At 44.5% G+C, this 61,303-nt stretch overlaps 2 protein-coding genes across 3 annotated transcripts in view; one reads left to right on the top strand and one right to left on the bottom strand.

Moving 5' to 3' along the window:
* The window catches only part of LOC120022971 (zinc finger FYVE domain-containing protein 26-like), a 25,369-nt gene extending 8,348 nt beyond the window's left edge, over positions 1 to 17,021 (top strand). The window contains exons 4-10 of the mRNA XM_038966931.1: positions 1,616 to 1,731; positions 2,665 to 2,882; positions 4,411 to 4,567; positions 6,145 to 6,204; positions 8,201 to 8,383; positions 10,641 to 10,691; positions 14,478 to 17,021. Coding sequence (XP_038822859.1) covers positions 1,616 to 1,731; positions 2,665 to 2,882; positions 4,411 to 4,567; positions 6,145 to 6,204; positions 8,201 to 8,383; positions 10,641 to 10,691; positions 14,478 to 14,708 — 1,016 coding nt within the window. The 3' untranslated portion in view covers positions 14,709 to 17,021. The remainder of the gene's footprint in view (positions 1 to 1,615; positions 1,732 to 2,664; positions 2,883 to 4,410; positions 4,568 to 6,144; positions 6,205 to 8,200; positions 8,384 to 10,640; positions 10,692 to 14,477) is intronic.
* Positions 17,022 to 22,049: 5,028 nt separating this feature from the next.
* Positions 22,050 to 44,170, bottom strand: LOC120023819 (retinol dehydrogenase 12-like). Of its 2 annotated transcripts, XR_005472762.1 has the most exons (8): positions 43,936 to 44,170; positions 41,712 to 41,830; positions 39,890 to 40,045; positions 38,269 to 38,373; positions 36,505 to 36,714; positions 36,060 to 36,249; positions 23,858 to 24,344; positions 22,050 to 23,781 (listed from the first exon to the last, which is right to left on the bottom strand). XR_005472762.1 is itself a non-coding variant. In XM_038967935.1 (7 exons), exons 1-7 carry the CDS (start codon positions 44,010 to 44,012, stop codon positions 24,239 to 24,241), a joined length of 963 nt encoding a protein of 320 aa, XP_038823863.1. In that variant the 5' UTR covers positions 44,013 to 44,170; the 3' UTR covers positions 22,050 to 24,238. The 2 variants fall into 2 exon arrangements, 1 of the variants encoding a protein (XP_038823863.1); XM_038967935.1 differs by having other exon boundaries at positions 22,050 to 24,344.
* Positions 44,171 to 61,303: the final 17,133 nt, after the last annotated feature.

The raw sequence follows: 61,303 nt of genomic DNA, 5'->3' as shown, positions 1-61,303 counted from the left end.
CTCTGTATCTTCAGTATCAATCTGTGGCCGTTTTACAGTCAGTCTCTGTCCTTCTGTTACTGTATCCAGGCCATGACGCTAGCAGTCAGAGGTCAGAGGTCAGAGCAGTATATTTATTGAGGACTTGGACGGTATACCAGTTATGAACAGAATTGACTTTGTGAACAAACTGGGTTAGGGAAGGGGCATACATCTCTCCTGTACCCTCCAGTTGGGCTGGGTTAGGGAAGGGGCATACATCTCTACTGTACCCTCCAGTTGGGCTGGGTTAGGGAAGGGGCATACATCTCTCCTGTACCCTCCAGTTGGGCTGGGTTAGGGAAGGGGCATACATCTCTACTGTACCCTCCAGTTGGGCTGGGTTAGGGAAGGGGCATACATCTCTCCTGTACCCTCCAGTTGGGCTGGGTTAGGGAATGGGCATACATCTCTACTGTACCCTCCAGTTGGGCTGGGTTAGGGAAGGGGCATACATCTCTCCTGTACCCTCCAGTTGGGCTGGGTTAGGGAAGGGGCATACATCTCTCCTGTACCCTCCAGTTGGGCTGGGTTAGGGAAGGGGCATACCTCTCACTGTACCCTCCAGTTGGGCTGGGTTAGGGAAGGGGCATCATCTCTCCTGTACCTCCAGTTGGGCTGGGTTAGGGAAGGGCATACATCTCTACTGTACCCTTCAGTTGGGCTGGGTTAGGGAATGGGCATACATCTCTACTGTACCCTCCAGTTGGGCTGGGTTAGGGAATGGGCATACATCTCTCCTGTACCCTCCAGTTGGGCTGGGTTAGGGAAGGGGCATACATCTCTACTGTACCCTCCAGTTGGGCTGGGTTAGGGAATGGGCATACATCTCTACTATAGAGGCCTGGGGCATCTGGGCTGCTGTATGGCCCTTACCCCCCCATACAGGCCTTCTGTGTACAGGCCTCTAGATATGAACGGGCCATACAGCTGCTGCTGTATACAGGCCCCCTAAGGTACTGATTAGTGACCCCACATATACCTCATCCCCCCTAAGGTACTGATTAGTGACCCTACCTACATATACCTCATCCCCCCTAAGGTACTGATTAGTGACCATACCTACATATACCTCTATTCTATAGGCTGGGATCCTCACTATGCAGCTGTTATTCTATAGGCTGGGATCCACACTATGCAGCTGTTATTCTATAGGCTGGGATCCACACTATGCAGCTGTTATTCTATAGGCTGGGATCCACACTATACAGCTTTTATTCTATAGGCTGGGATCCACACTATGCAGCTGTTATTCTATAGCTGGGATCCCACACTATGCAGCTGTTATTCTATAGGCTGGGATCCACACTATGCAGCTGTTATTCTATAGGCTGGGATCCTCACTATGCAGCTGTTATCTATAGGCGGGGATCCTCACTATGCAGCTATTATTCTATAGGCTGGGATCCTCACTATGCAGCTGTTTAGGGGAGGGGGGGGGGGTGCTTCTCACTTACTTTTTGACGGAAAAAAAAAGGAGGTGGGCAGGTCTGAACGTCTAAAAAAGAGAGGATGGAGGACAATGGTGCCGGGATCGCGCGGAAGGGGGAGAAGTGAACGAGTCGTGAGGGGGGGCGGAGGGCCGCGGGTTACTTCTTGGAGACTCTAGATACAGACCTGGAGGTCTGCAGCCGATACCTCCTGTCCTCCTGTCAACTGCTGCAGCGGCGGGGACACTTCCACACACTATACCAGCTACAACAGTTCATGATGGTTAGTCTGTCCTCCTTCCACCACCCCCCTCTCCTCTCCTCTCCTCCACTCCCTCCCACCACCCCCTTCTCTTCTCCTCTCCTCCACTCCCCCACCACCCCCCTCTCCTCTCCTCCACTCCCCCACCACCCCCCTCTCCTCTCCTCTCCTCCACTCCCTCCCACCACCCCCTTCTCCTCTCCTCCACTCCCCCACCAACCCCCTCTCCTCTCCTCCACTCCCTCCCACCACCCCCTTCTCCTCTCCTCTCCTCCACTCCCCCACCACCCTCCTCTCCTCTCCCTCCTACCACCCACCCTCTCCTCTCCACCACTCCCTCCTACCACCCACCCTCTCCTCCACTCCCCCACCACCCTCCTCTCCTCTCCTCCCTCCTACCACCCCCCATCTCCTCTCCTCCTCTCCCCCACCCCCCCCTCTCCTCTCCTCCACTCCCTCCTACCACCCACCCTCTCCTCTCCTCCTCTCCCCCACCACCCCCCTCTCCTCTCCTCCTCTCCCTCCTACCACCCACCCTCTCCTCTCCTCCTCTCCCCCACCCCCCCTCTCCTCCCCTCCCCCACCACCCCCCTCTCCTCTCCTCCTCTCCCCCACCCCTCCTCTCCTCCTCTCCCCCATCATCCTCCTCTCCTCCTCTCCCCCATCATCCTCCTCTCCTCCTCTCCCCATCCTGCTCCTATCCTCCTCTCCTCTCCTCCTCTCCTCCTCTCCCCCATCATCCTCCTCTCCTCCTCTCCCCCATCATCCTCCTCTCCTCCTCTCCCCCATCATCCTCCTCTCCTCCTCTCCCCCACCACCCCCCTCTCCTCTCCTCCTCTCCCCCACCACCCTCCTCTCTAGAATAAAGAACTGAATAGCAGTGCAGCCCCTCTATAAGATAATAAGATCTGAATCTGATTAGAAATAGAATGACCCTCTCCTCCCTCCTGTCAGGACCACGTACGAGCGGCCATGACGTGTATCCGGTTCTTCACCCACGGCGTCGTGTCCTACGTACAGCTGGGAGACCAGCGGAGATGGCTGGTTCGGGCCAAGGAGCACCTCAGAACCTACCTTCAGGAGCAACAGGGAACACGTACCAACAGCACTAACAGGAAGAGGAGCACCTCTAACTCCTTCAGAAAGAAGATGTCTTCTAGTGATGTGTCCAGGTAAGACTAGAGGGGCCGGGGTCTAGAGGGGCCGGGGTCTAGAGGGGCCGGGGTCTAGAGGGGCCGGAGTCTAGAGGGGCCGGAGTCTAGAGGGGCCCTGAGTCTAGAGGGGCCCTGAGTCTAGAGGGAGGCAGAGTCTAGAGGGAGGCAGAGACTAGCAATTCAAACGTTTAGACGGCTGAAGCAAGCATACACATTTTCTTCAGGAAATGTACCTTTTTACCTCATGTATATATCCAGGTGGTGGTGACAGCCATCTTCACGTGACCATAACTGAACCATTTCATAGTGCAGCCATCTCCTTTCTAACCTGTACCCCCTCACATTGACTCGGTACCTGTACCCCCTCACATTGACTCGGTACCGGTACCCCCTCACATTGACTCGGTACCGGTACCCCCTCACATTGACTCGGTACCGGTACCCCCTCACATTGACTCGATACCGGTACCCCCTCACATTGACTCGATACCGGTACCCCCTCACATTGACTCGATACCGGTACCCCCTCACATTGACTCGGTACCGGTACCCCCTCACATTGACTCGGTACCGGTACCCCCTCACATTGACTCGGTACCGGTACCCCCTCACATTGACTCGATACCGGTACCCCCTCACATTGACTCGGTACCGGTACCCCCTCACATTGACTCGATACCGGTACCCCCTCACATTGACTCGATACCGGTACCCCCTCACATTGACTCGGTACCGGTACCCCCTCACATTGACTCGATACCGGTACCCCTGTATATAGCCTTGTTATTGTTATTTTATTGTTAGTTTTTATAATATTTTTTACTTTAGTTTAATTAGTAAATATTTTCTTAACTCTATTTCTTGAACTGCATTGTTGGTTAAGGGCTTGTAAAGTAAAAGGATGTGACCATAACTGATTTAATTGTGTAGTGTGGCCATCTCTCCTGAGCAGTGAGGCTGTAGTGAGGCTGTAGTGAGGCTGTAGTGAGGCTGTAGTGAGGCTGTAGTGAGGCTGTAGTGAGGCTGTAGTGAGGCTGTAGTGTGCCTGTAGTGTGCCTGTAGTGAGGCTGTAGTGTGCCTGTAGTGAGGCTGTAGTGAGGCTGTAGTGAGGCTGTAGTGAGGTTGTAGTGAGGCTGTAGTGAGGCTGTAGTGAGGCTGTAGTGTGGCTGTAGTGTGGCTGTAGTGTGGCTGTAGTGTGGCTGTAGTGAGGCTGTAGTGAGGTTGTAGTGAGGCTGTAGTGTGCCTGTAGTGTGCCTGTAGTGAGGCTGTAGTGAGGCTGTAGTGAGGCTGTAGTGAGGCTGTAGTGAGGCTGTAGTGAGGCTGTAGTGTGCCTGTAGTGTGCCTGTAGTGTGCCTGTAGTGAGGCTGTAGTGAGGCTGTAGTGAGGCTGTAGTGAGGCTGTAGTGAGGCTGTAGTGTGCCTGTAGTGTGCCTGTAGTGTGCCTGTAGTGAGGCTGTAGTGAGGCTGTAGTGAGGCTGTAGTGAGGCTGCCGTGAGGCTGCAGTGTGGCTGCTATCATGTAACATTCCCCTTTGTTTTCTGAACCAGACACATGAACACTATAGAGCTCCAGCTGGAGGTGACTCGGTTCCTGCATCACTGTGAAACATCCAGCTCCACGCTTGCCCTCACCCCCTCTGTCTCCTCCAGCACTCCTCCCACTCTGTTCGGCCCCAGCGCTATGAAGATCGATGTAGCCTGCAAGGTGAGCCTGCCCCCTGCAAAGCTTCTCAAAGATAGGGAGTAGTGCACTATATAGGGAATAGTGCACTAGACGGGGGTGTTAGGGCACTAGACGGGGGTGTTAGGGCACTAGACGGGGGAGTTAGGGCACTAGACGGGGGAGTTAGGGCACTAGACGGGGGAGTTAGGGCACTAGACGGGGCACTAGACGGGGAGTTAGGGCACTAGACGGAGAGTTAGGGCACTAGACGGAGAGTTAGGGCACTAGACGGAGAGTTAGGGCACTAGACGGAGAGTTAGGGCACTAGACGGAGGGTGTAGGGCACTAGACGGAGGGTGTAGGGCACTAGACGGAGGGTGTAGGGCACTAGACGGGGGGTGTAGGGCACTAGACGGGGGGTGTAGGGCACTAGACGGGGGGTGTAGGGCACTAGACGGGGGGTGTAGGGCACTAGACGGGGGGTGTAGGGCACTAGACGGAGGGTTAGGGCACTAGACGGGGCGTTAGGGCACTAGACGGGGCGTTAGGGCACTAGACGGGGCGTTAGGGCACTAGACGGGGCGTTAGGGCACTAGACGGAGGGTTAGGGCACTAGACGGGGGGTGTAGGGCACTAGACGGGGGGTGTAGGGCACTAGACGGGGGGTGTAGGGCACTAGACGGGGGGTGTAGGGCACTAGACGGGGGTGTAGGGCACTAGACGGGGGGGTGTAGTGCACTAGACGGAGATTTAGGGAACTAGACGGGGAGTTAGGGCACTAGACGGGGGTGTAGGGCACTAGACGGAGGGTTAGGGCACTAGACGGAGGGTTAGGGCACTAGACGGAGGGTTAGGGCACTAGACGGGGGGTTAGGGCACTAGACGGGGAGTTAGGGCACTAGACGGGGGTGTAGGGCACTAGACGGAGAGTTAGGGCACTAGACGGAGAGTTAGGGCACTAGACGGGGTGTGTAGGGCACTAGACGGGGGGTGTAGGGCACTAGACGGGGGGTGTAGGGCACTAGACGGGGGGTGTAGGGCACTAGACGGGGGGGTGTAGGGCACTAGACGGGGGAGTGTAGGGCACTAGACGGGGGGGTGTAGGGCACTAGACGGGGGGGTGTAGGGCACTAGACGGGGGGGTGTAGGGCACTAGACGGAGGGGTGTAGGGCACTAGACGGAGGGGTGTAGGGCACTAGACGGGGGGTGTAGGGCACTAGACGGGGCGTTGGGGCACTAGACGGGGCGTTGGGGCACTAGCCGGGGCGTTGGGGCACTAGGCGGGGCGTTGGGGCACTCGGCGGGGCGTTGGGGCACTAGACGGAGAGTTAGGGCACTAGACGGGGGCGTTAGGGCACTAGAGCACTAGACGGGGGCGTTAGGGCACTAGACGGGGGCGTTAGGGCACTAGACAGAGAGTTAGGGCACTAGACAGGGGCGTTGACGGGGGCGTTAGGGCACTAGACGGGGAGTATAGCATGCCACTTGGGCCATAAAACAGAATGGTAGTGTCTTAAGTACTTGTGCTATTAACAGATCGGTTTGATGTTGTTAACAGATAACTCAGTGAATAATATGGGGCTCCATCTGACATCGTGTCATTGCATTTACATTGCAGGTGATGTTGGGAGGAAAGAACATTGAGGAGGGGTTTGGTATTGCATACCGAGTCATACAGGTAAGAGACATTATTCTCAGTGATTTCCGGTATGGCGATCAGGAGGAGGTGGATACGTCTGGCATTTCCTTTCTTTACTAAAACATTCATCTTAAATAGAAAATACCTCGACTTTAAAGTCAAGAAATAACTGAAACGTTATGTTATGGCAAATACTAGATATAGAGACCGAAACACAGAGAGGAGTAGCTGTCGACTCGACTAGAATGAGTTTAGACAAACAAGAGGACCAAGTAACTAACGACTCGACTAGAATGAGTTTAGAGAAACAAGAGGACCAAGTAACTGACGACTCGACTAGAATGAGTTTAGACAAACAAGAGGACCAAGTAACTAACAACTCGACTAGAATGAGTTCAGACAAACAATAGGGCCGTGGACCAAGTAACTGACGACTCGACTAGAATGAGTTTAGAGAAACAAGAGGACCATGGACCAAGTAACTGACGACTTGACTAGAATGAGTTTAGACAAGCAAGAGGACCAAGTAACTGTCGACTCGACTAGAATGAGTTTAGACAAACAAGAGGACCATGGACCAAGTAACTGACGACTCGACTAGAATGAGTTTAGACAAGCAAGAGGACCAAGTAACTAACAACTCGACTAGAATGAGTTTAGAGAAACAAGAGGACCATGGACCAAGTAACTGTCGACTCGACTAGAATGAGTTTAGACAAACAAGAGGACCAAGTAACTAACAACTCGACTAGAATGAGTTTAGAGAAACAAGAGGACCAAGTAACTGACGACTCGACTAGAATGAGTTTAGACAAACAAGAGGACCAAGTAACTAACAACTCGACTAGAATGAGTTCAGACAAACAATAGGGCCGTGGACCAAGTAAATGATGACTCGACTAGAATGAGTTTAGACAAGCAAGAGGACCAAGTAACTAACGACTCGACTAGAATGAGTTTAGAGAAACAAGAGGACCATAGACCAAGTAACTGATGACTCGACTAGAATGAGTTTAGACAAGCAAGAGGACCAAGTAACTAACAACTCGACTAGAATGAGTTTAGAGAAACAAGAGGACCGTGGACCAAGTAACTGACGACTTGACTAGAATGAGTTTAGACAAGCAAGAGGACCAAGTAACTAACGACTCGACTAGAATGAGTTTAGAGAAACAAGAGGACCATAGACCAAGTAACTGATGACTCGACTAGAATGAGTTTAGACAAGCAAGAGGACCAAGTAACTAACAACTCGACTAGAATGAGTTTAGAGAAACAAGAGGACCGTGGACCAAGTAACTGACGACTTGACTAGAATGAGTTTAGAGAAACAAGAGGACCGTGGACCAAGTAACTGACGACTCGACTAGAATGGGTTTAGAGAAACAAGAGGACCAAGTAACTGACGACTCGACTAGAATGAGTTTAGAGAAACAAGAGGACCATGGACCAAGTAAATGATGACTCGACTAGAATGAGTTTAGACAAGCAAGAGGACCAAGTAACTAACGACTCGACTAGAATGAGTTTAGAGAAACAAGAGGACCATAGACCAAGTAACTGATGACTCGACTAGAATGAGTTTAGACAAGCAAGAGGACCAAGTAACTAACAACTTTTAGATTTGATATATATTATAAAGTTAAACAACAAAACAGATATTTGACAGAATTTGGAAGACCTAATGATGATCACCTTGGGGGAATGTTTTGAAGAGTGGGCGTTTTTGTGTTTGTTAAAAAAGATTAAACTAATTGTAAAAAAAAAAAAAGTAAGAAGGGGACACCCCCCCCCCCACCCCCCCCACCCCCCCCACCCCTGCATATATTATTAACATTGTCAACATGTTCACTACCGTTCCAAAGTTTGGGGTAACTTAGAAATGCCCTCGTTATTTGAAAGAAAAACCTCTTTTTTTTTGTCCAATAAAATAAAAACAAGGACATTTCTAAGTGAACCCAAACTTTTTGAACGGTTGTGTACATTATTTATTTGTTAAAACATGAAACATCGGTTTTTCCTCTCCTCTACTCAGGACTTCCAGCTGGAAGCCTTGACGGTGTACGTGCGTGCGGGCCAGAGGCTTGTGCGCCAGCGTCAGTACCGGGCCGTGCGCCAGCTGCTGAAGTGTGTGGGCGAGTCGGGCACCGCCACCAAGAACGACTGTGATGTCATCATACTCAGCTGTGTCTCCATCGCAGATAAGGGGCCCACAGACGTGAGTTAAAGATAAGGGGCCCCACAGATGTGAGTTACGGATAAGGGGCCCCACAGACGTGAGTTACGGATAAGGGGCCCCACAGACGTGAGTTACGGATAAGGGGCCCCACAGACGTGAGTTACGGATAAGGGGCCCCACAGACGTGAGTTACGGATAAGGGGCCCCACAGACGTGAGTTACGGATAAGGGGCCCCACAGACGTGAGTTACGGATAAGGGGCCCCACAGACGTGAGTTACGGATAAGGGGCCCCACAGACGTGAGTTACGGATAAGGGGCCCCACAGACGTGAGTTACGGATAAGGGGCCCCACAGACGTGAGTTACGGATAAGGGGCCCCACAGACGTGAGTTACGGATAAGGGGCCCCACAGACGTGAGTTACGGATAAGGGGCCCCACAGACGTGAGTTACGGATAAGGGGCCCCACAGACGTGAGTTACAGATAAGGGGCCCCACAGACGTGAGTTACAGATAAGGGGCCCCACAGACGTGAGTTACAGATAAGGGGCCCCACAGACGTGAGTTACAGATAAGGGGCCCCACAGACGTGAGTTACAGATAAGGGGCCCCACAGACGTGAGTTACAGATAAGGGGCCCCACAGACGTGAGTTACAGATAAGGGGCCCCACAGACGTGAGTTACAGATAAGGGGCCCCACAGACGTGAGTTACAGATAAGGGGCCCCACAGACGTGAGTTACAGATAAGGGGCCCCACAGACGTGAGTTACAGATAAGGGGCCCCACAGACGTGAGTTACAGATAAGGGGCCCCACAGACGTGAGTTACAGATAAGGGGCCCCACAGACGTGAGTTACAGATAAGGGGCCCCACAGACGTGAGTTACAGATAAGGGGCCCCACAGACGTGAGTTACAGATAAGGGGCCCCACAGACGTGAGTTACAGATAAGGGGCCCCACAGACGTGAGTTACAGATAAGGGGCCCCACAGACGTGAGTACAGTAGGGCCCCACAGACGTGAGTTGCAGATAAGGGGCCCCACAGACGTGAGTTGCAGATAAGGGGCCCCACAGACGTGAGTTACACAGATAAGGGGCCCCACAGACGTGAGTTACACAGATAAGGGGCCCCACAGACGTGAGTTACACAGATAAGGGGCCCCACAGACGTGAGTTACACAGATAAGGGGCCCCACAGACGTGAGTTACACAGATAAGGGGCCCCACAGACGTGAGTTACACAGATAAGGGGCCCCACAGACGTGAGTTACACAGATAAGGGGCCCCACAGACGTGAGTTACACAGATAAGGGGGCCCACAGACGTGAGTTACACAGATAAGGGGCCCCACAGACGCGCATTACAGATAAGGGGCCCACAATCTCTTTCAAATAAATCAGTTTACCATTTACCAGTGATGGAAAAAGAACCCAAATATCATACTTGAGTAAAAGTAAAGATACTTTAATATAAAATGACTCAAGTAAAAGTGAGTCACCCAGCAAAATACTACTTGAGTAAAAGTCTAAAAGTATTTGGTTTTAAATATACTTAAGTATCAAAAGTAAAAGTATAAATAATGTCAAATTCCTTTATATGAAGCAAACCAGACGGAACCATTTTCTTGTTTTTTAAATTTACGGATAGCCAGGGGCACGCCCCAACACTCAGACATAATTGAAGCAAGTGTGTTTAGTGAGTCCGCCAGATCAGAGGCAGTAGGGAGGACCAGGGATGTTCTCTGTTTAGTGAGTCCACCAGATCAGAGGCAGTAGGGAGGACCAGGGATGTTCTCTTGATAAGTGTACGAATTAGGCAATTTTCCTGTCCTGCTAAGCATTCAAAATGTAACCAGTACTTTTGGGTGTCAGGGGAAAATGTACGGAGTAAAAAGTGCCTACTTTTCTTTAGGAATGTAGTGAAGTAAAAGTTGTCAAACATATGAATAGTAAAGTAAAGTTCAGAAACCAAAAAAAAACGACTTAAGGAAAAATACTTTAAAGTATTTTTCCTTAAGTACTTTACACCACTGCCATGTACAGCCTTCAGTAGGGCATTAGTCCTTTAGTAGTCTACAACACTTTACTTTGTGAAATGTTGATAGACATCACATATTATAACCCTTATATTGTAAGACATCATAAAGGCTAATACATGCTTATAATAAGTTTATAAAGCGTTATAGTTGCCAGTTGTCAGTAAGATGTTACCCAATAGTGTACCAATTACAGCCTTCCTCGCACTGTCACTGTCTGAGATGGTGTTAATAAAGTTTTGTTTTGTCTTGATGAAGGCCAAGGAGTTGGAGTGTCTCATTCTGGAGACAAAGAGCACAGAGAACAAGGTAGGTAACCTCCTCTCCTCTCCTGTCCTCTTCCTCATCTCCCATCTGTACAAGGTAACCACCTCTCCTCTCCTCTCCTCTCTCTCTCCTGTCCTCTTCCTCATCTCCCATCTGTACAAGGTAACCTCACCTCTCCTCTCCTCTCTCTCTCCTGTCCTCTTCCTCATCTCCCATCTGTACAAGGTAACCTCACCTCCTCTCCTCTCCTCTCCTCTCCTCTCCTCTCCTCTCCTCTCCTCTCCTCTCCTCTCCTCTCCTCTCCTCTCCTCTCCTCTCCTCTCCTCTCCTCTCTCCTGTCCTCTTCCTCATCTCCCATCTGTACAAGGTAACCTCCTCTCCTCTCCTCTCTCCTGTCCTCTTCCTCATCTCCCATCTGTACAAGGTAACCTCCTCTCCTCTCCTCTCCTCTCCTCTCCTCTCCTCTCCTCTCCTCTCCTCTCCTCTCCTCTCCTCTCCTCTCCTCTCCTCTCCTCTCCTCTCCTCTCCTCTCCTCTCCTCTCCTCTCCTCTCCTCTCTTCTCTCTCTCCTGTCCTCTTCCCCATCTCCCATCTGTACAAGGTAACCTCTTCTCCTGTCCTCTTCCTCATCTCCCATCTGTACAAGGTAGCCTCCTCCTCTCTTCCTCCTCTCTCTCCTCCCCCTCATGATATCCTTTATCCTGTCCTCCTCTTCCTCACCATCTCCCACCCCATATCTCTTTTTTCATCGTCTCCTGTCTAGTCCTCCTTCTCCATGTCTCCTCACTCTCTCTCTCTACAACCCTCCAACATTCTGGTGATGTCTGTCTGTCTCTGTAGATTAACACCTGGCTGGAATATGTCTCTGTAGATTAACACCTGGCTGGAATATGTCTCTGTAGATTAACACCTGGCTGGAATATGTCTCTGTCTCTGTAGATTGACACCTGGCTGTAATATGTCTCTGTCTCTGTAGATTAACACCTGGCTGGAATATGTCTCTGTAGATTAACACCTGGCTGGAATATGTCTCTGTCTCTGTAGATTAACACCTGGCTGGAATATGTCTCTGTCTCTGTAGATTAACACCTGGCTGGAATATGTCTCTGTAGATTAACACCTGGCTGGAATATGTCTCTGTCTCTGTAGATTGACACCTGGCTGTAATATGTCTCTGTCTCTATAGATTAACACCTGGCTGGAATATGTCTCTGTAGATTAACACCTGGCTGGAATATGTCTCTGTAGATTAACACCTGGCTGGAATATGTCTCTGTCTCTATAGATTAACACCTGGCTGGAATATGTCTCTGTCTCTATAGATTAACACCTGGCTGTAATATGTCTCTGTAGATTAACACCTGGCTGTAATATGTCTCTGTAGATTAACACCTGGCTGGAATATGTCTCTGTAGATTAACACCTGACTGTAATATGTCTCTGTCTCTGTAGATTAACACCTGGCTGTAATATGTCTCTGTAGATTAACACCTGGCTGTAATATGTCTCTGTAGATTAACACCTGGCTGTAATATGTCTCTGTAGATTAACACCTGGCTGGAATATGTCTCTGTAGATTAACACCTGGCTGGAATATGTCTCTGTAGATTAAGGCCTACCTGTAATATGTCTCTGTCTCTGTAGATTAACACCTGACTGTAATATGTCTCTGTCTCTATAGATTAAGGCCTGACTGGAATATGTCTCTGTCTCTGTAGATTAACACCTGGCTGGAATATGTCTCTGTCTCTATAGATTAACACCTGGCTGGAATATGTCTCTGTAGATTGACACCTGGCTGTAATATGTCTCTGTAGATTGACACCTGGCTGTAATATGTCTCTGTAGATTAACACCTGGCTGGAATATGTCTCTGTCTTTGTAGATTAACACCTGGCTGGAATATGTCTCTGTAGATTAAGGCCTACCTGTAATATGTCTCTGTAGATTAAGGCCTGACTGTAATATGTCTCTGTAGATTAACACCTGGCTGTAATATGTCTCTGTAGATTAACACCTGACTGTAATATGTCTCTGTAGATTAAGGACTGACTGTAATATGTCTCTGTCTCTGTAGATTAAGGCCTGACTGTAATATGTCTCTGTCTCTGTAGATTAACACCTGGCTGGAATATGTCTCTGTAGATTAACACCTGACTGTAATATGTCTCTGTCTCTGTAGATTAACACCTGGCTGTAATATGTCTCTGTAGATTAACACCTGGCTGTAATATGTCTCTGTAGATTAACACCTGGCTGTAATATGTCTCTGTAGATTAACACCTGGCTGGAATATGTCTCTGTAGATTAACACCTGGCTGGAATATGTCTCTGTAGATTAAGGCCTACCTGTAATATGTCTCTGTCTCTGTAGATTAACACCTGACTGTAATATGTCTCTGTCTCTATAGATTAAGGCCTGACTGTAATATGTCTCTGTCTCTATAGATTAAGGCCTGACTGTAATATGTCTCTGTCTCTGTAGATTAACACCTGGCTGGAATATGTCTCTGTAGATTAACACCTGGCTGGAATATGTCTCTGTAGATTAACACCTGGCTGGAATATGTCTCTGTCTCTATAGATTAACACCTGGCTGGAATATGTCTCTGTAGATTAACACCTGGCTGGAATATGTCTCTGTAGATTAACACCTGGCTGGAATATGTCTCTGTAGATTAACACCTGGCTGGAATATGTCTCTGTAGATTAACACCTGGCTGGAATATGTCTCTGTAGATTAACACCTGGCTGGAATATGTCTCTGTAGATTAACACCTGGCTGTAATATGTCTCTGTAGATTAACACCTGGCTGGAATATGTCTCTGTAGATTAACACCTGGCTGGAATATGTCTCTGTAGATTAACACCTGGCTGGAATATGTCTCTGTAGATTAACACCTGGCTGGAATATGTCTCTGTAGATTAACACTTGGCTGGAATATGTCTCTGTAGATTAACACCTGGCTGGAATATGTCTCTGTAGATTAACACCTGACTGTAATATGTCTCTGTCTCTGTAGATTAACACCTGGCTGTAATATGTCTCTGTAGATTAACACCTGGCTGGAATATGTCTCTGTAGATTAACACCTGGCTGGAATATGTCTCTGTAGATTAACACCTGGCTGGAATATGTCTCTGTCTCTATAGATTAACACCTGGCTGGAATATGTCTCTGTAGATTAACACCTGGCTGGAATATGTCTCTGTAGATTAACACCTGGCTGGAATATGTCTCTGTAGATTAACACCTGGCTGGAATATGTCTCTGTAGATTAACACCTGGCTGGAATATGTCTCTGTAGATTAACACCTGGCTGGAATATGTCTCTGTCTCTGTAGATTAACACCTGGCTGGAATATGTCTCTGTAGATTAACACCTGGCTGGAATATGTCTCTGTAGATTAACACCTGGCTGGAATATGTCTCTGTAGATTAACACCTGGCTGGAATATGTCTCTGTAGATTAACACCTGGCTGTAATATGTCTCTGTAGATTAACACCTGGCTGTAATATGTCTCTGTCTCTGTAGATTAACACCTACCTGTAATATGTCTCTGTAGATTAAGGACTGACTGTAATATGTCTCTGTAGATTAAGGACTGACTGTAATATGTCTCTGTAGATTAAGGACTGACTGTAATATGTCTCTGTAGATTAAGGACTGACTGTAATATGTCTCTGTCTCTGTAGATTAACACCTACCTGTAATATGTCTCTGTAGATTAAGGACTGACTGTAATATGTCTCTGTAGATTAAGGACTGACTGTAATATGTCTCTGTAGATTAAGGACTGACTGTAATATGTCTCTGTCTCTGTAGATTAAGGCCTACCTGCAGGTGAGTAAACTGCGAGCGGGCTATCTCCTAGCTGTAAAGCTGGATACAGCCAGAGCCGGGCCGCTGGTTCAAGAAGTCCTCCAGGCAGCAGAGGGCGTCGGAGACTCTGTCATGCAGGACATCTGTTGCCAGTGGCTGTCTGAGCACAAGGACAGGGTCAGAACGACGCCTCCGCCGGGATCTACAAGACAAGGCCGACCCAACGCCAAGTAACCCCATGGGGAGAACATGGGCCGTGTTCATTACGCACCAAACAAAAGAAGAAGAAGAAAACGGACTGAACCAGGATTGGACTACCAGGACTCGTCTAATAAGAAATGCTCGTTTTAGTTTTTCTGTTGCAAAAAAAAAATTTACATTTACATTTAAGTCATTTAGCAGACGCTCTTATCCAGAGCGACTTACAAATTGGTGCATTCACCTTATGATATCCGATGATTACAATATTGTCTATTTGTTGCGTGCCACTAATGAACACGACCCGTAATCGTTGTTCTGGAGAAACCTAGTTCAGGCTACAACATGACATCATCAGGAAATAACAGAAAGCACTTCAACTAGAAACGCCACGAGTGGAACACCAAGACGCCTGGACTCTGTGTCTGTGTGGGGTTGTGAGTGACTTCCTCCTCCTCTTCTCCTCTCTTCCTCCTCCTCACTGAAAGTCGTGAAACACCCATGTGCCGACTCTCATCTGGAGAGGTGACTGACTACAGTCAGACGAGACTGTCTCTCTCTCTCTCATCTGGAGAGGTGACTGACTACAGCCAGACGAGACTGTCTCTCTCTCATCTGGAGAGGTGACTGACTACAGCCAGACGAGACTGTCTCTCTCTCATCTGGAGAGGTGACTGACTACAGTCAGACGAGACTGTCTCTCTCTCTCTCATCTGGAGAGGTGACTGACTACAGCCAGACGAGACTGTCTCTCTCTCATCTGGAGAGGTGACTGACTACAGTCAGACGAGACTGTCTCTCTCTCTCTCATCTGGAGAGGTGACTGACTACAGCCAGACGAGACTAGGATGAATCTAACCACTGAATTGTGAGTTGTTGACCACTTTATCTAGTAAAACTGACGTCTGGGATAAGCACAGAAGACGCATATATCAGAGTAATAGCACAGGCAGTAGTGTAGGATAGTTCTTCAGTTGTATCTCCTACCTCAGTTAAAAAGGGATTTATATTTTGTTTTCACTAACCTTCAAGCCTAGTAATATATTTCATTGTCACAAAATAAACAACTTGATTTAATGTAAATAATTCCTAACTTTTCCAACCCTTTTTTTTTTTTTTTTTTAGATTTTCTTCTTCTCTTGATGTTGTTAGTTAGAAAATAATGATCATGTAAACCTGTCAAGCAGGGGAAAGTAAAGAAGAAAACAAGTGTTGGTATTTACAAGCCTGTCAAGAGCTTTTAAAGAAGATACAAGTGTCGATTTATATTGATGATTTAAGAGTTTCTGAACTTTTTGAATGTCAAAGGAGAGTGGGTTTCATTAGAAGGGATGTCTGTTACTGTCTTATCAGCTCGACCTGCCACTAGTTAACCCCCTTAAAATGTCTGCCCAAGGAGATATTTCCTAGCCTGAAATCCAGACCTGTTTTTTGTTTTGTTTGCTAACATTCCACTTCTAGTACTCGGTGTCATATGTTTGGCACGGCAAGGACACAGAGTGGCAAGAAGTGGAACGTTTACACAAACAGACTGGTACCCAGGCTAGCAATATCATGAGTCTCTCTTGCTTTCTCCCTCAGAGGGCATTTGGGGTCCTGAAAGGGCTTTTAAGATAACTAGAATAACGATGAGCTTTATATAGAATACAACGAAAACTTGGAACGAGTTGGATTTAGTAAAGGGACTCTCTGGATATGTTTTAGGACTTTAAACACCGTTTCAATTCTAGATCATGATAAAGAGGTGTGGTACCTTGTAATGTTACAGGTCAGGATATTATTGTCTCCCTAAAGCCTATCGTAGCTGTCTGTGTCATATTTGTTTTTATGGTATCTGTCTTTGACCAGGAACCACGTTGCTGTGACCATGTTTTGTATATTTGTACTTATTCCCGTTGTTCTGGTGTGTGACACTATGAGTCTCAAATGGCACCTTATACCCTACAGTGCACTATGAGGCCCTAGTTTAACAGTAGTGCACTAAATAGGGAATAGGATGCTGCTTTGGACACAGACAGTCACTTTGACCTCTGTGTACAGACGGTCACTTTGACCTCTGTGTCCTATGCGAGGGTCAGATGTGTTATAGGCCTTCTGTTAGTGTATAAAAACACGTACTTTAATCAATCAAGAGATGTCGCATTAGAAAAGGGATTTTTGTTGCATTCATGATCAATTTAACAACATATTGTCTAATTGTAACTCTTTTGTTTACATAATTGCCCGTTTTTTTATTTCTCACTATAACAAGCGATCCCAGAGTTTACACTATAATGTTTATATTTATCACTTTAATCCCTCAGATTACACTGTAATAAACATTTTTATTTCTCACTTTAATCTCTCAGATTACACTGTAATAAACATTTTTATTTCTCACTTTAATCCCTCAGATTACACCGTAATAAACATTTTTATTTCTCACTTTAATCCCTCAGATTACACCGTAATAAACATTTTTATTTCTCACTTTAATCCCTCAGATTACACTGTAATAAACATTTTTATTTCTCACTTTAATCCCTCAGATTACACCGTAATTTAAACATTTTTATTTCTCACTTTAATCCCTCAGATTACACCGTAATAAACATTTTTATTTCTCACTTTAATCCCTCAGATTACACTGTAATAAACATTTTTATTTCTCACTAATAGCGATCCCTCAGATTACACAATAATGTTTTTCATTTCTCAGATTACACCATAATAATATGTTAATGACATGACAATCACATTTCAATACTTTAATCATAATATTAACAATATACACTATATATACAAAAGTATGTGGACACGCCTTCAAATTTGTGGATTCGGCTATTTCAGCCACACCTGTTGCTGACAGGTGTGTAAAATCGAGCAGACAGCCATGCAATCTCCATAGACAAACACTGGCAGTAGAATGGCCCGTACTGAAGAGCTCAGTGACTTTCAACGTGGCACCGTCATACGATGCCACCTTTCCAACAAGTCAGTTTGTCAAAATGCTGCCCTGCTGGAGCTGCCCCGGTCAACTGTAAGTGCTGTTATTGTGAAGTAGAAACTTCTAGGAGCAACAACGGCTCAGCCGCAAAGTGGTAGGCCACAAAAGCTCACAGAACGGGACCGTCGTGTGCTGAAGCGCGTAGAGCGTAAAAATCATCTGTCCTCAGTTGCAACACTCACTGAGTTCCAAACTGCCCCTGGAAGCGATGTCAGCATGAACTGTTCGTCGGTAGGTTCATGAAATGGGTTTCCATGGCAGAGCAGCCACACACAAGCCTAAGATCACCATGCGCAATGCCAAGTATCGGCTGGAGTGGTGTAAAGCTCGCCACCATTGGAATCTGGAGCAGTGGAAATGCGTTCTTTGGAGTGATGACAGTCCGACGGACGAATCTGGGTTTGGCAGATGCCAGGAGAACGCTACCTGCCCCAATGCATAGTACCAACTGTAAAGTTTGGTGGAGGAGGAATAATGGTATGGGGCTGTTTTTCATGGTTCGGGCCCCTTAGTTCCAGTGAAGGGAAATCTTAACATTACACCATACAATGACATTCTAGACGATTCTGTGCTTCCAACTTTGTGGCAACAGTTTGGAGAAGGCCCTTTCCTGTTTCTGCATGTCAATTTCCCTGTGCACAAAGCGAGATCCGTGTGGAAGAACTTAACCCCATCGAATACCTTTAGGATGAATTAGAACGCCGACTGTGAGCCAGGCCTAATCGCCCAACAACATCAGTACCTGACCTCACTAGTGCTCTTGTGGCTGAATGGAAGCAAGTCCCTGCAGCAATGTTCCAACATCTAGTAGAAAGCCTTCCTAGAAGAGTGGAGGCTGTTATAGCAGCAAAGGGGGGGACCAATTCAATATTAGTGCCCATCATTTTAGAATGAGATGTTTGACTAGCAGGTGTCCACATACTTTTGGTCATGTAGTGTATCTACGTTGCTGACCGTCCATGTTAAAATCCACAATAGATATTAATTCACTTTTGATTGAAGTTCTGTTTGTTAGCAGCAGAGACTTAAATCAGCTTGTCTGGTCATGTGATGAGGTCCTGTGCTGCATCATCATATACAGTACTAGTCAAAAGTTTGGACACACCTACTCATTACAGGGTTTTTCTTTATTTTTACTATTTTCTACATTTGTAGAATAATAGTGAAGACATCAAAACTATGAAATAACTCATATGGAATCATGTAGCATCCAAAATATATTGTAGATTATTCAAAAATAGCCACCCTTTGCCTTGATGACAGCTTTACACTCTTGGCATTCTCTCAACCAGCTTCACCTGGAATGCTGTTCCAACAGTCTTGAAGGAGTTCCTACATATGCTGAGCACTTATTGGCTGCTTTTCCTTCACTTTGCAGTCCAACTCATCTGATGCAGCACTCCATCACTCTCCTTCTTGGTCAAATAACCCTTACACAGCCTGGAGGTGTGTTTTGGGTCATTGTCCTGTTGAAAAACAAATGATAGTCCTTTGAAGAATCTAAAATATATTTTAATTTGTTTAACACTTTTTTTGGTTACTACATGATTCCATATGTGTTATTTCATAGTTTTGATGTCTTCACTATTATTCTACAAAATAGTTCAAATAAAAAACCCTTGAATGAGTACGTGTGTCCAAACTTTTGACTGGTAGTGTATGTATTCCCTATACAGTGCACTACTTTTGACCAGAGCCTTAGTGCACTATATAGGGAATAGGGTGCCATTTGGGACACCTGAGTCTCTTCACTCTCTGGTTTATTGTTGCGCTCTGTCCCCCTATCCCAAATTGCCCCCTAGCACCGTTCACCCTACTCTCCTAACCCCTTAGGCACTCACTTATTGTTGCGCTCTGTCCCCCTATCCCAAATTGCCCCCTAGCACCGTTCACCCTACTCTCCTAACCCCTTAGGCACTCACTTATTGTTGCGCTCTGTCCCCCTATCCCAAATTGCGCCCTAGCACCGTTCCCCCTACTCTCCTAACCCCTTAGGCACTCACTTATTGTTGCGCTCTGTCCCCCTATCCCAAATTGCACCCTAGCACCGTTCCCCCTACTCTCCTAACCCCTTAGGCACTCACTTATTGTTGCGCTCTGTCCCCCTATCCCAAATTGCCCCCTAGCACCGTTCACCCTACTCTCCTAACCCCTTAGGCACTCACTTATTGTTGCGCTCTGTCCCCCTATCCCAAATTGCCCCCTAGCACCGTTCACCCTACTCTCCTAACCCCTTAGGCACTCACCTATTGTTGCGCTCTGTCCCCCTATCCCAAATTGCACCCTAGCACCGTTCCCCCTACTCTCCTAACCCCTTAGGCACTCACTTATTGTTGCGCTCTGTTCCCCTATCCCAAATTGCACCCTAGCACCGTTCCCCCTACTCTCCTAACCCCTTAGGCACTCACTTATTGTTGCGCTCTGTCCCCCTATCCCAAATTGCACCCTAGCACCGTTCCCCCTACTCTCCTAACCCCTTAGGCACTCACTTATTGTTGCGCTCTGTCCCCCTATCCCAAATTGCACCCTAGCACCGTTCACCCTACTCTCCTAACCCCTTAGGCACTCACTTATTGTTGCGCTCTGTCCCCCTATCCCAAATTGCACCCTAGCACCGTTCACCCTACTCTCCTAACCCCTTAGGCACTCACTTATTGTTGCGCTCTGTCCCCCTATCCCAAATTGCCCCCTAGCACCGTTCACCCTACTCTCCTAACCCCTTAGGCACTCACTTATTGTTGCGCTCTGTCCCCCTATCCCAAATTGCACCCTAGCACCGTTCCCCCTACTCTCCTAACCCCTTAGGCACTCACTTATTGTTGCGCTCTGTCCCCCTATCCCAAATTGCACCCTAGCACCGTTCCCCCTACTCTCCTAACCCCTTAGGCACTCACTTATTGTTGCGCTCTGTCCCCCTATCCCAAATTGCACCCTAGCACCGTTCCCCCTACTCTCCTAACCCCTTAGGCACTCACTTATTGTTGCGCTCTGTCCCCCTATCCCAAATTGCACCGTTCACCCTACTCTCCTAACCCCTTAGGCACTCACTTATTGTTGCGCTCTGTCCCCCTATCCCAAATTGCACCCTAGCACCGTTCACCCTACTCTCCTAACCCCTTAGGCACTCACTTATTGTTTGGCCCTATCCCAAATTGCACCCTAGCACCGTTCCCCCTACTCTCCTAACCCCTTAGGCACTCACTTATTGTTGCGCTCTGTCCCCCTATCCCAAATTGCACCCTAGCACCGTTCCCCCTACTCTCCTAACCCCTTAGGCACTCACTTATTGTTGCGCTCTGTCCCCCTATCCCAAATTGCCCCCTAGCACCGTTCACCCTACTCTCCTAACCCCTTAGGCACTCACTTATTGTTGCGCTCTGTCCCCCTATCCCAAATTGCACCCTAGCACCGTTCCCCCTACTCTCCTAACCCCTTAGGCACTCACTTATTGTTGCGCTCTGTCCCCCTATCCCAAATTGCACCCTAGCACCGTTCCCCCTACTCTCCTAACCCCTTAGGCACTCACTTATTGTTGCGCTCTGTCCCCCTATCCCAAATTGCACCCTAGCACCGTTCCCCCTACTCTCCTAACCCCTTAGGCACTCACTTATTGTTGCGCTCTGTCCCCCTATCCCAAATTGCCCCCTAGCACCGTTCACCCTACTCTCCTAACCCCTTAGGCACTCACTTATTGTTGCGCTCTGTCCCCCTATCCCAAATTGCACCCTAGCACCGTTCACCCTACTCTCCTAACCCCTTAGGCACTCACTTATTGTTGCGCTCTGTCCCCCTATCCCAAATTGCACCCTAGCACCGTTCACCCTACTCTCCTAACCCCTTAGGCACTCACTTATTGTTGCGCTCTGTCCCCCTATCCCAAATTGCACCCTAGCACCGTTCACCCTACTCTCCTAACCCCTTAGGCACTCACTTATTGTTGCGCTCTGTCCCCCTATCCCAAATTGCACCCTAGCACCGTTCCCCCTACTCTCCTAACCCCTTAGGCACTCACTTATTGTTGCGCTCTGTCCCCCTATCCCAAATTGCCCCCTAGCACCGTTCACCCTACTCTCCTAACCCCTTAGGCACTCACTTATTGTTGCGCTCTGTCCCCCTATCCCAAATTGCACCCTAGCACCGTTCCCCCTACTCTCCTAACCCCTTAGGCACTCACTTATCTTCCCTGTTGTTCTTCCTTCACTGATGCACTTTACCCTCCTTCTTTATCAGAATATCTGAAACAAGAGTTTATCGCCTATGTAGTCCACTGCTCTGGTCAAAAGTAGTACACAGTGAATAGTTCCATTTGAAATGTACCCAATGACTCTCCCCCCCCCCCCCCCCCCCCTTTCTTTGGTTAAAGAAACAATGTCATCAATTTGGTTGTTATGATTATTGATCACAGGAAATGTGAGGAGTATGATAATTATTTCCTGTCTTAAAGCAGCCATGCTGGAGGGGTAATAACGAATGGTTTCTTATTGGAGGAGGCTGGTGGGAGGAGCTATAGGAGGACAAGCTCGTTGTAATGGCTGAAACTGTATCAAATGTATGACTCCGTTCCAATCACATGCGCCGAATACAACAGGTGTAGACATTACAGTGAAATGCTTACTTACGAGCCCCTAACCAACAATGCAGTTTATTTTTTTAAGTTATTACAATGTGCCTATCCTCCTATAGCGCCTCCAACCAGCCGCCTCTGTTGCGTGCGACACAATTACTAAACATAAACAACTACTACCAGTAGTAGCTAGTAATATTATCTTTATTTACAGATGTAAACATTCAACTCCTGACATGACTGCTATGCAGTTTGGGCACATTTCTGCTCACTTTCCCAAAATTCCCTGTTTTTTTTTTCATAAATACTGGTTGGAGAGGATTCAGGATTTCCTGATTTATTCCCTTTGTAATTCCAGGATTGTTATTAAAAAAATATTGCAACCCTAAAATGTACTAAAAAGGCATGTTTCACATTTGTATAAAAGACATCTTGGTAGCTTAACAATGCTGAGGGGAAAAAGAGCGGGATATAAGAAAGCCTAGAGTGGAAAAGGTCCAAAACAAGGAAACAATAAATCTGATTCCACATGGAGGATAATTTGTCAAATTCCTGTAATTCCCAGAAATCCTGGGTGTTTTGCTTATTCCCCTGTAATTACAGCCATCTTCCAACTAGGATTTTGGAAAACTGGCATTTCGTGAAAGTTACAGGAATTTTGGAACCCCATTTATAATATGATACAAACTCAATCAGCTGGTTTATAATTTACCCTGGTTATGACCCTGGCTAGACCTGGTTACACCCTGGCTAGACCTGGTTACACCCTGGCTAGACCTGGTTATGACCCTGGTTACACCCTGGCTAGACCTGGTTATGACCCTGGCTAGACCTGGTTATGACCCTGGCTAGACCTGGTTATGACCCTGGTTAGACCCTGGCTAGACCTGGTTACACCCTGGCTAGACCTGGTTATGACCCTGGTTACACCCTGGCTAGACCTGGTTACACCCTGGCTAGACCTGGTTACACCCTGGCTAGACCTGGTTACACCCTGGTTAGACCTGGTTACACCCTGGCTCGACCTGGTTATGACCCTGGCTCGACCTGGTTATGACCCTGGCTAGACCTGGTTATGACCCTGGCTAGACCTGGTTATGACCCTGGCTAGACCTGGTTATGACCCTGGCTAGACCTGGTTATGACCCTGGCTAGACCTGGTTATGACCCTGGCTAGACCTGGTTACACCCTGGCTAGACCTGGTTATGACCCTGGCTAGACCTGGTTACACCCTGGCTAGACCTGGTTATGACCCTGGTTACACCCTGGCTAGACCTGGTTACACCCTGGCTCGACCTGGTTATGACCCTGGCTAGACCTGGTTATGACCCTGGCTAGACCTGGTTACACCCTGGCTAGACCTGGTTATGACCCTGGCTAGACCTGGTTATGACCCTGGCTAGACCTGGTTACACCCTGGTTATGACCCTGGTTACACCCTGGCTAGACCTGGTTACACCCTGGCTAGACCTGGTTATGACCCTGGCTAGACCTGGTTATGACCCTGGCTAGACCTGGTTATGACCCTGGCTAGACCTGGTTATGACCCTGGCTAGACCTGGCTAGACCCTGGCTAGACCTGGTTATGACCCTGGCTAGACCCTGGCTAGACCTGGTTATGACCCTGGCTAGACCTGTGACAGAACAATAACGCATTTGATCTTGCAGTTACTATGGTTACTACCATAATGGTGTCTGTATACCTCTATGGTTACTACCCAATTATTCAAGTGCTGTTGGGTTAACTGTAGTTTGAGATTACGTAGTGTCATGAAATGATAAGGCTAAATATGTTCTCCGATTGAAAACAAAGACTCATTAGAGAACATGGCGGCATCCACAATGGCACCCTATTGCCTTTATAGTGCACTACTTTCTAGCATGGCCCTGTGGGCCCTACTGCCGGCTCTTGCTGTAACAATTGAGATTTGGAACAAGGCCATGGTCAAAAGTAGTGCCCTATACAGGGCGTTTGGGGTTGCAGCCCGTGTTTTGATGATAGAGGGTGGTTGAGGTCAGTGGTCCCAGACGACGCCCAGGAGCTCACTGCTGGCGTCCCACAGCTTCCTGGCTGTCTCCTCGTTCCTCCCCTGGGGGGCCACGGAGGCCGGGGCGCAGTCACTGGGAGAGAGAGAGGGGGCATTTTTTATTTAACCAGGTAGGCTAGTTGAGAACAAGTTCTCATTTACAACTGCGACCTGGCCAAGACAAAGCACAGCAGTTCGACACAAACACAGAGTTAAACATGGAGTAAAACAAACATACAGTAGAAAATAGAAAAGGCTATATACAGTGAGTGTAAATGAGGTAAGATAAGGGAGGTAAGGCAATAAATAGGCCATGGTGGCGAAGTAATTACAATATAGTAATTAAACACTGGAATGATAGATGTGCAAGTAGAGATACTGGGGTGCAAAGGAGCAAGATAAATAAATACAGTATGGGGATGAGGTAGTTGGATGGGCTGTTTACAGATAGGCTATGTACAGGTGCAGTGATCTGTGAGCTGCTCTGACAGCTGGTGCTTAAAGCTAGTGAGGGAGATATGAGTCTCCAGCTTCAGAGATTTTTGCAGTTCGTTCCAGTCATTGTTAGGGGGGGCGTGGTTATTATACAGTCACTGTTAGGGGGGCGTGGTTATTATAGTGTCACTTAGGGGGGCGTGGTTATTATACAGTCACTTAGGGGGGCGTGGTTATTATACAGTCACTGTTAGTGGGGCGTGGTTATTATACAGTCACTGTTAGGGGGGCGTGGTTATTATACAGTCACTGTTAGGGGGGCGTGGTTATTATACAGTCACTGTTAGAGGGGGCATGGTTGTTAGGGGGGGCATGGTTATTATACAGTCACTGTTAGGGGGGGCGTGGTTATTATACAGTCACTGTTAGGGGGGGGCGTGGTTATTATACAGTCACTGTTAGGGGGGGGCGTGGTTATTATACAGTCACTGTTAGGGGGGGGCGTGGTTATTATACAGTCACTGTTAGGGGGGGGCGTGGTTATTATACAGTCACTGTTAGGGGGGGCGTGGTTATTATACAGTCACTGTTAGGGGGGGCGTGGTTATTATACAGTCACTGTTAGGGGGGGGGCGTGGTTATTATACAGTCACTGTTAGGGGGTGGGGCGTGGTTATTATACAGTCACTGTTAGGGGGGCGTGGTTATTATACAGTCACTGTTAGAGGGGGCATGGTTGTTAGGGGGGGCATGGTTATTATACAGTCACTGTTAGGGGGGCGTGGTTATTATACAGTCACTGTTAGGGGGGGGGCGTGGTTATTATACAGTCACTGTTTGGGGGGGGCGTGGTTATTATACAGTCACTGTTAGGGGGGGCGTGGTTATTATACAGTCACTGTTAGGGGGGGGCGTGGTTATTATACAGTCACTGTTAGGGGGGCGTGGTTATTATAGTCACTGTTAGGGGGTGGGGCGTGGTTATTATACAGTCACTGTTAGGGGGGCGTGGTTATTATACAGTCACTGTTAGAGGGGGCATGGTTGTTAGCGGGGGCATGGTTATTATACAGTCACTGTTAGGGGGGCGTGGTTATTATACAGTCACTGTTAGGGGGGGGCGTGGTTATTATACAGTCACTGTTTGGGGGGGGCGTGGTTATTATACAGTCACTGTTTGGGGGGGGCGTGGTTATTATACAGTCACTGTTAGGGGGGGCGTGGTTATTATACAGTCACTGTTAGGGGGGGGCGTGGTTATTATACAGTCACTGTTAGGGGGGCGTGGTTATTATAGTCACTGTTAGGGGGTGGGGCGTGGTTATTATACAGTCACTGTTAGGGGGTGGGGCGTGGTTATTATACAGTCACTGTTAGGGGGTGGGGCGTGGTTATTATACAGTCACTGTTAGGGGGTGGGGCGTGGTTATTATACAGTCACTGTTAGGGGGGGGCGTGGTTATTATACAGTCACTGTTAGGGGGGGGCGTGGTTATTATACAGTCACTGTTAGGGGGGGGCGTGGTTATTATACAGTCACTGTTAGGGGGGGGCGTGGTTATTATACAGTCACTGTTAGGGGGTGGCGTGGTTATTATACAGTCACTGTTAGGGGGGGCGTGGTGTGGTTATTATACAGTCACAGTTAGGGGGGGCGTGGTGTGGTTATTATACAGTCACTGTTAGGGGGGCGTGGTTATTATACAGTCACTGTTAGGGGGGCGTGATTATTATACAGTCACTGTTAGGGGGGGGCGTGGTTATTATACAGTCACTGTTAGGGGGGGGCGTGGTTATTATACAGTCACTGTTAGGGGGGGGCGTGGTTATTATACAGTCACTGTTAGGGGGGGCGTGGTTATTATACAGTCACTGTTAGGGGGGGCGTGGTTATTATACAGTCACTGTTAGGGGGGGCGTGGTTATTATACAGTCACTGTTAGGGGGGGCGTGGTTATTATACAGTCACTGTTAGGGGGGGCGTGGTTATTATACAGTCACTGTTAGGGGGGGCGTGGTTATTATACAGTCACTGTTAGGGGGGCGTGGTTATTATACAGTCACTGTTAGGGGGGCGTGGTTATTATACAGTCACTGTTAGGGGGGCGTGGTTATTATACAGTCACTGTTAGGGGGGCGTGGTTATTATACAGTCACTGTTAGGGGGGGCGTGGTTATTATACAGTCACTGTTAGGGGGGGCGTGGTTATTATACAGTCACTGTTAGGGGGGGGGGCGTGGTTATTATACAGTCACTGTTAGGGGGTGGGGCGTGGTTATTATACAGTCACTGTTAGGGGGTGGGGCGTGGTTATTATACAGTCACTGTTAGGGGGTGGGGCGTGGTTATTATACAGTCACTGTTAGGGGGTGGGGCGTGGTTATTATACAGTCACTGTTAGGGTGGGGCGTGGTTATTATACAGTCACTGTTAGGGGGGGGCGTGGTTATTATACAGTCACTTAGGGGGGGGCGTGGTTATTATACAGTCACTGTTAGGGGGGGGTGTGGTTATTATACAGTCACTGTTAGGGGGGCGTGGTTATTATACAGTCACTGTTAGGGGGGCGTGGTTATTATACAGTCACTGTTAGGGGGGGCGTGGTTATTATACAGTCACTGTTAGGGGGGGGGCGTGGTTATTATACAGTCACTGTTAGGGGGGGGGGCGTGGTTATTATACAGTCACTGTTAGGGGGGGGGGGCGTGGTTATTATACAGTCACTGTTAGGGGGGGGGGCGTGGTTATTATACAGTCACTGTTAGGGGGGGGGCGTGGTTATTATACAGTCACTGTTAGGGGGGGGCGTGGTTATTATACAGTCACTGTTAGGGGGGGGCGTGGTTATTATACAGTCACTGTTAGGGGGGGGCGTGGTTATTATACAGTCACTGTTAGGGGGGGCGTGGTTATTATACAGTCACTGTTAGGGGGGGGCGTGGTTATTATACAGTCACTGTTAGGGGGGGGCGTGGTTATTATACAGTCACTGTTAGGGGGGGGCGTGGTTATTATACAGTCACTGTTAGGGGGGGCGTGGTTATTATACAGTCACTGTTAGGGGGGGCGTGGTTATTATACAGTCACTGTTAGGGGGGGGCGTGGTTATTATACAGTCACTGTTAGAGGGGCGTGGTTATTATACAGTCACTGTTAGGGAGAGAGATTTTACAGTAGCCCTGAAGCGCAAAAATATATAAAAAATGTGACTTAGTTGTTCAAATTGTTATTTTGTCTAATTAGGTATTAGTTATGCAGCTGGTCAGACTATGTAATGGTGGCTGCAACCATTCATTCACCGATTCCATCCATTGATGTGATTGACAGTTCTTTGACAGCCTAAAGCACTGCTGCTTCTGAATACCTGAGCAGGTGAGGGAGGGGCAGAGCCTTTTAAAATGTTGTCTGCCTTCTCTCTGGCTCTAATTTGGCTGTGGTACTGCTCAGACAAAAGCTTTGGTCATGCTCTGCCTAGAATATGTTGTTTCCATCATCACTATTTTTTTTAAATTAGGCCTATTCCTTTAATATTTAGCCTACCACACCCACAGTAGCCTATATTCCACTTTCTACCATTAGGATATGTAGTTTCTATTTTGAAGGACTTCAAATTGTATTAACGGATGTTTTTAGGTAGACAATATATAGGCTATACTGTAAAATATATTTTAGTTTTTCTGTGAATAGAAACACCATAATATAAATCTTTAATAAAGTTAAAATATCAGAAATAAATCGTTAATAATAAAGGCCAGTATCATCATCATCTTTTCATAAATTAAAGGGACTAAATCATGTCGAACTGCAGCTGTGAAAAGATTTGCGCATTGAGTGTGGGAAATGCGCTATACAAACTTATTATTACAAAGACAGAAAAATACACATGTAAAAGTTTAATTCCATAAAGTAATATTAGTGGGAATATAGCCATAATATAAACAAGATAAAGGAGAACGGAATATATTTGAAAAGCCTCAAATTGAAAAATATATTGATATGAAGCTGCTCCCATGTGTGGATTCTATTTCTAAAAATGTTAGTGTCCGTTGTGCTGTTATTCTGTGTTTGATTAGAGAAAGAAAGGCTGCCAGTACGGTGCAATAAACCTTAGTGAACTATACTGGACAAAAATATAAAACGCAACATGTTAAAGTGTTGGTTTCATGAGCGGAAATAAAATATCCCATACATACCAAAGAGCTTATTTCTCTAAAATGTTTTGTGCACAAATTTGTTTATATCCCTGTTAGTGAGGATTTCTCCTTTGCCAAGATAATCCACCTGACAGGTGTTGCATATCAAGAAGTTGATTAAACAGCATGATCATTACACAGGTGCACCTTGTTCTGGGGACAATGAAAGGTCACTAAAATGTTCTGTTTTGTCACACAACACAATGCCACAGATGTCTCAAGTGTTTAGGGAGCGTGCAATTGGCATGCTGACTGGAGGAATGTCCACCTGAGCTGTTGCCAGAGAATTTAATGTTAATTTTTCTACCATAAGCCGCCTCCAACGTTGTTTTAGAGAATTTGGCAGTACGTCTAACCGGCCTCACAACAGAAGACCACAAATAACCACGCCAGCCCAGGACCTCCACATCTGGCGTCTTCACCCGTGGGATCGTCTGAGACCAGCCACCCGGACAGCTGATGAAATTGAGGATTATTTCTGTCTGCAAAAAAAAAAAACGTTGTGGGGGGAAACTAATTCTGATTGGCTGCGCCTGGCTCCCCAGTGGGTGGGCCTATGCCCTCCCAGGCCCACCCATGGCTGTACCCCTGCCCAGTTATGTCAAATCCATAGATTAGGGCCCAATGAATTGATTTCAATTGACTGATTTCCTTATATGAACTGTAACTCAGTAAAAAAATTGAAATTGCTGCATGTTGCGTTTATATTTTTGCATATTTACATTAGATGTATAAAAAATACATATAGGAGCAAATCAGCCTGAATATCAAGATGAACAACTGCAACGCGTTTCGACTAGTAATTAATATTCAAATGGCATCTGAAACTTTTCTTAAAAGATCTCTGTCCTCACGAAAAGTTTGTTTTTGGGCTCCATCTACGTTCATTGCCCCAGCTGTGGATACCTACCGACTGGTGTGTAAAGACAAGCTAGAGGCAATAGTCAAATGTCAGGAAGAACTTTACCCGCTCTGAGAAACAAGCCCTTAATCTCCAGAATTACATATCTATAGTTATCATCCCAGCAGTCAAAGGAGGCGCAGTTACTGTACACGACTACACTATCAGACTGAAGTACTCAGGAAACTGATTGATCAGACATTCAATAAGAGACTCGCTACAATCCCCACAAAACAGCTTTTGGCTGTAATCCAATTGACGGTCACCAAGGGAATGCACAATGGTGATATCACCAAAAGAGAACACACATTACTGATATATCAAAAAACAGCTCCACGCCGGTAACCCGCTATCCTTAAAATACGGTTTAATGATCTAAATCCCCGAATGGACAGGGCGAATTTTCTTTGCGATATCAGACCAGGTTTGGCAGAAGGCATGAAGATCTCTGCTCGGTTTCAAATGCCCTGATTGATAAATATGTAACGTTATCGTAACACCAAGAACAGAATCAGACATTAGTTAAACGACTCCACACAACAATTATTGTCCAAATAATCTGCGCGCATCTCACAAATGTTTTTGCCCAGTAGGTGGCTTTTCACTATAGTTTGTGGTGTTTAAAATAGCCTAATCAGTCCTCGTTAGCCTGCGCATAATGATCACGTAGTAATAGTTTATTATTATTGTTGTTGTTATGGTAACTGCTACACGAGGCTATAAAACTACCACAACAAGCTGATCCCCGCAATGGGAGGATTTATTTTCCAACCCGTCCGCCAAATCCAACCGTTACCCACGGTTCTCCCTTATTAAATTAATAGTTTGTCATCGGTGCTATTGAAAATCAGATATCTTCCTTATGTTTCACTAAACCATTAGCAAACACTTCAATGATTAAACGAAGTGTCATCATGAAAGTTTACTCTTCTCTCTACATTTGTTCCCCCTGTTATCGTAGGACTGTAGGCTGTAACAATTTAAACCATTAGGCCTATCACCGACCTCTTTTTGTAGGTGATTCTGGTAGGCTAATAAAAAGGTCTGTTGTTCACTTTCAACAAAAAACAAGCCTATTATCTCTGAAGTTCATTAATTTATTGGTGAGTGATATTTTAACTGTAAGCTTAGGCTACTTCTGCGCATGAGATAACTAGTCCTTCCGATAAATGCCATCTAAGCAATTCCCTTATGATATCACATTACCTCCCTACACGTAGGCTGCGCGTCCATACCGCTAGAGGACGCTTTCCCTAAAGTAAATTGACATAAAATTGCCAAAATTATATAGCCTAATGATCATACTCCTGTCTATACAGAAATACAAATATTTCAAATTAAGCTACTAAAGAATGATTTGGCCACAGGATCAAATCAAACTGTATTGGTCACATACACATGTTATTGCGGGTGTGGCGAAAGGATCTTTTAAAAAAGAATAAGTTGTGGATTGTTTTATTAAATCGCATTGCCTTCAGCCGGAAGGAAAGGAAAGGCAACGCGTGCTGCAAATACCAAATAGATGATTGTTGAGTTGCAGCTGTCAGAGAAAAGTCGAGGCCTCAGCCAGGCATATCACATTAGTGCAAAATACAAATCGCGGGAAAAACATAGTTTGGAAACCAAATGGCTATTGCTGTAAATATAAGACAATTTTTAAAAAACTCTAAATTCGTCTTTTAGTTGTCAAAATGCTCAACTTAATTAAGCAAACAACAATATAGCCTATTTTATTGGCTCCAGCGGAACAATGTCGCCATATCCCTGGTGAGTGCGCACTGCGGATATTCACACTTTATCAATGTTTGGTCATTGCCACAAAAGCTTTTTTAAATGTATTTATATATATATTTTACAATTTCCTCATCCAGTTTAGATGGACGTAATAATTCAATTGGTGTCTGTCTCCCCTTCTTGTACGCCGAGTATATGGACAATGTCGTAATTTGTCGTATTAAAAAAAAGATTCTGCCAAATGTCTCCAGTCATATAAAGTGTAGTAGAATTGAATGAAATGTTTATAAAAAAAGGCCACATTTATCCCGTGCATAGAAAGCAGATATCTGATAAAGGCTAGTCTATTGCCTAGGCCTCCTCTCCTCTTTACGCGCTCAGCCACGCATTGAACGGTCTTTTTTTAGCGAACAGTGATTGAGTTATATTATTAGCCTAAATTATGACTATCCAATCTACTCATCACGAATAGTAGTCTATCTTACATAAGTCTGCAAATGTGATAATGCTTTATCATATAGGTGCATTTTATGGTGGAAATTAACGACTCCAAACTTGATAATTATATTCAATGAATTATATTGAATATAAACCGTTGGTTTTACTTCGTCGCGCACATTTAATTTCTCCATTTAATTCACAATCAGGAACAGCTGTGTTTCGCCCTCCGGCAGTGGTGACGTGTAGGCATATTACTATGAAGCCTTGTGACACTGTCCTACTGAACTCTGTCCTTTATTTAACCAGCTAGGTCAGTTGAGAACAAGTTCTCATTTACAACTGCGACCTGGCCAAGATAAAGCAAAGCAGTGCGACAAAAACAACAACACAGAGTTACACATGGGATAAACAAACAAAAATAACACAACAGAAAAATCTGTAAACAGTGTGTGCAAATGAAGTAGTTTTTTTGAAAAAGCATCCACGCATGGGAGCAGATTCATATCGAAATATTTTTAAATTTGAAGCTTTTAAAATATATTCCATTCTCCTTTATCTTGTTTATATTATGGCTATATTCCCACTAATATTACAGTTTACATATATCTTTATAATAATAATAAGTTTGTATAGCGCATATCCCACTCTCAATGCGCAAATCATTTCACAGCTGCAGTTCGACATGATTTAGTCCCTTTAATTTATGAAAATAAGATGATGATACTGGCCTTTATTATTAACGATTTATTTCTGATATTTTAACTTTATTAAAGATTTATATTATGGTGTTTCTATTCACGAAAAAACTAAAATACATTTTACAGTATAGCCTATATATTGTCTACCTAAAAACATCCGTTAATACAATTTGAAGTTCTTCAAAATAGAAACTACATATCCTAATGGTAGAAAGTGGAATATAGGCTACTGTGGGTGTGGTAGGCTAAATATTACAACGGAATAGGCCTAATTAAAAGACTAGTGATGATGGAAACAACATATTCTAGGCAGAGCATGACCAAAGCTTTTGTCTGAGCAGTACTACAGCCAAATTAGAGCCAGAGAGAAGGCAGACAACATTTAGAAAGGCTCTGCCCCTCCCTCACCTGCTCTGGTATTCAGAAGCAGCAGTGCTTTAGGCTGTCAAAGAACTGTCAATCACATCAATGGATGGAATCGGTGAACGAATGGTTGCAGCCACCATTACATAGTCTGACCAGCTGCATAACTAATGACTAATTAGACAAAATAACAATTAAGTATCTTCTTCAAATGACTTAGTATCGAATTTGAGAGATACTAAGTCATTGAAACGAGAATGTATTTATTATTTTAGTCTTGGGCTTAAGGGCTTCCGTATGTTCTATACAGTCACTTGGGGGGGGGGGGGTAGATTTATACAGTCACTGGGAGGGAGAGAGAGGGGGCAAACCGGGTAGATTCCCAGATAATTAACTGAGATTAAAATGTTTGTCACGTGCACAAGTACAGTGAGATGCCTTTCTTGCTAACTGTAAACCCAGCAACGCAGTAGTCAATGTAGTACTAAAAGAAACATGAGAACAAAAACACACGAGAAAGTAAGAGGGTCAGTTCCAATACCATATTTACAGGGATACTGGTGTGATGGAGGTAGATATGTATAGGGGTAAGGAGACTATATACAGGGTCAGTACCATATTAACAATGTACAGGGATACTGGTGTGATGGAGGTAGATATGTATAGGGGTAAGGAGACTATATACAGGGTCAGTACTATATTAACAATGTACAGGGATACTGGAGTGATGGAGGTATATATGTATAGGGGTAATCATACTATATACAGGGTCAGTACTATATTATCAATGTACAGGGATACTGGAGTGATGGAGGTAGATATGTATAGGGGTAAGGAGACTATATACAGGGTCAGTTCCAATACCATATTTACAGGGATACTGGTGTGATGGAGGTAGATATGTATAGGGGTAAGGAGACTATATACAGGGTCAGTTCCAATACCATATTTACAGGGATACTGGTGTGATGGAGGTAGATATGTATAGGGGTAAGGAGACTATATACAGGGTCAGTACCATATTAACAATGTACAGGGATACTGGTGTGATGGAGGTAGATATGTATAGGGGTAAGGAGACTATATACAGGGTCAGTACTATATTAACAATGTACAGGGATACTGGAGTGATGGAGGTATATATGTATAGGGGTAATCATACTATATACAGGGTCAGTACTATATTATCAATGTACAGGGATACTGGAGTGATGGAGGTAGATATGTATAGGGGTAAGGAGACTATATACAGGGTCAGTTCCAATACCATATTTACAGGGATACTGGTGTGATGGAGGTAGATATGTATAGGGGTAAGGAGACTATATACAGGGTCAGTTCCAATACCATATTTACAGGGATACTGGTGTGATGGAGGTAGATATGTATAGGGGTAAGGAGACTATATACAGGGTCAGTTCCAATACCATATTTACAGGGATACTGGTGTGATGGAGGTAGATATGTATTTATAGGGATAAGGTACCTAGGCGTCAAGATATATGATAAACAAAGTAGCAGCAGCGTAAATGATGATTGTATGTATGTATGCGAGTGTGTGTGTGTGTGTGCATGTAAAGTCCTCCTCTCACGTTTTCCCCTTTGCTTGTGGACTTCAGTGCACAACACAACAGCTGTCTGTGACCAGGCGGAAAAAAAAAAACTCTCCAAGCCAACCCTTCATACCATAACCGCTAACCTCTATACACAGCCTACATTGTTGTTGCCATATTAGCTAACGTCATAGTCAACAAACTAGAACGTGTTAGTAAACCCTCAATCCAATCCATGAGTACAATCACACGGTAGTGTACAGCAAGCAGTTTAGCAGTTACACCGGCAGGCCCCGGTGGCAATGAATTAATAAAACCGGAATCTTCCAAAATCTTGGAAGAGTTGAAATGTTGGATAGCCTTAGACAGCTAGCTAACATACATGGCATTCCTCTCTGTTTGAGTCAGGTTGTTGACTAGGCAAAATTAGCTAGCTAAGTAAGTGAAAAATGCACCAAATATAAATCTCTGCTGCTTCTCCTTAAAAAAAATTGTATAATTTGTTCAAAAATTGTCTTTCTTTGAGTCAACTATTCTCCACATTTTATGCACTGCACTGCAGTGCTAGCTAGCTGTAGCTTATGCTTTCAGTACTAGATTCAACCTCTGATCCTTTGATTGGGTGGACAACATGTCAGTTCATGCTGCAAGAGCTCTGCTAGGTTGGAGGACATCCTCTAGAAGTTGTCATAATTACTGTGTAAGTCTATGGAAGGGGGTAAAAACCATGAGCCTCCTAGGTTTTGAATTGAAGTCAATGTACCCAGAGGAGGACGGAAACTAGCTGTCCTCCGGCTACACCGTGGTGCTACCCTAGAGGGTGCTGTTGGGGTTACTGTAGACCTTATTGAAAAACAGTATGTTTTAATCAGTTATTTGGTGACAGGAATATATTTAGTATAGTTTTATATAAAAAGGATAACTTCAAAAAAAAAACACACCATTTTTTGGAAATTCTGTGAGTAGGATGGACCTCTGAGGAGCCTCCACTGATATAATCTAGAGCCAAGCTTGTTGACTTTAAATCCAAGGGTATCCTGCTATTGGACACACTTATTGAATTATGCAACAGAACGTGACAACAACAGTAATTAGTGAGTCACGTTCTTGGATTGTTGCGGCCCTGATCCACCCATTTATGTTAATCTATTAAAATATGCAAATATACCCATTGTATTTATGCAAATTAAGCACACTTTTCTTGATTTTAACACAATATTTTTTTAAATGCCTGATATCATTAGAAAATGTCTATATGAGTGCATTCTAAGAAAACAAAATTATAAATTTTACAATAAATTGAAAACCTGAATCCCAACGCTTTAATTCCATAATTGCTATAATTCAGTCGATATCTGACGGATTATAAACATTTAAAAAGTTTGGAGTATCTTCATCCATTGTTCAACTGCATTTATTAGAATTGTTTTGAATCTAACCTGGGTCAGGGACTGAAGGTGCTACATACTGTAGCATAATCTCTACCTCACCTGAAGTGTTTCCCGGTGAGGGAGTGCAGTTCCTCTGCCACGGCGCAGTAGATGGATGTCTGGGCCCCTTCCCGAGGGCTCTTCAGGAACAAGGAGAACAGGGAGAACAGCAGAGACATGACGGTGGAATGGCGGACCAGCTCAGAGCGCACCAACCCCGGGTGGACGGAGTTTACAGTCACACTGGAACCTGGGAGGGAGGAGGAAGTGTTACCATGGGGACAGTGTTTCTTCAAGATCATCTTCTGTGTGAGAACGTTTTAGATGACCGTATGTTGCTAAGCAACTTCATAACTGTCATTTTGCCTTTCTGATCATGTATTTTGTGTATGTGTTTTCTGACTGAAAACTCTTCACTAACCCTTGGTTTCTCTTCTGTGTTTTCTGATCCATTATCCAACAAATGTGGCAGGTTGCCATTCTCTCTCCCCCTCCCCCAGCCTACCTTTGAGTCTGCGGGCCAGCTCCCTAGCGAACAGAAGGTTGGCCAGCTTGCTCTGGCAGTATGCTAGGCCGCTGTTGTAGCTGCCCTGGCTGAGGAGGTCATGGAAGCGGATCCAGCCAACGTTATGAGCCAGGGAAGAAACCACGACGATACGGGCCGGAGCGCTGCGCTTCAGCAGACCAATCAGGAGGTACGTCAACAGGAAGTGACCTATCAGGAGTAAACAACAACGCAATCAGTTGCCTTGTCAGAAAGTGGGGGAGTGGCAATCTTTACCAAGGGTCACCGTCAGTGCTCGGTTGTCTCCCACTTGACCAAGTCCTAAAGTAATGGGACTCCCTACATTTTTCTCAGATTATTACCAATCCCACAAGGTATGACTCCAAACACCCAGAAAAGGCTACTGTCCTCAATGTTATCCCCACAAAAAAAATCCTTATAGGTATTAACTGTCCATGTCCCTTAATGTTGATGATGTGGTTGTTACTGACAAGAAGCACATGGCTGAGCTCTTTAATCACCACTTCATTAAGTCAGGATTTCTATTTGACTCAGCCATGCCTCCTTGCCCGTCCAACATTTCCTCATCTCCCACCCCTTCTAATGCGACTAGTCCCGATGCTCCTCCCTCTTTTTCCCCTGCCCCACTACAAAGTTTCTCCCTGCAGGCGGTCACTGAGTCCGAGGTGCTAAAGGAGCTCCTTAAACTTGACCCCGAAAAAACCATCTGGGTCAGATGGTTTAGACCCTTTTTTCTTCAAGGTTGCTGCCCCTATCATCGCCAAGCATATCTCTGACCTTTTTAACCTGTCTCTCCTCTCTGGGGAGGTTCCTATTGCTTATAAGGCAGCCACGGTTAGTCCTTTACTGGCTTTCTTGAGGTCTATAGTATTCTCTCTGGTATGCAATCTGGTTTCCGCTCAGGTTATGGATGTGTCACTGCAACCTTAAAGGTTGTCAATGATGTCACCTTTGCCCTTGATTCTAAGCAATGTTGTGCTGCTATTTTTATTGACTTGGCCAAAGCTTTTGATACGGTAGACCATTCCATTCTTGTGGGCCGGCTAAGGAGTATTGGTGTCTCTGAGGGGTCTTTGGCCTGGTTTGCTAACTACCTCTCTCAAAGAGTGAGGCCACTGCCTGTCACCAAGGTAGTACCCCGAGGCTCGATCCTAGGCCCCACCCTCTTCTCAATTTACATCAACAACATAGCTCAGGCGATAGGAAGGTCTCTCATCCATTTATATGCAGATGATACTGTCTTATACTCAGCTGTCCCCTCCCCGGATTTTGTGTTAAACGCTCTAAAACAAAGCTTTCTTAGTGTCCAACAAGCTTTCTCTGCCCTTAACCTTGTTCTGAACACCTCCAAAACAAAGGCCATGTGGTTTGGTAAGAAGAATGCCCCTCCCCCCACCGGTGTGACTACTACCTCTGAGGGTTTGGAACTTGAAGTAGTCACCTCATACAAGTACTTGGGAGTATGGCTAGACGGTACACTGTCCTTCTCTCAGCATATATGAAAGCTGCAGGCTAAGGTTAAATCTAGACTTGGTTTCCTCTATTGTAATCGCTCCTCTTTCACCCGAGCTGCCAAACTAACCCTGATTCAGATGACCATCCTACCCATGCTAGATTACGGAGACGTAATTTATAGATTGGCAGGTAAGGGTGCTCTCGAGCGGGCTAGATGTTCTTTACTATTTCTCCCGTAGGAGTCCTTGATTTCGGATCCCACCCAGGACATCAGCGTCTCTGTCTCACCCAGGTGGTTGACCCCCAGCTGCATCTCGAAGCCGTCTTTGGTCTTCACGTAAGGACACATCATGACCCCAGCATTGTTGATCAGGATGTGGAGGTGGTTGACCTCTACAGGGGGTCAGAGTCAATATTATACCGTTTTTTTACAGACGAGTAAACACATAATGAGAGCTTATTAATTATGAATAACTAATAAATACTGTAATAATGAGTGCTTTTTAATAACTAATAAATACTGTAATAATGAGTGCTTGTTAATAACTAATAAATACTGTAATAATGAGTGTTTGTTAATAACTAATAACACTATAATAAATACTGTAATAATGAGTGTTTGTTAACTAATAAATACTGTAATAATGAGTTTGTTAATAACTAATAAATAAGTTAAATACTGTAATAATGAGTGCTTGTTAATAACTAATAAATACTGTAATAATGAGTGCTTGTTAATAACTAATAAATACTGTAATAATGAGTGCTTGTTAATAACTTATAAATACTGTAATAATGAGTGTTTGTTAATAACTAATAACACTATAATAAATACTGTAATAATGAGTGTTTGTTAACTAATAAATACTGTAATAATGAGTGTTTGTTAATAACTAATAACACTATAATAAATACTGTAATAATGAGTGTTTGTTAATAACAAATAAATACTGTAATAATGAGTGTGTTAATAACTAATAAATACTGTAATAATGAGTGCTTGTTAATAACTAATAAATACTGTAATAATGAGTGTTTGTTAATAACTAATAAATACTGTAATAATGAGTGCTTGTTAACTAATAAATACTGTAATAATGAGTGCTTGTTAACTAATAAATACTGTAATAATGAGTGCTTGTTAATAACTAATAAATACTGTAATAATGAGTGCTTGTTAACTAATAAATACTGTAATAATGAGTGCTTGTTAATAACTAATAAATACTGTAATAATGAGTGTTTGTTAGTAACTAAACACTAATAAATACTGTAATAATGAGTGCTTGTTAATAACTAATAAATACTGTAATAATGAGTGTTTGTTAGTAACTAAACACTAATAAATACTGTAATAATGAGTGCTTGTTAATAACTAATAACACTATAATAAATGCTGTCATAATAGTGTAATAACAACATGTAAAGGTCACATGGCCTGCGCCCCAAATGCCACCTTATTTAGACCTCTATGGGCCCTGGTCAAAAGTAGCGCACTACATAGGGAATAGGGCTCTGGTCTAAAGTAGTGCACTATATAGGGAATAGGGTTCTATAGGGCTCTGGCCTAAAGTAGCGCACTACATAGGGAATAGGGTTCTATAGGGACCTGGTCAAAAGTAGTGCACTATATAGGGAATAGGGTTCTATAGGGCTCTGGTCTAAAGTAGCGCACTACATAGGGAATAGGGTTCTATAGGGCTCTGGTCTAAAGTAGTGCACTACATAGGGAATAGGGTTCTATAGGGCCCTGGTCAAAAGTAGTGCACTATATAGGGAATAGGGTTCTATAGGGCTCTGGTCTAAAGTAGTGCACTACATAGGGAATAGGGTTCTATAGGGCTCTGGTCTAAAGTAGTGCACTACATAGGGAGCTATTTGAGAAGCATCTGTGAAGTAGTAGGTTGACCTCGGAGGAAGCGTTGTACGAAGGCCCGTATGGAGCTGGTATCAGCCAGGTCCAGCTCTCGAACCTCTACGTTTGCCTCGCAGTAGATACGTCGTATCGATGCTGCGGCCTCCTCACCCTTCTCCACATCTCTGCACGCCATGATCACCCTGGCACCTGGAAATAGACAATAAATCAGCATAGATGACACAGTTCCTTTTAAAAAGACCACCTCTCCTCTTCCTTTACTTCCTTCTATCGTTATTGTTGAGGTCATGAAGGACAGGAGGTAAGGAAAGGAGGTAAGGACAGGAATGAGGACACACTATGAATTACTATTAGGATGAAGACCAGGTGTGCGTACCAAATGGGACTATATGCATTACTGTTGACCAAGGGCCCAGAGTAGTGCACTAAATAAGGAAAAGGGCCCAGAGTAGTGCACTAAATAAGGAAAAGGTCCCAGAGTAGTGCACTAAATAAGGAAAATGGTCCCAGAGTAGTGCACTAAATAAGGAAAATGGGCCCAGAGTAGTGCACCAAATAAGGAAAAGGTCCCAGAGTAGTGCACTAAATAAGGAAAATGGTCCCAGAGTAGTGCACTAAATAAGGAAAATGGGCCCAGAGTAGTGCACTAAATAAGGAAAATGGTCCCAGAGTAGTGCACCAAATAAGGAAAATGGTCCCAGAGTAGTGCACCAAATAAGGAAAATGGGCCCAGAGTAGTGCACCAAATAAGGAAAAGGGCCCAGAGTAGTGCACTAAATAAGGAAAAGGTCCCAGAGTAGTGCACTAAATAAGGAAAATGGGCCCAGAGTAGTGCACTAAATAAGAAAAATGGTCCCAGAGTAGTGCACCAAATAAGGAAAAGGTCCCAGAGTAGTGCACTAAATAAGGAAAATGGTCCCAGAGTAGTGCACCAAATAAGGAAAATGGGCCCAGAGTAGTGCACCAAATAAGGAAAAGGTCCCAGAGTAGTGCACTAAATAAGGAAAAGGTCCCAGAGTAGTGCACTAAATAAGGAAAAGGTCCCAGAGTAGTGCACCAAATAAGGAAAAGGTCCTAGAGTAGTGCACTAAATAAGGAAAATGGTCCCAGAGTAGTGCACTAAATAAGGAAAAGGTCCCAGAGTAGTGCACCAAATAAGGAAAAGGTCCTAGAGTAGTGCACTAAATAAGGAAAATGGTCCCAGAGTAGTGCACTAAATAAGGAAAATGGTCCCAGAGTAGTGCACTAAATAAGGAAAATGGTCCCAGAGTAGTGCACTAAATAAGGAAAAGGCCCTAGAGTAGTGCACCAAATAAGGAAAAGGTCCCAGAGTAGTGCACTAAATAAGGAAAATGGTCCCAGAGTAGTGCACTAAATAAGGAAAAGGTCCCAGAGTAGTGCACCAAATAAGGAAAAGGTCCTAGAGTAGTGCACTAAATAAGGAAAATGGTCCCAGAGTAGTGCACTAAATAAGGAAAATGGTCCCAGAGTAGTGCACTAAATAAGGAAAATGGTCCCAGAGTAGTGCATTAAATAAGGAAAATGGTCCCAGAGTAGTGCACTAAATAAGGAAAATGGTCCCAGAGTAGTGCACTAAATAAGGAAAATGGTCCCAGAGTAGTGCACTAAATAAGGAAAAGGTCCCAGAGTAGTGCACTAAATAAGGAAAATGGTCCCAGAGTAGTGCACTAAATAAGGAAAAGATTCAATTTGAGCCTGTTTCTTTACTTAATCTCCACCGGTTGACAATATCTTTGTGATGATGAATGTAAGGAGGCAAGGAAAGGAGACAAGGAATAGACTCCACACCATGTATGACTATCAGGATATGGCCTTGTATGTGTGAGTCAGTCACCTCTGATAGCCAGGTCCAGGGCAGTCTCCTTCCCAATACCAGTGTTGGCTCCAGTAATCAGGACTGTCTTCCCGTCCAACCGGGCCATAGACATACATGTTCCACCTGCAGAGTATTTCCTGGACAGACAGGAAATATACCGGTGTCATTATCTCAAATCCAACGTTTGTAGCTGTTCTGTCTATATTGGTAAGGTTGGCACTGGCACATTGTGAAATGTTCACACAGACTGCGTTACAAAATGGCTCCCTATTCTCCATATAGAGCTCTACTGTTGACCAGGGATCATAGAGCTCTACTGTTGACCAGGGATCATAGAGCTCTACTGTTGACCAGGGATCATAGAGCTCTACTGTTGACCAGGGATCATAGAGCTCTACTGTTGACCAGGGATCATAGAGCTCTACTGTTGACCAGGGATCATAGGGCTCTACTGTTGACCAGGGATCATAGAGCTCTACTGTTGACCAGGGATCATAGAGCTCTACTGTTGACCAGGGATCATAGGGCTCTACTGTTGACCAGGGATCATAGAGCTCTACTGTTGACCAGGGATCATAGAGCTCTACTGTTGACCAGGGATCATAGAGCTCTACTGTTGACCAGGGATCATAGAGCTCTACTGTTGACCAGGGATCATAGAGCTCTACTGTTGACCAGGGATCATAGGGCTCTACTGTTGACCAGGGATCATAGGGCTCTACTGTTGACCAGGGCTCTACTGTTGACCAGGGATCATAGAGCTCTACTGTTGACCAGGGATCATAGGGCTCTACTGTTGACCAGGGCTCTACTGTTGACCAGGGCCCATAGAGCTCTACTGTTGACCAGGGATCATAGGGCTCTACTGTTGACCAGGGCTCTACTGTTGACCAGGGATCATAGAGCTCTACTGTTGACCAGGGATCATAGGGCTCTACTGTTGACCAGGGCTCTACTGTTGACCAGGGATCATAGAGCTCTACTGTTGACCAGGGATCATAGAGCTCTACTGTTGACCAGGGATCATAGAGCTCTACTGTTGACCAGGGATCATAGGGCTCTACTGTTGACCAGGGTTCATAGGGCTCTACTGTTGACCAGGGTTCATAGGGCTCTACTGTTGACCAGGGATCATAGAGCTCTACTGTTGACCAGGGATCATAGAGCTCTACTGTTGACCAGGGTTCATAGAGCTCTACTGTTGACCAGGGATCATAGGGGCACTACTGTTGACCAGGGCTCTACTGTTGACCTGGGATCATAGAGCTCTACTGTTGACCAGGGATCATAGGGCTCTACTGTTGACCAGGGATCATAGAGCTCTACTGTTGACCAGGGCTCTACTGTTGACCAGGGATCATAGAGCTCTACTGTTGACCAGGGTTCATAGGGCTCTACTGTTGACCAGGGATCATAGAGCTCTACTGTTGACCAGGGTTCATAGGGCTCTACTGTTGACCAGGGATCATAGAGCTCTACTGTTGACCAGGGTTCATAGGGGCACTATATAGGGAATAGGCTGCCTTTTTGGATGCACCCCCAGGCTACACAGAAAAGAAATTACTAGTTAAAAATTGTATAAATTTCTTGGGGGGGGAATTGATTATTTATTACTTTTATTTACTATTTAACATGAAACATATTGTTCCTCAATATGCAAGGATCAATCTGGCAACAATGATCAAACATTAACTCGTCCAACAGTTACACCACAAAGCCTGGCTAGGTACCGATTAACCAATGGCTCGCGGAAACATCATTTAACCTCCAACCACGCGCGCAACGCTTCTTATGCGTAATCATGAATATGATAGCGCTCGAGCCTACTCTTTGTGCATTATTCAGCAGTACGGGTCGCCTGACAATGACAATCATTGTTCGACTAATTAGGGCAATATGAGATGCCTATAATTCACAATTGGACCATATTCAATTGACAGTGCATTTCGAGCCTTTAGTCCAAACATCAACAGATTCGTGGTGTCCTGGAGAAGGTTGTCTTCGTTATGGGGGGGGGGGAAATGTTTCTTTAGGTTTTATTATTGCAGAGAAATAATATATATATTTTTTATCATCAACACTGATGTCGATTCATTTAGCGACCCAATTGCCGGTCACAATCTCTTCGTTTTTCGGTAGCCTGACAATGACAATCATTGTTCGACTAATTAGGCAATATGAGATTCCAAGCATAGTAGCGGTGCATCGGCTATAGCCTTGAACATACACTGCTCATTCTTACCTAATGTGGGGTGCGAATAAAACCACGAGCAGCGCGACAACCACAAGACCTGCGACAATCAATACGAGCACCATCATGACACGAATCCTCTCTCTCTCTCTCTCTCTCTCTCTCTCTCTCTCTCTCTCTCTCTCTCTCTCTCGCTCTCTCTCTCTCTCTCTCTCTCTCTCTCTCTCTTCACTGTTGTTCCATCATGGTTCTGTGTTCCAGCGACCACACAGCTGATCTGAGATGTCATACTTTATGGTGAAGTGTAGGTGGATGGGGTTGTGTCACATGCTCGTTCAATGGAACCTGGGATTGTAGTTTTCTTTCCATATTAATTATGGATTTTTTTTTAAATGATGTTTTAAAGAAAACGAAAGTGAAGTTGAATCTAATAACTGCTATTTGGTTTGTAAGATACTAGTCTATATATTAACCCTCAGATGAAAACAATAATTGATCTGAAAGATGGTAAATATATCAGTTATGATTATTACAAAAACGACATTGACCACAATGCACCAGGGAAAGTTACCCGTTCAAAGCCCGTATATAAATATCTAACATATTATTTCAGTTTAACCACAATTTTTTTAACCATTATTCATATTAGAAGTATACAACATACGCTGCCGTCATACATTTTAAGTTACTTTGATTTAAAAGCATGTACTTGACATTTCATTTGTGATAATTGGGCAGGATATTGACTTCAGGCAGGCAGTAACGCTAGACACGTGACACAAGATCACCAGAATGCGGAAAGAGTCCCGAGGATCTTGTTAGGGGGTTTAGGGTTTATCAACAAAGCGTATAAGCGGCAATTAAACGGTTTAATTTTCTAATATTTGGGCGTTTGTGTTGTCAAGGAAGAAACGGACAATTGAAAACACAAACCCTGCTGCTAAAATAAAAGCAAAATGTCATCGGAAGAGTTTGAAAAGCTGCAGGAGATCTTCAAATCCCTTTATGACGAACTGAAGTTGATGCCCGACAGATTACTGAAATGTCAAGGAGGTAAAAAAACAGTTGAATTTACATTTGTAACTGTAAATATGTATTTTGCATTCTAAATACCTCTCTAATCCACTACCATTAGCTGACCCCCACCCCCCCTACCATGTTGTCTTGCTTTAGTTTTACTTCTGCTTAGCCGACCACTGCTGTTGAATATCCAAAATATGGTTGCTATCAAATATAAATTATAAACTGGGTGGTTCGAGCCCTGAATGCTGATTAGCCGACAGCCGTGGTATATCAGACCGTATTCCACGGGTATGACAAAACGTTTATTTGTACTGCTCTAATTACGTTGGTTAACAGTTTATAATAGGAATAAGGCACCTCTGGGGGTTTGTGATATATGGCCAATATACCACGGCTAAGGGTTGTTCTTACGCACGACGCAACACGGAGTGTCTGGACACAGCCCACAGCCGTGGTATATTGGCCATATACCACACCTCCTCGGGCCTTATTGCTTAATTATAAGAGGGCCTTATTGCTTAATTATAAGAGGAGGTTGCTAGGCCGAGCAGATGAGTGTCGTCGTCAACATTGGCGTGAGCAACAATAGTGGAATCGGCGGTTCGTCTTCAAAATAAAGTCCTCCTCATTTGAAACTGATGCAAACGGATGATAATAGTGGAGTCTTGCCACACTTGGACTAGTAAATGCTAAGCAAAGGTTGGAATGTTGTTTAGAGAAATTCAACAAAAGACAGTTTGTTAATTCGACAAACACAAAATCTGTTTAAATCGCACGTTGGATGTATAGACTTTGCATTGGGGGAATACATACACTATATATGACAAAAGATGTGAACACCCGTCAAATTAGTGGATTCGGGATATTTCAGCCACACCCGTTGCTGACAGGTGGATAAAATCGAGCACACAGCCATGCGATCAGCCATGCCGTAGAATGGCTTTACTGAATAGCTTAGTGACTTTCAACTTGGCACCGTCATAGGATGCCACCTTTCCAACAAGTCAGTTTCGTCAAATTTTTTGCCCTGCTAGAGCTGCCTCGGTCAACTTTAAGGGCTTTTATTGTGAAGTGGAAATGTCTAGGAGCAACAACGGCTCAGCAGCGAAGTGGTAGGCCACACAAGCTCACAGAACGGGACCGCTGAAGCGCGTAGTGTAAAAATCGTCTGTCCTCGTTTGCAGCACTCACTACCGGGTTCCATACTTGGGGTGTTAAAAATCCTTTGGCACATATCAAAGTTTATTTGTCACGTGCGTCGAATACAACAGGTGTAGGTAGACGTTACAGTGAAATGCTTACTTACAGGCTCTAACCAATAGTGCAAAAAAGGTATTAGGTGAACAATAGGTAAGTAAAGAAATAAAAACAACAGTAAAAAGACAGTGAAATTACAGTAGAGAGGCTATATACAGTAGAGAGGCTATATACAGTAGAGAGGCTATATACAGTAGAGAGGCTATATACAGTAGCGAGGCTACATACAGACACCGGTTAGTCAAGCTGATTGAGGTAGTATGTAGACATGGTTAGTGACTATACAGTGAGTGACTATACTGATAGGATGAACAGAGAGTAGCAGTAGCGTAAAAGAGGGGGTGGAGGGTGGTGGGACACAATTCAGTTAGCCCATGTTAGCCAATGTGCGGAAGCACTGGTTGGTCGGGACAATTGAGGTAGTATGTACATGAATGTATAGTTAAAGTGACTATGCATATATGATCAACAGAGAGTAGCAGTAGCGTAAAAGAGGTGTTGGGGGAGGCACACGGTGCAAAAAAGACCGGGTAGTCATTTCATTACCTGTTCAGGAGTGTTATGGCTTGGGGGTAAAAACGGTTGAAAAGCCTTTTTGTCCTAGACTTAGCACTCTGGTACCGCTTGCCATGCGGTAGTAGAGAGAACAGTCTATGACTGGTGGCTGGGGTCTTTGACAATGTTTAGGGCCTTCCTCTGAAACCGCCTGGTATAGAGGTCCTGGATGGCAGGCAGCTTAGCCCCAGTGATGTACTGGGCCGTACGCTTTACCCTCTGTAGTGCCTTGCGGTCAGAGGCCGAGCAATTGCCGTACCAGGCAGTGATGCAACCAGTCAGGATGCTCTCGATGTTGCAGCTGTAGAACCTTTTGAGAATCTCAGGACCCATGCCAAATTTTTTTAGTTTCCTGAGGGGGAATAAGCTTTGTCATGCCCTCTTCACGACTGTCTTGGTGTGTTTGGACCATTCTAGTTTGTTGGTGATGTGGACGCCAAGGAACTTGAAGCTCTCAACCTGCTCCACTACAGCCCCTTAGTGTTGGTTACGTTGAGGGAGAGGTTGTTATTCTGGCACCAACCGGCCAGGTCTCTGACCTCCTCCCTATAGGCTGTCTCGTCGTTGTCGGTGATCAGGCCTACCACTGTTGTGTCGTCTGCAATCTTAATGATGGTGTTGGAGTCGTGCCTGGCCATGCAGTCGTGGGTGAACAGGGAGTACAGGAGAGGATCAGCGTGGCAGATGTGTTGCTACCTACCCTCACCACCTGGGGGCGGCCCGTCAGGAAGTCCAGGATCCAGTTGTAGAGGGAGGTGTTTAGTCCCAGGATCTTTAGTTTAGTGATGAGCTTTGAGGGCGCTATGGTGTTGAACGCTGACCTGTAGTCAATGAATAGCATTCTCACATAGGTGTTCCTTTTGTCCAGGTGGGAAAGGGCAGTGTGGAGTGCAATAGAGATGGCATCATCTGTGGATCTGTTTAGGCGGTATGCAAATTGGAGTGGGTCTAGGGTTTCTGGGATAATGGTGTTGATGTGAGCCATTACCAGCCTTTCAAAGCACTTCATGGCTACGGACGTGAGTGCAACAGGTCTGTAGTCATTTAGGCAGGTTGCCTTTGTGTTCTTGGGCACAGGGACTATGGTGGTCTGCTTGAAACATGTTGGTATTACAGACTCAATCAGGGACATGTTGAAAATGTCAGTGAAGACACCTGCCAGTTGGTCAGCACATGCCTGGAGCACACGTCCTGGTAATCGTCTGGCCTTGTGTATGTTGACCTGTTTAAAGGTCTTACTCACGTCGGCTACGGAGAGCGTGATCACACAGTCGTCCGGAACAGCTGATGCTCTCATGCATGCCTCAGTGTTGCTTGCCTCGAAGCGAGCATAGAAGTGATTTAGCTCGTCTGGTAGGCTCGTGTCACTGGGCACATATATAGTGTATGCCTCTGGAAGCAACGTCAGCACGAGCTGTTCGTCTGGAGCTTCATGAAATGGGCATCCATGGCCGAGAAGCCGCACACAAGCCTAAGATCACCATGTGCAATGCCAAGCGTCGGCTGGAGTGGTGTGCAGCTCGCCACCATTGGAATCTGGAGCAGTGGAAATGCGTTCTCTGGAGTGATGAATCACGCTTCACCATCTGGTAGTCTGACAGACGAATCTGGGTTTGGCGGATTCCAGGAGAACGCTACCTGTGGCTGTTTTTTATGATTTGGACCATGGTTCGAGTGAAGGGAATCTTAACGCTACAGCATACAATGACATTCTGGGTGATTCTGTGCTTTGTGGCAACAGTTTTGGGAAGGCCCTTTCCTGTTTCAGCATGACCATACCCCCGTGCACAAAGTGAGGTCCATACAGAAATGGTTTGTCGAGATCGATGTGGAAGAATTTTACTGGCCTGCACAGAGCCCTGACCTTATCCCCATCGAACACCTTTGGGTTAAATTGGAACGCAGACTACGAGCCAGGTCTAATTGCCCAACATCAGTGCCCGACCTCACTAATGCTTTTGTGGTTGAATGGAAGCAAGTCCCTGCAACAATGTTCCAACATGTAGTGGAAAGCCTTCCCAGAAGAGTGGAGGCTATTATATCAGCAAAGGGGCGACCAACTCCATATTAATACCCATGATTTTAGAATGAGATGTTTGATGAGCAGGTGTCCACATACTTTTGGTCATGTAGTGTATATTTCAATGTACACAGCCTTGCCTCATTTCATGGACTCAATGTCCATAGGTATCAGCCTACTCATTGAAGACCACAAAACCTCAGAGAACTACAGACCCCACACAACAGAAAACATTATTTCTGGTATATTAAATGCAGGTGGGTTAAACCCTTTTTTTGGATTGTAGTCAGTGGGTGTCTCCACATTTCATGGAACCAAGATCAAATTTGATTCCTCACATGCTTCGTCACTAACAGTTAAATGCTGGGCCCTTACCACCAATCAGAAAATAGAGGAATAATAACACTTAATAATAAATTGTATAGTACTTCCGGCGCAGACAAAGATGGCCGCCTCGCTTCGCGTTCCTAGGAAACTATGCAGTATTTAGTTTTTATGTGTTATTTCTTACATTGTTACCCCAGGTAATATTAGGTTTAATTACATACAGCCGGAAGGTCGGGAGGAACTACTGGATATAAGAGCAACGTCAACTTACCAACATTACGACCAGGAATACAACTTTCCCGAAGCGGATCCTCTGTTTTGCCCACCACCCAAGACAATGATCGGATTCCAGCCGGCGATCCAAAACAACAGCGCCGCAGAAGGGGCAGACGGAGCGGTCTTCTGATCAGGCTCCGTAGACGGACACATCGCCCACCGCTCCCGAGTATACTACTCGCCAATGTCCAGTCTCTTGACAACAAGGTAGACGAAATCCGAGCAAGGGTTGCCTTCCAGAGAGACATCAGAGATTGTAACGTTCTTTGTTCCACGGAAACGTGGCTCACTCGGGATACGTTATCAGAGTCGGTACAGCCACCTGGCTTCTTCACGCATCGCGCCGACAGAAACAAACATCTCTCTGGTAAGAAGAAGGGCAGGGGTGTATGCCTTATGATTAACGAGTCGTGGTGTGATCATAACAATATACAGGAACTCAAGTCTTTTTGTTCACCTGACCTAGAATTCCTTACAATCAAATGCTGACCGCATTATCTACCAAGAGAATTCTCTTCGATCATAATCACAGTCGTGTATATCCCCCCCAACCAGACACATCGAAGGCCCTGAAAGAACTTAATTTGACTCTATGTAAACTGGAAACCACATATCCTGAGGATGCATTTATTGTAGCTGGGGATTTTAACAAGGCTAATCTGATAACAAGGCTCCCTAAATTTTATCAGCATATCGATTGCGCAACCTGGGCTGGCAAAACCCTGGATCATCATTGTTATTCTAACTTCCGCGACGCATATAAAGCCCTCCCCCGCCCTCCTTTTGGAAAATCTGACCACGACTCCATTTTCTTGCTCCCAGGAAGCGCCCGTGCTCAGGTCTGTTCAACGCTGGTCCGACCAATCGGATTCCACGCTTCAAGATTACTTCGATCACGTGGACTGGGATATGTTCCGCATAGCGTCGGACAATAACATTGATGAATATTCTGATTCGGTGAGCGAGTTTATTAGCAAGTGCATCGTGATGTTGTACCCACAGCGTCTATTAAAACCTTCCCCAACCAGAAACCGTGGATTGATGGCAGCATTCGCGCAAAACTGAGAGTGCGAACCACTGCTTTTATTTAGGGCAAGGTGACCGGAAACATGACCAAATACAAATAGTGTAGCTATTCCCTCCGCCGCAAGGCAATCAAACAAGCTAAGCGTCAGTAGAGAGACCAAGTGGAGTCGCAATTCAACAGCTCAGACACGAGAGGTATGTGGCAGGGTCTTCAGTCAATCACGGATTACAAAAAGAAAACCAGCCCCGTCGCGGACCACGATGTCCTGCTCCCAGACAAACTAAACAACTTCTTTGCTCGCTTTGAGGACAATACAGTAGTGCCACTGACACGGCCCGCTACCAAAACCTGCGGGTTCTCCTTCACTGCAGCCAACGTGAGTAAAACACAGTGCGCAGACCAGCTGACTGGTGTGTTTACGGACATATTCAATCAATCCTTATCCCAGTCTGCTGTTCCCACATGCTTCAAGAGGGCCACCATTGTTCCTGTTCCCAAGAAAGCGAAGGTAACTGAGCTATATGACTATCATATCATCACTTCCACTTCCATCGTCATGAAGTGCTTTGAGAGACTAGTCAAGGACCATTTCACCTCCACCCTACCTGACACCCTAGACCCACTCCAACTTGCTTACTGCCCCAACAGGTCCACAGACGACGCAATCGTAATCACACTGCACACTGCCCTAACCCATCTGGACAAGAGGAATACCTATGTAAGAATGCTGTTCATCGACTACAGCTCAGCATTTAACACCATAGTACCCTCCAAACTCATCATTAAGCTCGAGACCCTGGGTCTCGACCCCGCCCTGTGCAACTGGGTCCTGGACTCCAGATGGGCTGCCTCCAGGTGGTGAGGGTAGGTAACAACATCTCCACCCTGCTGATCCTCAACACTGGGGCCCCACAAGGGTGCGTTCTCAGCCCCCTCCTGTACTCCCTGTTCACCCATGACTGCGTGGCCATGCACGCCTCCAACTCAATCATCAAGTTTTCAGATGACACTACAGTAGTAGGCTTGATTACCAACAGTGACGAGGCGGCCTACAGGGAGGAGGTGAGGGCCCTCGGAGTGTGGTGTCAGGAAAATATCCTCACACTCCACGTCAACAAAACAAAGGAGATGATCGTGGACTTCAAGAAACAGCAGAGGGAGCACCCCCCTATCCACATCGACGGGACAGTAGTGGAGAAGGTGGAAAGTTTTAAGTTCCTCGGCGTACACATCACGGACAAACTGAATTGGTCCACCCACACAGACAGCGTGGTGAAGAAGGCGCAACAGAGCCTCTTCAATCTTAGGAGGCTGAGGAAATTTGGCTTGTCACCAAAAAACACTCAAACTTTTACAGATGCACAATCGAGAGCATCCTGTCGGGCTGTATCACCGCCTGGTACGGCAACTGCTCCGGCCATAACTGTAAGGCTCTCCAGAGGGTAGTGAGGTCTGCACAACGCATCACTGGGGGCAAACTACCTGCCCTCCAGGACACCTACACCACCCGATGTCACAGGAAGGCCAAAAAGATCATCAAGGACAACAACCACTCGAGCCACTGCCTGTTCACCCCGCTATCATCCAGAAGGCGAGGTCAGTACAGGTGCATCAAAGCAGGGGTCGAGAAGCTGTTTTTCAGTCTCTATCTCAAAGCCATCACACTGTTAAACAGCCACCACTAACATCGAGTGACTGCTGCCAACATACTGACTCATCTCGAGCCACTTTAATAATGAAAAAAATGTATGTAATAAATGTATCACTAGTCACTTTAAACAATGCCACTCTATATAATGTTTACATACCCTACATTACTCATCTCATATGTATATATTGTATTCTATACCATCTACTGCATCTTGCCATCTTTATGTAATACATGTATCACTAGCCACTTTAAACAATGCTACTTTATATAATATTTACATACCCTACTTTACTCATCTCATATGTATATACTGTATTCTATACCATCTACTGCATCTTGCCTATGCCGTTCGGCCATCGCTCATTCATATATTTTGTTAGGTTAGATTACTTGTTAGATATTACTGCATGGTTGGAACTAGAAGCACAAGCATTTCGCTACACTCGCATTAACATCTGCTAACCATGTGTATGTGACAAATATGATTTGATTTGTTTTGACACAATGAGTAATGATAACTTGGCTATATACTCAGGGTACCAGTACTGAGTCAATGAGTAATAATCAAATCAAATGTATTTATATAGCCCTGCTTAGATCAGCTGATATCTCAAAGTGCTGTACGGAAACCCAGCCTAAAACCCCAAACAGCAAGCAATGCAGGTGTGGAAGCACAGTGGCTAGGAAAAACTCCCTAGAAAGGCCAAAACCTAGGAAGAAACCTAGAGAGGAACCAGGCTATGAGGGGTGGCCAGTCCTCTTCTGGCTGTGCCGGGTGGAGATTATAACAGAACATGGCCAAGATCTTCAAATGTTCATAAATGACCAGCATGGTCAAATAATAATAATCACAGTAGTTGTCGAGGGTGCAGCAAGTCAGCACCTCAGGAGTAAATGTCAGTTGGCTTTTCATAGCCAATCATTGAGAGTATCTCTACCGCTCCTGCTGTCTCTAGAGAGTTGAAAACACCAGGTCTGGAACAGGTAGCACGTCCGAGTAATGATAACTTGGCTATATACACAGGGTACCAGTACTGAGTCAATGAGTAATGATAACTAGGCTATATACACAGGGTACCAGTACTGAGTCAATGAGTAATTATAACTTGGCTATATACACAGGGTACCAGTACTGAGTCAATGAGTAATGATAACTTGGCTATATACACAGGGTACCAGTACTGAGTCAATGAGTAATGATAACTTGGCTATATACATAGGGTACCAGTACTGAGTCAATGAGTAATGATAACTAGGTTATATACACAGGGTACCAGTACTGAGTAATGATAACTAGGTTATATACACAGGGTACCAGTACTGAGTCAATGATAACTAGGTTATGTACACAGGGTACCAGTACTGAGTCAATGAGTAATGATAACTAGGCTATATACACAGGGTACCAGTACTGAGTAATGATAACTAGGCTATATACACGGGGTACCAGTACTGAGTAATGATAACTAGGTTATATACACAGGGCACCACTACTGAGTAATGATAACTAGGCTATATACACAGGGCACCAGTACTGAGTAACAATAACTAGGCTATATACACAGGGTACCAGTACTGAGTAATGATAACTAGGCTATATACACGGGGTACCAGTACTGAGTAATGATAACTAGGTTATATACACAGGGCACCAGTACTGAGTAATGATAACTTGGCTATATACACAGGGTACCAGTACTGAGTAATGATAACTAGGCTATATACACAGGGCACCAGTACTGAGTAATGATAACTAGGCTATATACACGGGGTACCAGTACTGAGTAATGATAACTAGGTTATATACACAGGGTACCAGTACTGAGTAATGATAACTAGGTTATATACACAGGGTACCAGTACTGAGTAATGATAACTAGGCTATATACACAGGGTACCAGTACTGAGTAATGATAACTAGGTTATATACACAGGGTACCAGTACTGAGTAATGATAACTAGGCTATACACACAGGGTACCAGTACTGAGTAATGATAACTAGGTTATGTACACAGGGTACCAGTACTGAGTCAATGAGTAATGATAACTAGGTTATATACACAGGGTACCAGTACTGAGTAATGATAACTAGGTTATGTACACAGGGTACCAGTACTGAGTCAATGATAACTAGGCTATGTACACAGGGTACCAGTACTGAGTCAATGAGTAATGATAACTTGGCTATATACATAGGGTACCAGTACTGAGTCAATGAGTAATGATAACTAGGTTATATACACAGGGTACCAGTACTGAGTAATGATAACTAGGTTATATACACAGGGTACCAGTACTGAGTCAATGATAACTAGGTTATGTACACAGGGTACCAGTACTGAGTCAATGAGTAATGATAACTAGGCTATATACACAGGGTACCAGTACTGAGTAATGATAACTAGGCTATATACACGGGGTACCAGTACTGAGTAATGATAACTAGGTTATATACACAGGGCACCACTACTGAGTAATGATAACTAGGCTATATACACAGGGCACCAGTACTGAGTAATGATAACTAGGCTATATACACGGGGTACCAGTACTGAGTAATGATAACTAGGTTATATACACGGGGTACCAGTACTGAGTAATGATAACTAGGTTATATACACAGGGCACCAGTACTGAGTAATGATAACTTGGCTATATACACAGGGTACCAGTACTGAGTAATGATAACTAGGCTATATACACAGGGCACCAGTACTGAGTAATGATAACTAGGCTATATACACGGGGTACCAGTACTGAGTAATGATAACTAGGTTATATACACAGGGTACCAGTACTGAGTAATGATAACTAGGTTATATACACAGGGTACCAGTACTGAGTAATGATAACTAGGCTATATACACAGGGTACCAGTACTGAGTAATGATAACTAGGTTATATACACAGGGTACCAGTACTGAGTAATGATAACTAGGCTATACACACAGGGTACCAGTACTGAGTAATGATAACTAGGTTATGTACACAGGGTACCAGTACTGAGTCAATGAGTAATGATAACTAGGTTATATACACAGGGTACCAGTACTGAGTAATGATAACTAGGTTATGTACACAGGGTACCAGTACTGAGTCAATGATAACTAGGCTATGTACACGGGGTACCAGTACTGAGTAATGATAACTAGGTTATATACACGGGGTACCAGTACTGAGTAATGATAACTAGGTTATATACACAGGGTACCAGTACTGAGTCAATGAGTAATGATAACTAGGTTATGTACACAGGGTACCAGTACTGAGTAATGATAACTAGGCTATATACACAGGGTACCAGTACTGAGTCATGATAACTAGGTTATATACACAGGGTACCAGTACTGAGTCATTATAACTAGGTTATATACACAGGGTACCAGTACTGAGTAATGATAACTAGGTTATATACACAGGGTACCAGTACTGAGTCAATGAGTAATGATAACTAGGTTATATACACAGGGCACAAGTACTGAGTAATGATAACTAGGCTATATACACAGGGTACCAGTACTGAGTCAATGAGTAATGATAACTTGGCTATATACATAGGGTACCAGTACTGAGTCAATGATAACTAGGTTATGTACACAGGGTACCAGTACTGAGTCAATGAGTAATGATAACTAGGCTATATACACAGGGCACCAGTACTGAGTAATGATAACTAGGCTATATACACGGGGTACCAGTACTGAGTAATGATAACTAGGTTATATACACAGGGCACCAATACTGAGTAATGATACCTAGGCTATATACACAGGGCACCAGTACTGAGTAATGATAACTAGGCTATATACACGGGGTACCAGTACTGAGTAATGATAACTAGGTTATATACACAGGGTACCAGTACTGAGTCATGATAACTAGGTTATATACACAGGGTACCAGTACTGAGTCATGATAACTAGGTTATATACACAGGGTACCAGTACTGAGTCATGATAACTAGGTTATATACACAGGGTACCAGTACTGAGTCATGATAACTAGGTTATATACACAGGGTACCAGTACTGAGTCATGATAACTAGGTTATATACACAGGGTACCAGTACTGAGTAATGATAACTAGGTTATATACACAGGGTACCAGTACTGAGTAATGATAACTAGGTTATATACACAGGGTACCAGTACTGAGTAATGATAACTAGGTTATATACACAGGGCACCAGTACTGAGTAATGATAACTAGGTTATATACACAGGGTACCAGTACTGAGTCAATGAGTAATGATAACTAGGTTATGTACACAGGGTACCAGTACTGAGTCAATGAGTAATGATAACTAGGTTATATACACAGGGCACAAGTACTGAGTAATGATAACTAGGCTATATACACAGGGTACCAGTACTGAGTAATGATAACTAGGTTATGTACACAGGGTACCAGTACTGAGTCAATGAGTAATGATAACTAGGTTATATACACAGGGTACCAGTACTGAGTCATGATAACTAGGTTATATACACAGGGTACCAGTACTGAGTAATGATAACTAGGTTATATACACAGGGCACCAGTACTGAGTAATGATAACTAGGTTATATACACAGGGCACCAGTACTGAGTAATGATAACTAGGTTATATACACAGGGTACCAGTACTGAGTAATGATAACTAGGTTATATACACAGGGTACCAGTACTGAGTCATGATAACTAGGTTATATACACAGGGTACCAGTACTGAGTCATGATAACTAGGTTATATACACAGGGTACCAGTACTGAGTCATGATAACTAGGTTATATACACAGGGTACCAGTACTGAGTCATGATAACTAGGTTATATACACAGGGTACCAGTACTGAGTCATGATAACTAGGTTATATACACAGGGTACCAGTACTGAGTCATGATAACTAGGTTATATACACAGGGTACCAGTACTGAGTAATGATAACTAGGTTATATACACAGGGCACCAGTACTGAGTAATGATAACTAGGTTATATACACAGGGTACCAGTACTGAGTAATGATAACTAGGTTATATACACAGGGTACCAGTACTGAGTAATGATAACTAGGTTATATACACAGGGTACCAGTACTGAGTAATGATAACTAGGTTATATACACAGGGTACCAGTACTGAGTCATGATAACTAGGTTATATACACAGGGTACCAGTACTGAGTCATGATAACTAGGTTATATACACGGGGTACCAGTACTGAGTAATGATAACTAGGTTATATACACGGGGTACCAGTACTGAGTAATGATAACTAGGTTATATACACGGGGTACCAGTACTGAGTAATGATAACTAGGTTATATACACGGGGTACCAGTACTGAGTAATGATAACTAGGTTATATACACAGGGCACCAGTACTGAGTCATGATAACTAGGTTATATACACAGGGCACCAGTACTGAGTCATGATAACTAGGTTATATACACAGGGTACCAGTACTGAGTCATGATAACTAGGTTATATACACAGGGTACCAGTACTGAGTCATGATAACTAGGTTATATACACAGGGTACCAGTACTGAGTCATGATAACTAGGTTATATACACAGGGTACCAGTACTGAGTCATGATAACTAGGTTATATACACAGGGTACCAGTACTGAGTCATGATAACTAGGTTATATACACAGGGTACCAGTACTGAGTCATGATAACTAGGTTATATACACAGGGTACCAGTACTGAGTCAATGAGTAATGATAACTAGGTTATGTACACAGGGTACCAGTACTGAGTCAATGAGTAATGATAACTAGGTTATATACACAGGGCACAAGTACTGAGTAATGATAACTAGGCTATATACACAGGGTACCAGTACTGAGTCAATGAGTAATGATAACTTGGCTATATACATAGGGTACCAGTACTGAGTCAATGATAACTAGGTTATATACACAGGGCACCAATACTGAGTAATGATAACTAGGCTATATACACAGGGCACCAGTACTGAGTAATGATAACTAGGCTATATACACGGGGTACCAGTACTGAGTAATGATAACTAGGTTATATACACAGGGCACCAGTACTGAGTAATGATAACTTGGCTATATACACAGGGTACCAGTACTGAGTAATGATAACTAGGCTATATACACAGGGCACCAGTACTGAGTAATGATAACTAGGCTATATACACGGGGTACCAGTACTGAGTAATGATAACTAGGTTATATACACAGGGTACCAGTACTGAGTAATGATAACTAGGTTATATACACAGGGTACCAGTACTGAGTCATGATAACTAGGTTATATACACAGGGTACCAGTACTGAGTCATGATAACTAGGTTATATACACAGGGTACCAGTACTGAGTCATGATAACTAGGTTATATACACAGGGTACCAGTACTGAGTCATGATAACTAGGTTATATACACAGGGTACCAGTACTGAGTAATGATAACTAGGTTATATACACAGGGTACCAGTACTGAGTAATGATAACTAGGTTATATACACAGGGTACCAGTACTGAGTAATGATAACTAGGTTATATACACAGGGTACCAGTACTGAGTAATGATAACTAGGTTATATACACAGGGCACCAGTACTGAGTAATGATAACTAGGTTATATACACAGGGTACCAGTACTGAGTCAATGAGTAATGATAACTAGGTTATGTACACAGGGTACCAGTACTGAGTCAATGAGTAATGATAACTAGGTTATATACACAGGGCACAAGTACTGAGTAATGATAACTAGGCTATATACACAGGGTACCAGTACTGAGTAATGATAACTAGGTTATGTACACAGGGTACCAGTACTGAGTCAATGAGTAATGATAACTAGGTTATATACACAGGGTACCAGTACTGAGTCATGATAACTAGGTTATATACACAGGGTACCAGTACTGAGTAATGATAACTAGGTTATATACACAGGGCACCAGTACTGAGTAATGATAACTAGGTTATATACACAGGGTACCAGTACTGAGTAATGATAACTAGGTTATATACACAGGGTACCAGTACTGAGTCATGATAACTAGGTTATATACACAGGGTACCAGTACTGAGTCATGATAACTAGGTTATATACACAGGGTACCAGTACTGAGTCATGATAACTAGGTTATATACACAGGGTACCAGTACTGAGTCATGATAACTAGGTTATATACACAGGGTACCAGTACTGAGTCATGATAACTAGGTTATATACACAGGGTACCAGTACTGAGTCATGATAACTAGGTTATATACACAGGGTACCAGTACTGAGTAATGATAACTAGGTTATATACACAGGGTACCAGTACTGAGTAATGATAACTAGGTTATATACACAGGGTACCAGTACTGAGTAATGATAACTAGGTTATATACACAGGGCACCAGTACTGAGTAATGATAACTAGGTTATATACACAGGGTACCAGTACTGAGTAATGATAACTAGGTTATATACACAGGGTACCAGTACTGAGTAATGATAACTAGGTTATATACACAGGGTACCAGTACTGAGTCATGATAACTAGGTTATATACACAGGGTACCAGTACTGAGTCATGATAACTAGGTTATATACACAGGGTACCAGTACTGAGTCATGATAACTAGGTTATATACACGGGGTACCAGTACTGAGTAATGATAACTAGGTTATATACACGGGGTACCAGTACTGAGTAATGATAACTAGGTTATATACACGGGGTACCAGTACTGAGTAATGATAACTAGGTTATATACACGGGGTACCAGTACTGAGTAATGATAACTAGGTTATATACACGGGGCACCAGTACTGAGTCATGATAACTAGGTTATATACACAGGGCACCAGTACTGAGTCATGATAACTAGGTTATATACACAGGGTACCAGTACTGAGTCATGATAACTAGGTTATATACACAGGGTACCAGTACTGAGTCATGATAACTAGGTTATATACACAGGGTACCAGTACTGAGTCATGATAACTAGGTTATATACACAGGGTACCAGTACTGAGTCATGATAACTAGGTTATATACACAGGGTACCAGTACTGAGTCATGATAACTAGGTTATATACACAGGGTACCAGTACTGAGTCAATGAGTAATGATAACTAGGTTATGTACACAGGGTACCAGTACTGAGTCAATGAGTAATGATAACTAGGTTATATACACAGGGCACAAGTACTGAGTAATGATAACTAGGCTATATACACAGGGTACCAGTACTGAGTCAATGAGTAATGATAACTTGGCTATATACATAGGGTACCAGTACTGAGTCAATGATAACTAGGTTATATACACAGGGCACCAATACTGAGTAATGATAACTAGGCTATATACACAGGGCACCAGTACTGAGTAATGATAACTAGGCTATATACACGGGGTACCAGTACTGAGTAATGATAACTAGGTTATATACACAGGGCACCAGTACTGAGTAATGATAACTTGGCTATATACACAGGGTACCAGTACTGAGTAATGATAACTAGGCTATATACACAGGGCACCAGTACTGAGTAATGATAACTAGGCTATATACACGGGGTACCAGTACTGAGTAATGATAACTAGGTTATATACACAGGGTACCAGTACTGAGTAATGATAACTAGGTTATATACACAGGGTACCAGTACTGAGTCAATGAGTAATGATAACTAGGTTATGTACACAGGGTACCAGTACTGAGTCAATGAGTAATGATAACTAGGTTATATACACAGGCACAAGTACTGAGTAATGATAACTAGGCTATATACACAGGGTACCAGTACTGAGTAATGATAAACTAGGTTATATACACAGGGTACAGTACTGAGTCAATGAGTATGATAACTAGGTTATATACACAGGGTACCAGTACTGAGTCATGATAACTAGGTTATATACACAGGGTACCAGTACTGAGTCATGATAACTAGGTAATATACACAGGGTACCAGTACTGAGTCATGAAACTAGGTTATATACACAGGGTACCAGTACTGAGTCATGATAACTAGGTTATATACACAGGGTACCAGTACTGAGTCATGATAACTAGGTTATATACACAGGGTACCAGTACTGAGTCATGATAACTAGGTTATATACACAGTGGTACCAGTACTGAGTAATGATAACTAGGTTATATACACAGGTACCAGTACTGAGTAATGATAACTAGGTTATATAACACGGGTACCAGTACTGAGTAATGATAACTAGGTTATATACACAGGGTACCAGTACTGAGTAATGATAACTAGGTTATATACACAAACCAGTACTGAGTAATGATA

The sequence above is a fragment of the Salvelinus namaycush genome, chromosome 28, assembly GCF_016432855.1.
Source record: "Salvelinus namaycush isolate Seneca chromosome 28, SaNama_1.0, whole genome shotgun sequence".
Taxonomy (NCBI): Eukaryota; Metazoa; Chordata; class Actinopteri; order Salmoniformes; family Salmonidae; genus Salvelinus; species Salvelinus namaycush.
Note: the sequence above shows the minus strand (reverse complement) of the source record. Positions and strands in the feature narration are given on the sequence as shown.

Coding starts and splice junctions, on each gene's coding strand:
- LOC120023819 (XM_038967935.1), bottom strand. CDS start 44,012: ATGATGGTGCTCGTATTGATTGTCGCAGGTCTTGTGGTTGTCGCGCTG. Junction 40,046..41,711: donor CCTGGACCTGGCTATCAGAG/GTGACTGACTCA, acceptor GTCTATTTCCAG/GTGCCAGGGTGATCATGGCG. Junction 36,715..38,268: donor GCTGGGGGTCAACCACCTGG/GTGAGACAGAGA, acceptor TACTCCTGATAG/GTCACTTCCTGTTGACGTAC.